General features: G+C 44.3%; 3 protein-coding genes across 8 annotated transcripts; all 3 read right to left on the reverse strand.

Annotated features, from left to right (window-relative positions):
* Positions 1 to 2022: 2022 nt before the first annotated feature.
* On the reverse strand, positions 2023 to 20517 carry ticrr (TopBP1-interacting, checkpoint, and replication regulator). Of its 4 annotated transcripts, none has more exons than XM_029648199.2 (22): positions 19476 to 20517; positions 19119 to 19389; positions 18646 to 18884; positions 17627 to 17852; positions 16005 to 16149; positions 15620 to 15762; positions 15134 to 15337; positions 14237 to 14382; positions 12809 to 12909; positions 12472 to 12568; positions 12273 to 12355; positions 11624 to 11848; positions 10444 to 10525; positions 10210 to 10279; positions 9638 to 9775; positions 9440 to 9530; positions 7685 to 7743; positions 7373 to 7504; positions 7079 to 7182; positions 3192 to 5469; positions 2930 to 3061; positions 2023 to 2771 (listed from the first exon to the last, which is right to left on the reverse strand). In XM_029648199.2, the coding sequence occupies exons 1-22, from the start codon at positions 20142 to 20144 to the stop codon at positions 2656 to 2658; spliced, it is 5751 nt and encodes a 1916-aa protein (XP_029504059.2). In that variant the 5' UTR covers positions 20145 to 20517; the 3' UTR covers positions 2023 to 2655. The 4 variants fall into 4 exon arrangements, with proteins under 4 accessions (XP_029504059.2, XP_029504061.2, XP_029504060.2 ...); XM_029648201.2 differs by having other exon boundaries at positions 9644 to 9775; positions 10444 to 10528; XM_029648200.2 differs by having other exon boundaries at positions 2930 to 3058; positions 10444 to 10528.
* Positions 20518 to 25688: 5171 nt separating this feature from the next.
* LOC115119418 (zinc finger protein with KRAB and SCAN domains 8-like) lies at positions 25689 to 40427 on the reverse strand. Of its 3 annotated transcripts, XM_065002974.1 has the most exons (5): positions 40310 to 40427; positions 40028 to 40169; positions 36905 to 38135; positions 33155 to 33295; positions 25689 to 28362 (listed from the first exon to the last, which is right to left on the reverse strand). In XM_065002974.1, exons 3-5 carry the CDS (start codon positions 36990 to 36992, stop codon positions 27332 to 27334), a joined length of 1260 nt encoding a protein of 419 aa, XP_064859046.1. In that variant the 5' UTR covers positions 36993 to 38135; positions 40028 to 40169; positions 40310 to 40427; the 3' UTR covers positions 25689 to 27331. The 3 variants fall into 3 exon arrangements, with proteins under 3 accessions (XP_064859046.1, XP_029504056.1, XP_029504057.1); XM_029648196.2 differs by having other exon boundaries at positions 36905 to 40169; XM_029648197.2 differs by lacking the exons at positions 36905 to 38135; positions 40028 to 40169; positions 40310 to 40427 and having other exon boundaries at positions 29920 to 33245.
* Positions 40428 to 41801: 1374 nt separating this feature from the next.
* On the reverse strand, positions 41802 to 43914 carry lg17h11orf96 (linkage group 17 C11orf96 homolog). The gene has a single exon (XM_029648193.2). It carries the CDS (start codon positions 43559 to 43561, stop codon positions 43136 to 43138), a length of 426 nt encoding a protein of 141 aa, XP_029504053.1. The 5' UTR covers positions 43562 to 43914; the 3' UTR covers positions 41802 to 43135.
* Between the last annotated feature and the right edge of the window lie 28175 nt (positions 43915 to 72089).

A 72089-nucleotide genomic window follows, 5' to 3' on the forward strand; every position in this document is an offset into this window, starting at 1 on the left:
AGTTAGAGCTTGATCACAAATGGGTCTCCCAAATGGACAATGACCCCAAGCATACTTCCAAAGTTGTGGCAAAATGGCTTAAGGACAACAAAGTCAAGGTATTGGAGTGGCCATCACAAAGCCCTGACCTCAATCCTATAGAAAATTTGTGGGCAGAACTGAAAAAGCATGTGCAAGCAAGGAGGCCTACAAACCTGACTCAGTTACACCAGCTCTGTCAGGAGGAATGGGCCAAAATTCACCCAATTTATTGTGGGAAGCTTGTGGAAGGCTAAAGTTTCCCAAGTTAAACAATTTAAAGGCAATGCTACCAAATACTAATTGAGTGTATATAAATGTATATAAACCCACTAGGAATGTGATGAAATAAATAAAAGCTGAAAGAAATCACTACCATTCTGACATTTCACATTCTTAAAATAAAGTGGTGATCCTAACTGACCTAAAACAGGAAATTTTTACTTGGATTAAATGTCAGGAATGGTGAAAAACTGAGTTTAAATCTATTTGACTAAGGTGTATGTAAACTTTCGACTTCAACCAAATCTAGTTTGCACGATGACTTGCATGAGTACCCTTGCCCGGAAAACTAATGACTAATTTTATTCCCCAGAGCTAACGCCTAGGCTTTAGATTATGGCCACATTGAGATTTTGTGTCCGTAAAAATCTGTATTGAGCCAATAGTTTTTCAATGGAAGTCATCGGTTGCTGGATGAATGACAACTAACATGATTGTTTATGCAAATACACACAATATGTCCGCCTTTGTTAAGTATGCAATTAATCTAAAAAAAAAAGTAGATAATGATGTAGGTCTATCCCCATGTCATTTTTGATTTCATCCAAGTTCATGAGTCTCAGTGTGGCTTAACCTTCAACCAAATAGGCACAATCTTGAATAGTGTAAACAACCCAGACTTGATACCTGGTCAGTCACATACTGAACATTCAGTGATCAATGTGAGATTCTAATGATAAAGAATGTTACTTATATATTTTTAATAAACACTAATAATTGTGGTTTTAGTTTTTCACATTTGATTTAATTCAAATAACCATATATAATAAGATATTTAAGTTAACTATTTTATATTGTTTCGTGAAAAGGTATTTAAAATACTTTAAAATATAAAATCGACCACAAACAATCTTGAAATATTGATATTTAAAGATTAAACGATTACACTATGGCCCAAAGTATGTGGACACCACTTCAAATGAGTGGATTTGGCTATTTCAGCCATACCTGTTGCTGACAGGTGTATAAAATCGAGTACACAGCCATGCGATCTCCATAGACAAACATTGGCAGTAGAGTGGAACGTACTGAAGAGCTTAGTGACTTTCAACGTGGCACCGTCATAGGATGCCACCTTTCAAACAGTACTGTTCGTCAAATTTCTGTCCTGCTCGAGCTTGGTAGGAAGTGGTAGGCCACACAAGCTCACCGAACGGGACCGCAGAGTTCTGAAGCACTTAGTAGGTAAAAATTGCCTGTCCTCGGTTGCAAACACTCACTACCGAGATCCAAACTGCCTCTGGAAGCAACGTCAGCACAAGGACTGTTCGTCGGGAGCTTCATGAAATTGCTTTCCATGGCCAAGCAGCCACACACAAGCCTAAGATCACCATATGCAATGCTGGAGTGGTATAAAGCTCGCCGCCATTGGACTCTGGAGTAGTGGACACCTGGGTTCTCTGGAGTGATGAATCACGCGTTGCCATCTGGGAGTCCGATGGATGACTCTGGGTTTGACGGATACCAGAAGAATGCTACTTGGAAGCAAGTCACCGCAGCAATGTTCCAAGCAATGTTCCAACATCTAGTGAAAATCCGTCCCAGAAGAGTGGAGGCTGTCATAGCAGCAAAGGGGGGACCATATTAATATGAATCCATATTAATGCCCTTGATGTTGGAATGAGACGAGCAGTTGTCCATTTCAGCCCAGTGATGGGTAACTTTACTAATCTAGGTATACAAATAATACAGGACAAATCATGTGTTTTAAAAAGAGTCAAATTAGGAATGTTAATTGCTTTATTTAAATGAGTTTAGCTTTTATTTACAAAATCATTTTAATATATAAACATATGTACATATCTTCCCTTATGAAAAAAATAGTATTGGTGACAAAAAATAAAGAAAAAATAAATCGACCGACAAACTAGCCAATAAATTAACATCATACATCTCTTAAACGTTCATGATGTGACTTGATTGTAATATAGTTCAATTAACGCTTTTGATCCAAAGAGGGGAAACATTTAACCTTATGGAGTCACAAATATCCCAAGCAAGTACTCCAGTCACACACATTCCAAACCAAAGGAACCAGCCATCAACCCAGGGTTCGAGAAACATCCAAGTATTCAAAGATGTTCTCTTTAGGGTTGTGGCAGAACTTTTTTTTCTTCTGAGGCTTCATATGAAATAATCAACATTTGGGGCCCACGGTTTAAAGAATACCTTACAAAATTGCTGCTGGATGGAAAGAAGTCTGAGAGGGTGACTGCTGGGTCAGTCCAGGCTATTCCAGGTGAGTTCAGGCCAGGCTAGTCCAGATCAGTCCAAGCCAGGCTAGTCCAGGTCAATCCAATCCAGTCCAGGCTAGTCCAGGTCAATCCAGTCCAGGCAAGGTCAGTCCAATCCAGGTCAGTCAAGCAGTCTCTTCCTACTGTCGGTGTTTCTTGTGGTTGACCGCCTAGGGTGCTGGCTGAAGGGAGAGCGCTCCAAATCAAACTCCATCTTCTTCTGACAATGGGCTTCATCTAAAAGACAACAGATGTACATTTCTTTACACATCACTTTGCCTTTTCTGAACTAAATGGCATATTTTAAAATTCCTAGTTGAGATATTACAAACAAAACAGTGGTTGTAGAATAATAAAAATACATACAAGCAAATTAAGTCTGAGCATAATCTCACCTATAAAATGATGAGTTCTCTTGGTGGCAGAACCTGCCTTCCCCTTGAATAACATGGGCGACTGAGTGAGAGCTAGAATCCCACTGGCAGACACTGGCTTCCTCACCTTAGAGCTCGGTGGTGTTACCACTGCTGAAGATAATCAATCAAACCAACAAACAAAAAAAATCAACTATTGCTAAATCAATAAACAGATGGAAAGTTCACCATTAGAGGAATCATATGAATAAATTCAATTCATATTTTTTTTTTTTTAACTCACAGTGAACAGTTCCAGTGGCCAAGATGGAATCTTCATCTTTCAGAGGCTCGGCACCTTTAGCCTGCTGAACCTGGCTCTCCATCCAGTCCATGTCCTCCAGCTGGTCCAGAGGAGAGCCTGCTATTTTACCAGGGGAGGGCCTGGTAACCTGGCTGGACGTGGGAGTCAGTAGTAGTGCGTCAGTCTCCTCCGTCTCCTTCAGTCTGTAGATACCCTCCAGCTCTGCCTCGTCCAATATCTCCAGCCCCTCTAGCAGGAGCTCCTCCTTCAGTCCCCGCTGCTTTCCGCCCACCACCCCAGGCCGAGCCCTCTTCTTGCGGGGCCAGCTGTTGAGGCTCTCTGGGGTGGACCTCCCCATGCTCTGGGGGGACGGCGTCAGGGGGATGAGCTCAGCTGTGCCCAGGGGGGACATGGTCCCTGCAGGGTAGCGCGTGGGGGTGTAGGACTGGCAGATGTACGTCTGGAAGCCCCCTTTCCCCGGAGTGCCCTTGGCGGGAGTGCCGTGGGTGCATAGCGATGGCGAGACGTGACCAGGGTCTCTGTGTTTGGAGCAGAGCGCAAGAGGGCTGTCCGTGTGGGGGAGGTTCATACGGTCAGTGGGAGTCTGAGACGCTGCAGCCCCATCTCCAGCACTGAAAGAGTCCATGCGCTTTAACTTAAGCTTGGGCAGCCCCGACGCTTGCATCTCCAGCTCCACTTTGTATGTTAGGGGGTTTGGGGTGACTAGCTCCTTCTTGCGACTTGTGGGGGTTCCTGAAGTCCTGGGGGTGGAGAACCGACATGGTTCAGTGGAGTACCCCCAACGGACTGCCGCCTCCCTCTGCTGGCGGTCAGGGGTCTGGCGGAAACCGTAGCTTCTCCCAGGTTTACTGGTTTCTAAGGGTATTGGCTGTTTGGTAGAGGCTTCGGTGAACTGGAAGACTTGGTCGGTCTTTGAGGGTTTCCTGGAGAAAGATATGTTCATCTTGAGGCCGTCAGTGATTTGGGTCATGACCACTTTGGCCTCGGAGATGTCGATGCTCTCGTCCTCGGAGGTGGTGCTGAACTGGGAAGAGTCAATCTGCTGGGAGCTGGCCTCCATCTCTCCCCCCAAGGCCTGGGAAGACGGCTCCCTCTCGTGGAAGTCTAACGGCACATTTAGGCTGGACACGGTGTCACTGGTTTCCTTACTCGTAAGATCCGTGCTTGCTGCTACAACAGTTAAACTCCCATTGGACAGGGATATCAGCTTCTGCCTGGTTTTAGCTTGCACACCCTGGCCAGAGCTAGTCCTGGTCAAACGTTTAGCTGAAGAGGCGGTGACAACTGTCGTTTTATTCAGTTGGGTTTTGACAGGAGTCTTTGGTGATGTTACGGACCTTGACAATCCTGAGGCCCTTTTCGTCGGTGTGCGCATGCCTTGGTGCAGAGGCATGGAGAGAGATTCTTCAACAGGGGTCCCTCCAGAGGGTGTGAGCATGCCATGGGCAGGGCTCAGAGATTTCCTGGGGGTTGTGGGAGTGGGTGGGTGGTGAGGAGGTGTTGTGGAACCAGAAGAGGGGTGTTTCTGAGTACCATCAGAGAGGTCCTGCTCATCCTTCACAGGTGTGTTGAATTTTCCCATAAGCCGTTTGGAAGACCTCGGGCGTCCACTGTTCTCTGGCGTCACCTCAACGCCACCTGCGGCAGAATTTTCCGGAATCCTGGACAGAGACGCTCGGGGGGAAACTCTGTGCGATCTCTGTACTACTTTTTCTGGAGTTTTAGATATCGCCTGTTTGCTGCTAGGACTCTTGAGTGGACTGCAGAACTTGTCAGGTGTGTTCATCAACAGCCTTGGAGAGCGTCGGGTGGAAAGGTGAGGCGACTCAGGCACCTTGAAGGGTGTGTTAGTCTCCGCGACTCTAAGTTTCTGTGGAGATGGGGACCAGGTGACGTGCTTCCTGGGCGTTCTGGAGCAGGGTGGGCTCGGGAGCAGGCTAGGGCCGATGGGAGACAGACGCCCCAGTAATGTCTTGACCGGAGTCCTCAGGATACCCTTCAGAGGGCTCTCCTTTTGGGGCGTCTCCAGCACCAAGCTCCTCCTGGCTGGGGATCTGAAGGGGCTGCCCCTCAGGGCCATGCCACCCTGCCCGTGAGAGGGCCCTGCCATCTGGCTGTCTGTGACTGAGTAACTCTGGACCCTGGAGGACCTGAAGTTCTTAGGTGTTCTGGGGGTCTGAGGGCTTCTTGGTGTCTTGCTCCCTCTAGCAGACCTACGGTGTCTACCAGGCGACTTTGTGGGAGTATTCTTTGGACTCTGAAAAGCAAAACCAATAAAGTATTTCCAATAAGTATCGCAAATTAAAACTCAGCATTGCTCTTCTTTGCTTTGGGAGAAGACAAATCGTGGAACTCACTTTTTCCACATTGTTACGTTACAGCCTTACTCTAAAATGGATTCGAAAAATAAAAATCTACACATAATACCAAAGCAAAAACTGTTTTGATGAATGTATAAAAAATATGACATTTTACATAAGTATTAAGACCCTTCTTGGGTATGACGCTACAAGCTTGTATTTGGGGAGTTTCTCCCATTCTTCTCTGCAGATCCTCTCAAGCTCTGTCAGGTTTAGATGGGGAGCATCGCTGCACAGCTATTTTCAGGTCTCTCCAGAGATTTTCAAAATTGGGTTCAAGTCCGGGCTATGGCTGGGCCACGCAAGGACATTCAGAGACTCCTTCGTTGTCTTGGATGTGTGCTTTGGGTTGTTGTCCTGTTGGAAGGTGAACCATCGCCCCAGTCTGAGGTCCTCAGCGCTCTGGAGCAGGTTATCACCAAGGATCTCTCTGTATTTCGCTCCGTTCATCTTTCCCCTCGATCCTGACTAGTCTCCCAGTCCCTGCAGCTGAAAAACATCCCCACAGCATGATTCTGCCACCACCATGCTTCACCGTAGGTATGGTATTGGCCAGGTGATGAGCGGTGCCAGGCATTGGCATTCCGGCCAAATAGTTCAATCTTGGTTTCATCAGACCAGAGAATCTTATTTCTCACAGTCAGAGTCCTTTAGGTGGCTTTTGGCAAACTCCAAGCGGGCTGTCATGTGCCTTTTACTGAGGAGTGGCTTCCGTCTAGCTACTCTACCATAAAGGCCTGATTGGTAGAGTGATGCAGAGATGGGAAAACCTTCCAGAAGGACAACCATCTCCACAGAGGAACTCTGGAGCTCTGTCAGAGCTCTCTGACCAAGGCCCTTCTCCTACGATTGCTCAGTTTGGCTGCACGGCCAGCTCTAGGAAGAGTTCTGGTGGTTCCAAACTTATTCTATTTGATGGAGTCCACTGTGTTCTTGGGGGCCTTTAATGTTTAGGTACCCTTCCACCAGATCTGTGCCTCAACACAATCTCAGAGCTCTACGAACTCCTTCAACCTCATGGCTTGGTTTTTGGCTCTGACATGCACTGTCAACTGTGGGACCTTATATAGACAGGTGTGTGCCCTTCCAAATCATAGAAGCATCTCAAGGATGACCAATGGAAACAGGATACACCTGAGCTCAATTTTGAGTCTCCTTATGTTCTTAAAATTGTATAACTGCCTTAATTTTGCCAGACCTCAGGCACAGTAGTTGCTGCCTTGGCAGCAGCTAATGGGGATCCATAATACATACAAAATACATAGCAAAGGGTCTGAATACTTATGTAAATAAGGTATCTATGTTTTTTTTTATAAAAAGGTGCAAAAATGTCTAATTTATGGGGGGGGTGTATTGTGTGTAGATTGATGAGGATTAAAAATATGTTTATATCCATTTTAGAATAAGGCTGTAACGTAACAAAATAAGGAAAAAGTGAAGGGGTCTGAATACTTTCAGAATGCACTGCATGACAACTGAAGAGGTTCAACGAGATGAAGTAGTTACCTGGAAGACATCAGAGTTAGACAACTGCCTCCAGCTGGACCTGGACTGTGTGGCTTCAAACAGAAGACGTACTGGAGACCGTACTGACCGCAGGTTTACCACACCTACAGAAATTGAATGATCAATGATGTCAATGTGTGTCAGCTGAAAGACTCCACAGAATATTGAATCAAATCAAACCAAATGTATTTATATAGCCCTTCGTACATCAGCTGATATCTCAAAGTGCTGTACAGTGGTGAATGGTGGTAACTATATGGATACACCTGAAATAATGGTGTTTAGTCCACCTACCTATTTTGCTGTCACTGAGCGGGAGCTGCGAGGAGAGAGCTTTGTCCAGGTTGCGGGAACGAGGCTGGGAGCTTGAGTAGAAACTGGAATGTCTCCTGGCAAACTTCTCCAATCTTGGACTCCTCCTCAAGTCTGTTATAAATATAATGTCTTTTATATTGTCATTTTAAAACTATTAAAACCACTGATTATTTATCAACTTATACAAATTGCATTGTTGATATGGTTGAAATTAGAAACGTTTATGAGCATCTCAGAAATGTGCACAGGACATTGAGTGTTTCGAATACACTCTTAGCACCAGTCACTGACCTTCTAGGGGCTTCACTGGCGACTCCTCAACGATGCACTCGTCTGTCGGGACAGACCTCCTGACAAATCAAACAGACAGGACATTTCACTTCTCCACTATCGTCCCCACGATGTACTGCTACCAATTCAGTTACAGTAATAACTCCTCCTAAAAAAAAATCTAAAATGTTAAACTAATACAACAAGGCTCTCCAAAGGCAAATGAGCCATTTGCACTGCCAACGATGCAAGACTCCCCTTTTTTCATATATGAATCAGAGTAAATGAATAACTCGTATTAACTAATATTAATTTGTCAATCAATACTAGTTAATCAACGCTAGTATACTATTTAATTCATACTAGTTCAAATTAAAAGCACCCCCCCTTGTAATCTCAATATCAAATCATTTCTGGGTAACAAATAATTAGTTTACTGTGATTGTTTTAAATTTAAAAAAGGATCAGAAACCCAAGTCAGTATCTGGTGTGACTCATTTGCCTCATGCAGTGTGACATATTTCATATAGAGTTGATCAGGCTGTAGATTGTGGCTTAAGGAACGTGGTCCCACTCCTTTTCAAAATGGCTGTAAGAAATTGCTGGATATTTGCGGGAACCGGAACACGCTGTCGTACACTTCGATCCAGAGCATCCCAAACATGCTCAATGGGTGACATGTCTGGTAAGGATACAGGCCATGGAAGAACTTGGACATTTTTAGCTTCCAGGAATTGTGTACAGATCCTTACGACATGGGGCTGTGAATTATCATGCTGAAACATGTGATGGCGGCCGGATGAACAGCAAGACCATGGGCCTCAGGATCTCGTCACGGTATCTTTGTGCATTCAAATTGGCATTGATAAAATGCAACTGTGTTTGTTGTCCGTAGCTTATGCCTGCCCATACCCTAACCTCACCGCCACCACGGGGAACTCTGTTCACAATATTGACATCAGCAAACTGCTCGCCCACACGACGCCATATACTCTGTCTGCCATCTGCCTGGTACAGTTGAACCCGGGATTCATCCATGAAGAGCACACTTCTCCAGCGTGCCAATGGCCATAGAAGGTGAGCATTTTCCCACTGAAGTCGGTTACCACGTCGAAATACAGTCAGGTATGACGATGCAGATGAGCTTCCCTTGAACCATTCCTGACAGTTTGCGCAGAAATTGGTTGTGCAAACCCACAGTTTCATCAGCTGTCCAGGTGGCTGGTCTCAGACAATGCGCCAGGTGAAGAAGCCGGGTGTGGAAGTCCTGAGCTGGCGTGGTTACACGTGGTCTGTGGTTGGACATATGGCTTATGGTAGAGAAATTAACATTTAAGTCTCTGGCATCAGCTCTGGTGGACATTCCTGCAGTCAGCATGCCAATTGCACGCTCCCTCAAAACTTTAGACATCTGTGGCATTGTGTTGTGCTGTTTTGTCACACATTTTAGAGTGGCCTGTTATTATCCCAGCACAAGGTACACCTGTGTAATGATCATGCCGTTTAATCAGCTTCTTGATATGCCACACCTGTCAGGTGGATGGATTATCTTGGCAAAGGAGAAATGCTCCCTAACAGGGACGTAAATACATTTGTGCACAAAATTTAAGAGAAATAAGCTTTTTGTGTATATGGAACATTTCTGGGATCTTTTATTTCAGCTCATGAAACATGGGACCAACACTTTACATGTTGCCTTCATATTTTAGTATATATATATATATATATATATATATCTTGTATAATCAGGATTTTAAGAAAACATGTTGGACTCACCTGCCCATCTGTTGCCTGTGCAGCAGACGGTTGGACACCTGCTTATGAAGGGGCGTCTCCGTCACCTTTTTGGTCAGGAGGGAATGTCGATCTGAAAGGGCAGATATCCTCTGTCAGTCCCAGGTGCTAACAAAACCTTTTAAGTTGTGTTACTGAGCTCTTGGAATGTTGAACTGTCATAGAACTCAGTGTCGTTACCACCACCTTCTGTTGCCTGGGAGCCTTTACGCTTCAGTCCATCCATGGCTGAGACAGACCGACTCCTGGGCATCTTGGCCTTCTTGGAAGGGGACATAGTCTCCTGGTTGAACAAGTTCCTCCGGACCTTTGTGACCTCTGTAGACCAAATGAAGTCGTATTAAAATTGGACAATTACAGCACAAGATGGCTGCCTGCCCTACAGGACACCTAGGGCGGGCACAAGAAGATCATCAGGGACTCCAGCCACCTGAGCCACACCCTGTTCTCCCCGCTTCAATCACTCAAGACGTGGGCAGTACAGGAGCATCATGACAAGAACTGTCAGACTGGCCAATAGCTTCTACCCTCAGACCATCAGGCTGCTGAATAGCCACCACTGCTACCAGTTTCACCCCACCACCCTCTCAACAGTCATTTACCTTACCTGCTGATTCCCCTATGGACATTCTAAGATTTTCACTGTACCCTGCAATCACACCTGCAACCCTGTTCATGCAACTATTAGACACTCTGAATCTGAGTGTATGAGACAAGGAGTTTGTTGATCTAACAAAGTTGGAGGAAATGACCTTGTGCAGCCTGCTTTGGGGGCGCTTCAGCGGCTGGTTTCTCCACAGCAACACAGAGCTTAGGCTTGGCCTGTTCATATGACACAGAGCGAGAGAGAGAGAGAGAGAGAGAGATCAACATTTGGGTGATTAGTAAGTTCATACTGTACATCCATCCAGACAGGACAAACAAAATATCCATATTACAAAGACCCAAAGACCCAATTAAATTAAATGTATCCCGTCTTAGCTCACCGCTCTGGTGGTCTTCCTGGGCACCTCGATCTGTAGACTCTGGGATGCTTCAGTCATGCTGCGATGGCGAGTCAGCCTCCCACTCCTCAAACACAACACGGGGTAGTTAAAGAGGGTTATATGAAAGTGTACTAACGGGTTAGTTAAAGAGGGTTATATGAAAGTGTACTAACGGGTTAGTTAAAGAGGGTTATATGAAAGTGTACTCATGGGTTAGTTAAGGAGGGTTATATGAAAGTGTACTCATGGGTTAGTTAAGGAGGGTTATATGAAAGTGTACTAACGGGTTAGTTAAAGAGGGTTATATGAAAGTGTACTCATGGGTTAGTTAAGGAGGGTTATATGAAAGTGTACTAACAACAGGGGTTAGTTAAAGAGGGTTATATGAAAGTGTACTAACAACAGGGGTTAGTTAAAGAGGGTTATATGAAAGTGTACTAACGGGTTAGTTAAAGAGGGTTATATGAAAGTGTACTAACGGGTTAGTTAAAGAGGGTTATATGAAAGTGTACTAATGGGTTAGTTAAAGAGGGTTATATGAAAGTGTACTAACGGGTTAGTTAAGGAGGGTTATATGAAAGTGTACTCATGGGTTAGTTAAGGAGGGTTATATGAAAGTGTACTCATGGGTTAGTTAAGGAGGGTTATATGAAAGTGTACTAACAACAGGGGTTAGTTAAAGAGGGTTATATGAAAGTGTACTAACAACAGGGGTTAGTTAAAGAGGGTTATAATGAAAGTGTACTAATGGGTTAGTTAAAGAGGGTTATATGAAAGTGTACTCATGGGTTAGTTAAGGAGGGTTATATGAAAGTGTACTAACGGGTTAGTTAAAGAGGGTTATATGAAAGTGTACTAACGGGTTAGTTAAAGAGGGTTATATGAAAGTGTACTAACAACAGGGGTTAGTTAAAGAGGGTTATATGAAAGTGTACTAACAACAGGGGTTAGTTAAAGGGCTATATGAAAGTGTACTAACAACAGGGGTTAGTTAAAGAGGGTTATATGAAAGCGTACTAACAGGGGTTAGTTAGAGGGTTATATGAAAGTGTACTAACAACAGGGGTCAGTTAAAGAGGGTTATATGAAAGCGTACTAACAGACAACTTGGAACGGTCATTGTATCACATCCACACAGCTGTACCACAGCAGATAAAGCCTCCGGACCCAGGTAACTCACCTCCTCTTGCTGGCGGAGCGGTCGCGGAGCTCCTGTAGCCGCTCCCCGCAGTCGGAGGCCATGCTGAGGGCCGTGGAGAGGGGAGGAGAGGAGGAGACGCTGTCCCTGGTCACGGACTCGTCGCTGAAGAAGTCCGAGGGCAACACGGCTGACAGGGCGGCGGGCAGCTGGGTTCCCAGGCTGTGGTATACGTCTGCTAGGACCCTAGGGATGGCCGTCAGGAACCTGACAGCCCATAACACCATTTATTCTAACTTCTTATAAACAGGGTGGTTTGAGCCCTGAATGCTGATAGGCTGACAGCCAGGGTATATGAGACCGTATACCACAGGTATGACAAAACATGTATTTTTAATGATCTAATTACATTATTGGTAACCAGTTTATAATAGCAATAAGGCACCTCGGGGGGTTTGTGGTATATGGCCAATATACAACGGCTAAGGGCTGTATCCAGGCACTCCTCGAGGTGTCATGCTTAAGAACAGCACTTAGCCGTAGTATATTGGCCATATAGCACACCCCCTCGGGCCTTATTGCTTAACTTTATATAGAGCTATTTTTATTGTAAATTTATATAGAGCTATTTTCCTCATCTCCTTAATCTGGATTCAACCCCTAAAGTTGATTTCACAGAGAAGAAACTCACACAGGAAGGACCTCATCTTGCAGGAACTTGGCCAGGTACACCGGGTCTTTGGTTAGAGAGATGATCCTAAACATGTCAGCCACCTGGGTAGAGGGAAGGAGAAATCAAAGCCTGTCAAATGACTCTATTTTGAACGGATTCAGGTAGGAGGAAGTAATATGATGGGTTGTGGAGGTGGCTACGATTAGTCATTTCCTACCTCCTCCACTGTCTGCTCCACATCCGGTGTGTCGGCCTGCTGCTCAGAGGGGAGGAGTCGGCACATCTCCAACCTGAGAACCGCCTGCAGCTGGCACCTTAGAGAGACATAGTTGGTAATTGGTTGTGTTCAGTAGGGCAAACAGTAGTAAAAACAAAAACAAAAATGAGTGTTTCTTATTGGACCAGCCCAGGTAGTCTGTTTCAGTCGGTTTGGCACTTGATGAAAACAATCCTCTATTTAAATCACACTTATCGGTGAAGACCATAAGTTACTGTTCAACATAATAATAATATTTTGAAACCAGAGACTACTTTGTTTAACAGTTACTACTTACTCTCTGAGTTTGCTGTCGGCGTCAGGCGTGTTGCTGTAAAGCTGGCGGATGGACTTGCTGGACTTGAGCAGGTTCTGTTGGACGAACAGCCAGACCTGCACCTGCCGGGCAGAGAGAAAGAGTGAAGTCAGACGTATTCCGACGAACATAAGGAAGTGGAACCCTTGCATTAAGGTTGGCCGATATCCGCATCTACATATCATCTAACTTGATCAATGTCGAGATAAATCAGTTTTAGTGCATGTGTAACCTTTATTCAATTAGGCAATTAAGTTAAGAACAAATTCTTATTTACGACGAAGGCCTACACCGGCGACGCAGGGCCAACTGTGCACCGCCCTATGGGACACCCAATCACGGCCCGGATGTGATACAGCCTGGATTCGAACAAGGGACTGTAGTGACACCTCTTTCACCGAGATGGTGCCTTAGACCGCTACCCCACTCGGTAGCCCCATGATATACAATATCCTAATATTCTCCCAAACCTACCTTGCATTCACATTAGCCGTTTATCATGTCAAGTCAGGTATTACATCACATTAGCCGTTTATCATGTCAAGTCAGGTATTACATCACATTAGCCGTTTATCATGTCAAGTCCGGTATTACATCACATTAGCCGTTTATCATGTCAAGTCCGGTATTACATCACATTAGCCGTTTATCACATCAAGTCAGGTATTACATCACATTAGCCGTTTATCACATCAAGTCAGGTATTACATCACATTAGCCGTTTATCACATCAAGTCAGGTATTACATCACATTAGCCATTTATCACGTCAAGTCAGGTATTACATCACATTAGCTTGTTTACATCAAGGGAAGAAGAGATAGTGAGTGACCTTCAGGATTTTCAAACAGAACCTGTCCACTAGGTATTTTCTTCTCTACGTCTTTCTTACCCCCAGGAACGTCTTACCCCCAGGTCTGGGTTGTGGGTCCATGGAACGTCTTACCCCCAGGTCTGGGTTGGGTCCCTGGAACGTCTTACCCCGAGGTCTGTCGTACACCCAGGTCTGTCTTACACCCAGGTCTGTCTTACACCCAGGTCTGTCTTACACCCAGGTCTGGGTTGGGCCCCAGGAACGTCTTACCCCCAGGTCTGGGTTGGGCCCCAGGAACGTCTTACCCCCAGGTCTGGGTTGGGCCCCAGGAACGTCTTACCCCCAGGTCTGGGTTGGGCCCCTGGAACGTCTTACCCCCAGGTCTGTCGTACACCCAGGTCTGTCTTACACCCAGGTCTGTCTTACACCCAGGTCTGTCTTACACCCAGGTCTGTCTTACACCCAGGTCTGTCTTACACCCAGGTCTGTCTTACCCCCAGGTCTGTCTTACCCCCAGGTCTGTCTTACCCCCAGGTCTGTCTTACCCCCAGGTCTGGGTTGGGCCCCAGGAACGTCTTACCCCCAGGTCTGTCTTACCCCCAGGTCTGGGTTGGGCCTCAGGAACATCTTGACAGCAGAGAGGAGGTGCTGGGCCTCAGTGAGGAGGGAGGAGTCTCTCTCAGCCACCGTCTTCTCATAGCCGGCCTTCAGGTGGGACAGCAGCTCGGCCTCGCTCTTGAAGTCTGACAGGAGAGTAGGCATGGAAGTTTGTGACAGTTATTAACTGCTGTGATGTTCAGAACATTCATTGAAGATAAACAGAAAGTACAGAGCTGGCATGATTCCCTATGCTACATAGAACACCAAGAACCAACTCTGTTCTATAAAAGTAAAATGTTTTATTTCAATGCTCTGTAATACACCCATCTTCATTCCGCTGTCTAAAGATTATGAGAATAGGCCTCTTATCAATCATTTGACCATTAAAAGCTGAATCTGAACCATGCTGAGACTATGGGTTAGCCCTTTGGGAGCAGAACACTTAAGATATATCCCTGTTGTTGTGGTGGGGGTCAGACAGGCCCTTGCGTTGGGCCAGACAGACCAGGCCCTTGCGTTGGGCCAGACAGACCAGGCCCTTGCGTTGGGCCAGACAGACCAGGCCCTTGCGTTGGGCCAGACAGACCAGACACTTGCGTTGGGCCAGACAGACCAGACACTTGCGTTGGGCCAGACAGACCAGACACTTGCGTTGGGCCAGACAGACCAGACACTTGCGTTGGGCCAGACAGACCAGACACTTGCGTTGGGCCAGACAGACCAGACACTTGCGTTGGGCCAGACAGACAAGACACTTGCGTTGGGCCAGACAGACAAGACACTTGCGTTGGGCCAGACAGACAAGACACTTGCGTTGGGCCAGACAGACAAGACACTTACGTTGGGCCAGACAGACAAGACACTTACGTTGGGCCAGACAGACAAGACACTTACGTTGGGCGTGGGGTCCAGTCTTGGCCCTGTTTCCTGAGCGTCTTTTCCCCAGCCTCTCCTGTCCCCTGCAGCCCTCAGCCCCCACCTCAGTCTCTCCAGCCTGGCTTTTCTGGGCCTTGACATTCAGACGGGCCACGTTCAGCATCTGCAGTGAGCGGCTCATCGTCTTCATCTTCTGCCTCACTGGCGTGCGCTGGGCGCCCCCTGCAGGCGGCAGGAGAATAGACAGACACTCAGCAGGGGAAGAACAACATGATAACAAGTGTCTCGTCATTGTAGGTTATGAGGGGCTACACCGATGGCGTATCACAGAAGAATCGAAAGCCATTTGTTTACACGAGACGCTCACTGATTAGTACAAAAATATATAGAGACATTTCTAAAATACAAACAGAAGTCACTGACAATTGAGGGAGGGGGGGGGTCTTGAGAGATATGAGTGGGGGAGGGGATATGCAGTCAGTAGGGTCTGAGGCGTTTCCTTACGTTTCTTCCCCGTCTTGTCACTGTGGGACTGGGAGGTCATTCTCTGGTAGAGTTCTGCCAGGCTGATGACCAAGTCCTGCTGATCGCCCGACAGCTCCTCTTCCTGACCCTCGGTTTCACCCTCCGGCACCGCATGGAGCAGCCTGGACACACACGGACATGGACATAGTCAACAATAGGTTAAAGGTCATGATAAAGCAGTTCAGCTACATATTTTATATATGTGTAAGAAAGACACTAACCACCGGGAAATTGTTATTTGGCCCTAGATCTATGTATTTAAAAACTAGGCGACAGTGTTCTAATGACATATTTAATATTAAGAAATTGTGATGTTTCAAATACACATAATTACAGACATAACGTTAAAAAGGGCAAATCATACCTCATTGACTCCATTAAGTGGGAGCTGACTCCTGATTGGTCTGCATGCGGGAACCAGCCCTCCACCAGCCCAGCGGTCAGAGGGCTGGACCAATGGCTGAGCTCCTGCTGTGCCCAGTCAGGAACCTGGTGCTCAACTCGAGGAGCTGTGGAGGAAGGACAGTCTGTTACGATAACACTGCACCAATAAACTAATAGAGTGAATCATTTTCTGGAGATCTGTAATTGAATTGAAAACTCAATTTGATATAAAAAGGTAAGAAAAGTCAAGACAATTAAAGTGACAGCAATGCCACAGAAGCAATGTGGAGCTCTCTCTCAGACCCTGCCGTCACCGCGAGTCGTCTCAGACCCTACCGTCACCGCGAGTCGTCTCAGACCCTACCGTCACCGCGAGTCGTCTCAGACCCTACCGTCACCGCGAGTCGTCTCAGACCCTACCGTCACCGCGAGTCGTCTCAGACCCTACCGTCACCGCGAGTTGATAGTCATATCAGACCCTACCGTAACTACGAGTTGATAGTCATCTCAGACCCTACCGTAACTACGAGTTGATAGTCATCTCAGACCCTACCGTAACTACGAGTCGATAGTCATCTCAGACCCTACCGTAACTACGAGTCGATAGTAATCTCAGACCCTACCGTAACTACGAGTCGATAGTCATCTCAGACCCTACCGTAACTACGAGTCGATAGTCATCTCAGACCCTCGATAGTCATCTCAGACCCTACCGTAACTACGAGTCGATAGTCATCTCAGACCCTACCGTAACTACGAGTCGATAGTCATCTCAGACCCTACCGTAACTACGAGTCGATAGTCATCTCAGACCCTACCGTAACTACGAGTCGATAGTCATCTCAGACCCTACCGTAACTACGAGTCGATAGTCATCTCAGACCCTACCGTAACTACGAGTCGATAGTCATCTCAGACCTCCCGTAACTACGAGTCGATAGTCATCTCAGACCCTACCGTAACTACGAGTCGATAGTCATCTCAGACCCTACCGTAACTACGAGTCGATAGTCATCTCAGACCCTCCCGTAACTACGAGTCGATAGTCATCTCAGACCCTACCGTAACTACGAGTCGATAGTCATCTCAAACCCTACCGTAACTACGAGTTGAGTCATCTCAGACCCTACCGTAACTACGAGTCGATAGTCATCTCAAACCCTACCGTAACTACGAGTTGATAGTCATCTCAGACCCTACCGTAACTACGAGTTGAGTCATCTCAGACCCTACCGTAACTACGAGTCGCTAGTCATCTCAGACCCTCCCGTAACTACGAGTTGATAGTCATCTCAGACTCTACAGTAACCGTGAGGTGTCTCAGACCCTACCGTAACTACGAGTTGAGTCATCTCAGACCCTACCGTAACTACGAGTCGCTAGTCATCTCAGACCCTACCGTAACTACGAGTCGATAGTCCTCTCAGACCTTACTCTAACTACTAGTGATCTCAGACCCTACTGTAACCACGAGTCGCAAGTCATCTCAGACCTTACTGTAACTACTAGTGATCTCAGACCCTACTGTAACCACGAGTCGCAAATCATCTCAGATATGTCGAGGCGTATAATAAAGACAGAGGAAACAGAGTCAATCATAACCTCCATCTCCCTCCATGATGTCATAGAACCCTCCCAGGACACTGCTGACTATCTCGGGCAGGTCTGAGGAGTTGTCCGCCGCTGCTGGTGCGATGACATCCAAGGTCAGGGTGTGGTAGCCGGAAGCGACGCTGGGCCGAAGGACGGTGAGCAAAGCCGTGAGGGCTGAGAGGGGAGACAGGAAGGCCGAGCACGGCAAGTCTCCTCCGTCACTCACCTCTGCAAACTGTGGAGACAAACTATTTATCAGCCCCAAAAACATTGATCATTTTGACATTACAGTAAAATAATAATTTTGATACTTCTTAACCTGATCTGTTGGGAGCATCATGACCATTGTGGAGTGGACAACACAGCGGAGTGGACAACAGAGTGGAGTGGACAACACAGCGGAGTGGACAACAGAGTGGAGTGGACCACACAGCGGACGGGACAACAGAGTGAAGTGGACAACAGAGTGGACAACACAGCGGAGTGGACAACAGAGTGGAGTGGACCACACAGCGGACGGGACAACAGAGTGGAGTGGACAACACAGCGGAGTGGACAACAGAGTGGAGTGGACCACACAGCGGACGGGACAACAGAGTGGAGTGGACCACACAGCGGACGGGACAACAGAGTGAAGTGGACAACAGAGTGGACAACACAGCGGAGTGGACAACAGAGTGGAGTGGACCACACAGCGGACGGGACAACAGAGTGAAGTGGACAACAGAGTGGACAACACAGCGGAGTGGACAACAGAGTGAAGTGGACCACACAGTGGAGTGGACAACACAGTGGAGTGGACCACACAGCGGACGGGACAACAGAGTGAAGTGGACATCAGTCAGATTTTCAGTTTTAGTTTATATGAAACCCTCTCGTTTGAAATTGAACACAACACACTGACAACTAAACCAGGAAGACAACAGTACTTCTATGTCCGACACATTGTTGCCATATTGGGTGGTTTTATTCCCGTTTGGAAAATGTCAACAGAATCTGGCAACATTGGCGCTACGGTGTAGCTTTACCATGTGAAGAGCCTGGGCAGAGAGCTCCCTTAGTAGCTGTTGGAAGACAGCTTGGCCCTGATCTGTGTGGTTGTTGATGGAACACTGCAGCACCCAGGACTCTGAGGACGCCTCTGTGAGGGAGTGGGCGTCCCAGCCCTGAAGGACCCCTTTCAGACACACCTCCACGGGGGCCGGGAGGAGCCTCTGTCTGAGGGCAACCGGCTCCAACATCACCCTGCAGCTCTGTGAAGCATCACCTGAGTACATGACAAACAGCACACAGGGGAAAACCAGCATGTTGATGTGAAACCAGATGGTTGTACTCTTATATCAATGATGAATACTATTCACTTCTACAAGATTTACAAGTGTGGCCTTTTATTGTGGTTTGGTTAACATGTGTAGGCATAATAGCTTTGTTATGTCATGAGAGTTATCCAGTGACAGAGGGAGATTTTCCAAATGACAGTTCACTTCCATGCATCACAAACCTTGCCCCCATCTCAGGACTCCCCCCAGGACAGGAAACGCTAGGCGGTACAGTCGTTCTGAGGACAACAGGTATCCCATGCTAGAGTCGAGTGGAAAGGTCTCTCTCCCCAAAATGGCATCTGAAGGGGAGTCTATGGGGGACTGAACACTGGAGGGCTTGTGAGGACAGCAGAGGTTTAGCAGGGCGTCCATGGGGACGACTCTACCACCCATCTCCCTCAACACCTCAGAAAGCATATCTGAGCCCCAGTGCTCTTCACTTCTCATAACCTGGAATGAAAGACAGGTCAGCAAATATTTTAACAGATTCCCAATTACATTTGTCCAGTTATTTGAAAGCAACTGTCACTATTTACCTGGACGTATGAAGTGCTGTCCACCCAGTGAAGGACAACTTGACGTTGGACCAACATTTCATGGAGTCCCTTGGGTAGGATACGGTCAGACACATCTGTGTGACTGGCACCTACAGGGATTCCAGCAAGGGCCACATATTCTCCTAAATCTGCCCTGGAGTGAGGACAGCTTGACAAGAGGAATAACACATTTCTTCCCAGGCTTGACAATTCATCCTCTGGAGAAAGAGGGCCTCCTCTACCTCTCCTGGGTCTCAATGTCAATTTGGTGGGAGAGGTGATATCTGGTCTGTCCCATTGGAAGTCCAACAAAGCTTCTTTCAATGCATTCTGTATGGAAGCAGCAGGGCTGGTGGGTTGATTCCTTGGCTGAGCCGAGATTGTCTTCACACTTGCATCGAACTTTAATTGAAACTCCACCTCGAAGTCTTCAAAAGTTTTGTCTCGTAGTTCTTTAAAATCAGAGCCCCTGGATATCAGGTTACCATTGCGTCCAGTTCTTGATTGACAGAATTTGTAACCCCATCGCACCTTCTCGAATCCATACTTATATCCGAAATGAAGCAGAATTCGGAGAATGCCCTGCTTCAGTGGATGGTTTTTGACATTGACGTGTCCTGATGGCCGATAATCCACATCAATGACAAAAACTAAGTTATGCAAAGCCATAGCTGGAACGGGACACTTGCTCCATGTACACCAAGTAGATAGTAGTCACGAAGTTAGCACATTTCTCAGCTGGTTGAACATGAACTGGCTAATGCTAACTTCAGATACAACAGTTGCTAACGTTAGCTAGCTTGCTAGCTTCTTGGCTCAAGCTAGCGAAACAAGCTTTGTTTACGATTTTTTGTTTGTTTACCATAAACCGGTTTAGGAATGAGCAGACGCCCGCAACAATATAGTTACGACGTGTTGAATAGCTAATTATTTAGATGCAAAATTGCCACACGTTTGTTTTTTGTTTTTATCATATTAAAACGTATCTACCATTATAGTTTTAAAGATTCGCCATTTTACAGCTCCTTCTCTCCTCAAACTCTTCGCGCCCCCGAATCGAAGCCCCTCCCTCTTTGCTGTGATTGGTAACATTTGCACTCAATCGGTTCTCATTCGCCCAATGTGAGTATAATACTTGTCGATGATTTGCCACGACTGTCACAGTAATCTCCGATTGGATAACTATAACTCAATCATCTCTGTAAAATCTAAATACCCTATCAAAGTTCCGTAGTGTTTTTGAATGGGCTCCACGCTAATATCAAGTTCATGAAAATGAATTCATGAAAATAAATCAAATGAATTCATGAAAATGAATTCATGAAAATATCATGTGAGTGCTTCAAATTCCTTGGTGTCCACATCAACAACAAACTAGATTGGTCCAAACACACCAGGACTGTCGAGAAGAGGGTACGACAAAGCCCATTCCCCATCAGGAAACTAAAAGGATTTGGCATGGGTCCTGAGATACTCAAAAGGTTCTACAGCTGCAACATCGAAAGCATCCTGACCGGTGTAGGCAATTGCTCGGCATCTGGGCAAAGCTGCCTGCCATCCAGGACCTCTGCACCAGGCGGTGTCAGAGGAAGGCCCTAAAAATGGTCAAAGACCCCAGCCACCCCAGTCATAGAGTGTTCTCTCTACTACCGCATGGCAAGTGGTACCGGAGTGCTAAGTCTAGGACAAAAAGGCTTTTCAACAGTTTTTACCCCCAAGCCATAAGACTCCTGTACAGGTAACCAATGGGTTACCCGGGCTATCTGCATTGTGTCCCACCACCCAACAACCCCTCTTTTTGCGCTTCTGCTACTCTCTGTTCATCATATATGCATAGTCACTTTAACATACCTACATGTACATACTACCTCAATAAGCCAAACTAACAGGTGTCTGTATATAGCCTTGCTACTCTTTTTTCAAATGTCTTTTTACTGTTGTTTTATTTCTTTACTTACCTACACACACACACACACATACCTTTTTCTCCCCGCACCATTGGTTAGAGCTTGTAAGTAAGCATTTCACTGTAAGGTTTACACCTGTTGTATTCGGCGCACGTGACAAATAAACTTTGATTTGATTTTAAATTATATTCGTATTTGTGGATTAATTTACCTTCACCCAATGGCTTTAATTCAGTTTTTTTGATTTGACAGACTCACAGAGAGAATAAATCATTTAGTTGTGTACATTTGACTTCCGGCGCCGCCAGAGATGGCCGCCTCGCTTCGCTTTCCTAGGAAACTATGCAGTATTTAGTTTTTTTACCATGTTATTTCTTACATTGGTACCCCAGGGAACCTTAGGTATTATTACATACAGCCGGGAGGAACTACTGGAAAAAAGAGCAATGACGGCCCTGAACAAACTTTATTTGACTCTATGTAAACTGGAAACCACATATCCTGAGGCTGCATTCATCGTAGCTGGGGATTTTAACAAGGGTAATCTGAAAACAAGACTCCCTAAATGATATCAGCATATTGATATTGATATACTTTTATGTACATATTCTTCATCCCTTTACACTTGTGTGTATAAGGTAATTGTTGTGGAACTGTTGGGTTAGATTACTCATTGGTTATTACTGCATTGTCGGAACTCGAAGCACAAGCATTTCGCTACACTCGCATTAACATCTGCTAACCATGTGTATGTGACAAATAAAATTTGATTTGGATTTGATTTGCTGTAAAATATTCTCTCATAAGGCTGCCGAGTGGGTGTGGTATACGGACAATATTCCATGGCTAAGGGCTGTTCTTAACCATGACGCAAAGCGGAGTGCCTGCATCCAGCTCTTTGCCGTGGTATATTGGCCATATACCACCACTGTATGCTGCAGCATAAATTATGTAATATGCCAGGGAGATATGTACATACTGTAGCTAAGAAAGTAATACTAGGTGTATGTTGTGTAGTCAGCTATTAGTAGCCCAATATGCCTCACCCTAATAAGTCGGTCCCTTTCCCCCTCATAACTTAGCCTACTGTTCTGACTTGGTGGTGCAGATGTAGTCTATAGCCTGTTTTAGAGAAATGTCATCATCTAATATTGTAAGAGGTGTCATTGTCTGCTTATATGCCCCCTTTATTTATCCTATTGTTCTGACCTGGTGTAAAGGGAAAAGAATACTGAAAGAACAGCCCATCTTCTGAATTTTGTCACTGTACATTACAAAAGTACTGACAAAAAATTAGTTATATTGACTACGTCTGTCTTAGCTCGCTCATGAATGTATTAATCTAAATTACGGATAGCCTCTTATCCGCTCATCATTCCCTTATGCCATAGTTTGTACATCTCAATTGGTTATAAGCCTATTACTCATATAAGTCTATTTCATTACTCTTATTCATAATTTCAGGAAATGTTGGAATTATTTAATTATTTTGCTTAATTTGTGTGTTATATTAAGCTCATGTGCTTTTCTTGAGGAGGAAGGGGTACGATATAATGTTGTTGGGTCTGTAACCATGTAGGCCAAAGAAAGGTCTCTTCCCATTCTAATATTTTTAATAGACATGTGATTCCAGTTGATATCGCGAGGGTTGTTTTGTTTACGCATTACGTATATTGTCTATAAAAGTGGATCTTCATGATTGTATTTTCCTTCCTTTTGAGACCACATGGGCCTAATAAAATACTTCAAATGGTAAGCTAACCACTGACTCTGGGTCTCTGTCTTTCTCCCTCTGTGTGGTGACTTAAAGAAGAGGAAAGTTAAGGCCACAACATCTTGCTGAATGTATCTGAATTTCTGTCGGTGTCCGTTATGTAAGTGTTGAACAAATAGGCCTACCTCATCGCAGCTCGTTTGTTTGCATTTGCTTATACTTAATTATAATAGAACAACCATTATGAATTTACTGAACATAAATGTAATAATGTTTGTGTATGGTTCAAAGGTCAAAACTCATGTCGAGGTTAATTATTATTGAAGGAGAATGTGGTTCTTCTCGACTCGCACAAATCCACAAGGAGTCAGTAGAAACCACATTTGATTAAGCAAGTCAGCCATAATCAGCTATGGTTTTTAAAAAGGCAGTAAATGAGACTGAAGGAACTGTTTCTCTGCCAGAGAAGGCTCTATTGATGTGTGGCAGGTGTAGCGGTGGTAAGGATCTACTCCATGGTGCTGAAAAGAAAGCTCTGCTGTTGGGACAGCTTTATGTAGGCCATAACAGTCTGTGAGCACCGTTTGTCACTGTTATAGGGCAATTCATGTATTCTTTAGTGTTGTGCTGTGGCTTTGCAGGCATGCATAAAAAAATTGAGTTTGCCAAAACAAGATTTACATGCTAAAATCGCCACTGAGGGGAAGGACATGGATCAGAAAACCAGTAAGTATATGGTGTGACCACCATTTGCCTCATGCAAAGCGACATCTCCTTCGCTTAGGGGAGCTGTTGATTGTGGCCTATGGAATGTTGTCCTACTCCTCTTCAATGGCTGTGTGAAGTTGCTGGATATTGGCGGAACCGGAACACGCTGTCGTACACATCGATCCAGAGCATCCCAAACATGCTCAATGGGTGGCATGTCTGGTAAGGATGCAGGCCATGGAAGAACTTGGGACATTTTTAGCTACCAGGTATTGTGTACAGATTCTTTCGACATGGGGCTGTACATTATCATGCTGAAAACTTGAGGTGATGGTGGCGGATGAATGGCACGACAATGGGCCTCAAGATCTCATCATGGTATCTCTGTGCATTGAATTGCCATCGATGAAATGCAATTGTTTTCGTTGTACAAAGCTTATGCCTGTCCGTACCATAACCCCACCGCCACCACAGGGAACTCTGTTCACAATGTTGACATCAGCAAACTGTTTGCCCACATGACGCCATACATGCTGTCTGCCATCTGCCCGGTACAGTTGAACCCGGGATTCATCCGTGAAACACACACTTCTCCAGCATGCCAGTGGTCATCGAAGGAGAGCATTTTCCCACTAAAGTCAGTTACGACGCCGAACTGCAGTCAGGCAAGACCCTGGTGAGAACGACGAGCACACAGATGAGCTTCTCGAAGACGGTTTCTGACAGTTTGTGCATACATTCTTCGGGTCTGCAAACCCACATTTTCATCAGCTGTCTGAGTGGCTGGTCTCAGACGATCCCACAGTTGAAGAAGCCAGATGTGGAGGTCCTGAGCTGGCGTGTTTGCACATTGTCTGCGGTTGTGAAGCCTGTTGGACATACTTTTCTATGGTAGAGAAATTAATATTAAATTATCTGGCAGCAGCTCTGGTGGACATTCCTGCAGTCAGCATGCCAATTGCACACTCCCTCAAAACTTGAGACATATGTGGCACTGTGTTGTGTCACATAACTGCACATTTTAGAGTTGCCTTTTATTGTCCCCAGCACAAGGTGCACCTGTGTAATGATCATGCTGTTTAATCAGCTTCTTGATATGCCACACCTGTCAGGTAGATGGATTATCTTGGCAAAGAAGAAATGCTCACTAACAGGGATGTAAACACATTTGTGCACAACATTGAGAGAAATAAGCTTTTTGTGCATATGGAACTGGGATCTTTTATTTCAGCTCATGAAACATGAGACCAATACTTTACATGTTGCGTTTATATTTTTGTTCAGTGTAATTTTACATTTACTATGTTATGTCTTGTCTGAGACCAGGCTGCGGGTCACAGGTCTACTGTTAAAGTCTGTGGAAGTCTTCACAAAGTGGACTTTATTAGAAACAATCATTTCTGGTAATCTGTTTTGAAATGCATCTCAGGGTGATGAGTTAGTGGCCAGACTGATGTTATTGACACATTGAATCAAATGTATACTTTCCAGAAAATATATTTTTCTATTACACATACATTTTATCCTAATGCCGCTCATTTATGATGTTGCTTTAATTTTGTATGGAGTAATTTTCTCCTGATGAATAATTGATTGTCCCAGATCATCCTGTGCTTAAAGCCTATTCGTTCAGCCTTAAAGCTTATGACTAAAATACGTTTTTCAATCAGAATTCTTTGCATCTCTTAGTTGTACACGTACCACAAAAATCTCAGCAGGCAACTTAAGAAGTCCACTATCACGCAATACTTAAAAAATGCCCACTGTTACACTCGTACCTTGTTGTCTGTCCTGTGCAGTTTAGGAATTAGAAGTCGTGGGCGTGTTCCAGTGGATCAGGTTTTATGAAGTTGGTGCAAATTGGTTAGACATCTCTTCAACCAGTTAATTGTACACGTTTATTTTGAAATGATTAAGAACAACTTTAATCAACAATGGCAGCTCAAGATTCACAACAGTGTTTAGTTTGTTAAAATAGAGACCTTGAAAATGTTTTCTGTTGAAAAATAAAAAACTTAAATAAACTATAATTATTATTGATTATGTTGGCCTAGATCGGCGGCGCACAATTGGCACAGTGTCGTCCGGGTTAGGGTTTGGTCAGGGTAGGCCGTCATTGGCCCAGTGTCGTCCGGGTTAGGGTTTGGCCAGGGTAGGCCGTCATTGGCCCAGTGTCGTCCGGGTTAGGGTTTGGCCAGGGTAGGCCGTCATTGGCCCAGTGTCGTCCGGGTTAGGGTTTGGCCAGGGTAGGCCGTCATTGGCCCAGTGTCGTCCGGGTTAGGGTTTGGCCAGGGTAGGCCGTCATTGGCCCAGTGTCGTCCGGGTTAGGGTTTGGCCAGGGTAGGCCGTCATTGGCCCAGTGTCGTCCGGGTTAGGGTTTGGCCAGGGTAGGCCGTCATTGGCCCAGTGTCGTCCGGGTTAGGGTTTGGCCAGGGTAGGCCGTCATTGTAAATAAGAATGTGTTCTTAACCGACTTGCCTAGGTAAATAAAGGTTAAATATAAAAATAAAATTAAAAATACATTTAAAATCTCTCTCTGGTACAAACAATATATTTTGAAAAAATGTCCTTTGTCTGGGCTCAGTCCATTTTATTGCCAAAAACCATGTACAACAAACTACAACGTGTTTCAAACCTGATATAAAGTTTTACCACAGCACACACCATTAGAGCTTTGTTAACAGACATATGACAGTAGTTGTCATGCATCAGAAAAAATCATAAATTACATTTCTTAGAAATGAAAGAGATTTCACTGAAAAGTAAAGTTTGTCATACGTTTTCAGACTTGAAAAGAAGAATGACAACATCCCAGTACCGAGTCGACTGTGTACTGGTAACCCATTTTATCGTTTGTGTATTGTGTATTATTATTTCTCTATATTGTTCGGAAGGTCCTGTAAGTAAGAATTTCACTGTTGTTTACGAAGCATGTGACAAATGAAATTAGATTTGAATCCCAAATGAATAGACATTTTTACATGTAACCTTTATTTAACTAGGCAAGTCAGTTTTAAGAACAAATTCTTACTTACAATGACAGCCAACTGGGGAACAGTGGGTTAACTGCCTTGTTCAGGGGCAGAACGACAGATTTGTACCTTGTCAGCTCGGGGTTTGAACTTGCAACCTTCCGGTTGCAAGTCCAGCGCTCTAACCACTAGGCTACCTGCGGAAAACCATCTAATTTCCTGGTTCGATTTGGTTTCTTATCTTTTCCATTCATTTGGGGGTGAAGGCATATAACTAAATCTACACAACAGATGTTGTGGGATGTGATTTATCTTCACAGACTTCTTCAGTTCTGAAAATGTCTAACTTGGACTTGAGAGTGTAACGTTTTTAAAAAGGGCGTAATAAATAGTTGATTGGAATTTGATAATGTGATAGCGTTCCGTAAAAATGGCCATGGAACAGATTCCCAGATTTCAGACTGTAGCAAGAGCCGTGACCTGAGGGGTGTCCTCTTTAACATAGTCTCTACCTTCCAACAACACATTTTACACAACGTGCATTGTTATGTGTTCTCAGTCATTGGCAATATTTATTCTGTGAGTTCGCAGATGTCTCTTCAGACTTGCTGCTAACTTCAAGTAAGTTCCACACAAATGACATTGAACTCCTTCCCCCGTATGAGTCCTCATATGCACTGTCAGGTTTCCCTTGAGGTTGAAGCGTCTGCCACATTCGTTGCAGCAGTGTGGTTTCTCCTGTGTGTGAGTCATCATATGCTTTGTCAGGCTTCCCTTCTCGCCGAAGCACTTGCCACATTCTTTGCACTGAAACGGTTTCTCCCCAGTGTGAGTCCTCGTATGCTTTATCAAGTCTGACTCGCAGTAGAAAGCCTTGTCACATTCTTTGCACGGATGCGATTTTTCCCCAGTGTGATTTTGCCTATGCAGTTTCAGACGACCTTTTGTCGACAAGCATTTCCCACACAAATCACATTTAAAAATCAGCCCCGTATGCAGATTAACCATGTGATTTTTCAGGCTTTCCTTGTGAAAGAAACGTTTGCCACATACCGTGCAGCGATGTGGTCTCTCCACTGTGTGAATCTTCATGTGTCGGGTCAGGTATCGGTTTAAGGCGAAACACTGGCCACATGTATCGCACATGTATGGTCTGTCTTCACTGTGCCGTAACTGCCGGTGCCTTTCCAGACCACTTGCTGTCGCAAAGTATCTTACGCACACATCACACTTCGGCTCTGTCAACTCACTGGTTTCTTTTCTTGGCCGTCCTCGTCGTCTCTTTGACCCCGACAGAGGTATTCTCTTCTCCACTCCATGCACTTTTCCGCCATTACTTTCATCATTGTCACTTTCCGGATTTACTTCCGAGGGGGGCTGATAGTCACTGGTTGATTCTGATTCTCTGTTGCCGTCGCCATCTGATTCTCTGTTGCCATCAGATTCTTTTTGTTTCTCTACCGTTATGATGTTGAAAGAGTTCCAAGTAGACTCTTCGGTATCAGACTCCACTGGCCCCAGATAGGAGCTCCACTCCTGCTGCCCCGAGTTAACCTTCTCTTCAGAGACAGTGAGCCGCTGGAGGTCTGGAGGAAAGGAGAAAGGATGAAATTTGATGAAAACTTAAAACGCTGAAAAGAGACAAGAAATAGGGCTCTACCTCTATTTCCTGTCTTGTTGTGTCAGATGTAAGTGAAGTTACATAAAAAATGTATTTGAAAACCAGCTATAGGCTAAGGCTAACAAAGGCTGAGTACTGAGGCTAACTGTGTACGGTGGCAATCCAACAGTTGGCTTTTGCTTGTGAATTTTTTATTCAATGGACTGAACACGCATGATGCTTCCCAGTAAATAGCCCAGGTATTATCAACTTCACATCGCCTACCTTACCTAATAAATCAGACTTTTAAACACATTCTTCATATACAGTCTGAAACTAATGACTGGGTAAATCCATATGAATTCAATCGCTTTTTGACAGTGTACCTTTTGATTTAAACAACAAAAACTTTCCATACATGTTTGTCCACGGAAGAAGTGGCAAAACATTCAGGAGATCAAGGTGCTCGAAGTTGCCCCATTTTGCATACCCCACCATACCATGAGACATCCATGTCTTCTTCACTGGAAAAGATACAAAGATACAGGCGTCCTTCCTAACTCAGTTGCCGCAGAGGAAGGAAACCGCTGAGGGATTTCACCATGAGACCAATTGTGACTTTAAAACAGTTAGAGTTTAATGGCTGTGATAAGAGAAAACAGAGGATGGATCCCCAACATTGTAGTTACTTCACAATACTAACCAAATTGACCAACCTGGTCTCAAAACAATTCATATGATTCTATATGTAAATTAGAGAAACAGCATGTTTATATGGTTACAGATGGCCATTACAGATGGTCGGGGTGGATCTGTGGGCATACAACGCGAACGTCTAGCAACTCAAAGATTGTCAGTTCAAATCTCATCACAGACAATTTAGAATTTTTGCTACTTTTCAACTACTTATTCGTGAAGTATTCAGACCCCTTCCCTTTTTTCCACATTTTGTTAAATTACAGCATTGTTCTAAAATGGATTAAACAAAAACATTATCCTCATCAATCTAGACACAATACCCTATAAAGACAAAGTAAAAACTGTTTATGAAAAACAAAGAAATAATGACAAAAATATATTTTTTTATAGAGACCTTGGTGATTGTATGAGTGTAATCAGATTGAAAACATTAGGAAATGTTATTGACATTGAACAGATTATATAGCCTACTAAGCAGATGTGTAACAAATTGTGTTTAATTTGTAGCATGGGCCTATGAATTGGGCTGATATGTTCTGTTGTGCTGACTATTAGCTGAGAAGAACAAACAGGAGTTCCCATACCTGGAATAAATCAAATTTACTTTCACCCCTGAAAATACAGTTGAATCACGTTTTTGATTGCACTGGGCCTTTAACCATTTTAAACATCAACTCAATAGGGTGATGTCAGTTGGACGTCCCAAGGATCTCGGATGAATTTTAGTCAGTAGCTAGATAACTATGTGACTAAGTGATGTATTACGCAAAGCCTCTCAAATGAAATGACACAAATTAGGCTACAATGTAAAATGAATGTCAAATAGAGAGACGTAGTCACAAACCTGCTAATCTATGCAACTTTATCTCTGGTTTGAAAACCAAATCCATCAGTCTTCGTAGACGTGCATTCGCCCGTTCCAAACGGGATATTTCTTCCTGATACTCTGCGATCGTTTTTTTAACTACTACAGATATCTCCAAAGGAACTGCTGTTAATTTTTCGTTGAGAAACACATTGAGCTGCTGAAGTTTAGACATTGTTGGGAGCAAAGGGATTAGTGGGAGAATGTATAATTATTTGCTATTCAAGTGTCACTATAACTACGGGTTTGAGAAACAGGAAATTACGTTTTCTTATTTGCATTTGTTTGGCGGATCGCAACAAACTGGAAAGTTGCACACACCGCCGCTTACTGTACTGGAGTGTGAGTCCGGTCACGGTCTACCTACACAACTATATTATGTTACCAAAACCTGTATAAATCCATACAAACCTCACCCCCCTACCCCATCCAACCTGTCTGACCCACCAAACAAACCCTCCCTACCTAAATCACACAGTTCACAATATAATAAACATGTCCAACAGTTTCCTCTACCATACACCCATCACCAGTGTTTAATTTGAGCCGGATCCTGTAATATTCCAATCTCCGTATTGGAATATTTCGTTCCGGAACCTATTTGGCCGGATCCGGTACCTCTCGTGGCATGAAAAATAATTGGCACTTTTTGCAACGTAAAGATTATAATTAAAGCGATTAAAGTTCATTATAGTGGCCTCTTCGTTAATTGTTCCCCTGGACCTGATATTCTAAAAGTTGATTCGGGTTGAGTCGGTCCGGCGCACCTGCTCTCACACAGAACTAGAATGAGATTCACTTTCAATTATCTCTCGTCCTCTCTCTGCTCTGACAGACATGAGCCTGCAACTCTAATCTCTCCAGCGTTGCACCTTTCGGTTACTGACTCAACGCTCTTATCCACTAGGCTACCTGTCGCCGATTGCATGGCTGTGTGCTTGATTTTATACACCTGTCAGCAACGATTGTGGCTGAAATAACCGAAACAACACTAATTTGAAGGGTGTCCACATACTTGTCTATGTATTGTATATCATATTTTGTTTTCTATCCATGGAATTAGTCCACTGTGCCACCAGGATGGAGTTAGAGTTTCATTTACGCATATAAAGCTATTTATTTTAGTCTATTCAAACAGACCCCATTTCAGAGGAAACAAACACTCATTAAGATCAGGTATGGTCAATTAGTGGGCGTGGCCAACACACCTGAAAACACGTAACAAGATTGAGGACAGAGAAAGTTTTGTTGATACTGAGAACGTAATTGATGTGTGTTTTTAAATAATATTCTTAAAACTAAAGTTTTCTTAACGTTATCGGGAAATATTAAAACATAACTTCAAATAGAACCACGAGGAAATGTTATGCTGATGTATGGAAATTCCCTCAGAACGATGTTGTTTCTTAACATTCTTGGAACAATTTGAGAACATGACTTTAAATAGAACCCTGAGGTAACTTGTAGGAAACGTTATGCTGAAGCACTAAAATGACACAGAACGTTGTTTCTTAATGATCTCTGAACTACTAGAGAACATTCCCAATGTCAAACCAGTTGGACAATGTTCTAGAAAATGTACAAAATTGAAATGAAATCTAACCATGTTTGAACTTTTAGGAAACGTTCTGTTAAAGTAATTTAAGTTCCTTAAATATGCTGAGAATGTTCCAGCGCCAAGCAACTATCCTGCACCATTCCCAGAAAGTTGTGGAAAGGTTGTATGCAAAATAACCATATGAAGACCACGTTCGCCAAGCTCAAAGAAACATATATTCTCAGAACAATATGTGCTTGCTGGGAAATTTCTTATTTTCAAATATTTGAATACAAACTGATGATCCAATGTCAGTTTAGGTTTGTGTGACGCCGATAAAAAATATATGGTATCAGATTTTATGTATAGAACATGTTTGGGAGTCCTCGAAAGATTTCCATTGGGAATTATTTATGCCTGTTGCCGCCAGCAGGGGGCGTAGAAGGAATACCAACCAAGTGTGATAGGTTACAAAATTGTATTTTTAGCAGTAAAAGACGAATGCTCCAAAGGGTGTTATTGAACAAAACTTTCCATACAAATTTGCCCATGTTAGAAGTGGTCAGAAAGTAAGTTTTTGGACCTGAATGTCAAAACATTTAGGAGATAGAGGTGCTCAAAGTTGACTCATTTTGCATACCCGACTCTAACATGAGACATCCATGTCTTCATCACTTCAATTTGAAAAAGTTTACAAAAAGGGTTGCCAAACTATTTTATAATTTCTTGAAAAAAAAAACAGTTTTCATAACAAGTATGTTGTTTTTTTAACTTTTATTATATTGTCTAAAAACGTATGGAATCAGATTTTTTTTCTCCATTTTTGCATATGTTGTAGCTTTGGCCCTATTTTACATAATCTGAGGTGTTACTGTTGTGCCCTCCACTGGATGGGACACAGTGTGCTCTTGAATACAGGGTGGATGTCATGTTCTGGCTGGTAAATGTATTGAAATGGGAATAAAATAGACATTTCACATTTCAAATGGTAGCATAAAGATGGTTGGTCCACACATCAGAGAGTGTTGACTTGAATGGGAATATCAGTTGTTTTAAATTATACTATCAATATTCAATAGGAAACCTAATGTAATTGCTGAAATATACTTAAGTATTAAAAGTGAAAGTATAAATCATTTAAAAGACAGCAACATTTTCTTGTTTTTAAAACGTAAGGATAGCCAGGGGTACACTCCAACACTCAGACATTATTTACAAAAGATGCATTTGTGTTTAGTGAGTCCGCCAGGCCAGAGTTCTCTTGATAAGTGCGAGAATTTGATCATTTTCCTGTCCTGCTAAACATTCAAAAGTACTTTTGGTTGGCAGGGATAATGTTTGGAGTAAAAAGTGCAATATTTTTTTTTTTAGGAATGCAGTAAAGTAAAAGTTGTCAAAAATATAAATAGTAAATCAAACAGATAACCCAAAAAACTACTTTACACCACTGATTAAACCCGATCAAACGGGATTTCTAAAAAACAGGTACTCATCAGATAATGTCAGATGACCGTTTGATGTTATCAACAATGTAAAGGAGCACAAGACTGCTTCTATACTGTTGATGCTGATGCTGAGAAGGCGTTCGACAGAGTGGAATGGAATTTCCTATTCTCTGTTTTGCAAAAATGTAATATGGATGCTAATTTCAACAAATGGGTCAAAGTGATTTATTACCAGTCCCAGAGTTATGGTCTCCAACCAAAGGTTTAAGTTCCCAAGAATTGCCCCTGAGTAGAGGAACCCGGCAAGGCTGTCCTCTGTCTCCTCTTCTCTTCTCAATGGCGGAGTCCATACGTTCTAATGTGACTAGAGGTCCTGTTATTGCAGATCAGGAACATAAACAGATGATATTATTATTGCATGTTGTCAATCCATTCCACATATCGTTGATAGTATTGTATGTTGTCAGAAGTTGTAGAATGAATAACCACATCTATATCTATCAAAGGAATAATTGTTAAAATGTAGTGTACATTATCAAGACAATGTGAATCTGCCTTTATCCCTCTTCAAAGGATGTGGGAAAATGATTTAGGTATGGAATTTGATGAGGAGGCATGGCTTGAGATCTGTAATAAGATGCACTATGCACTTACTAGTTTCATATGTTTCAGGAAACTAACTACAAATTCATGTTCAAGTTTTATTTGACTCCTGTTAAATTAAATCGTATGTTCCCAGACACCTCACCAAATTTGCCCAAAATGTTGGACCGAAAAGGAACCTTTTTACACCTATTTTGGCAATGCAATATGCTAATATAATATAGAATTGGTACAATCTTTGGTTGCAGATAACTATTTCATACTTTGCAAAGAAATGCCTTCTTGTTTGTTGGACAAATTAAAACCATCCCACTTTTCAATTGTGGTAAAAACAAGTTGCAGATTTTTTGCCATTAGAGAAATTGACAATGAACAGTATTGTGGTCCCACAATCCTGAAAATATGGTCTCCTTTACCGTCCTTTATTGGAAAACATTTTTAAAAGGTGTTTGGGAATCCTGAGACCCAGCGAGTATCCTTGGTGGTAGGTAGCCTAGCGGTTAAGGGTGTTGGGCCAGTAACCAACCGAAAGGTCTCTGGTTTAAGCCGATGAGCAGACCAGGTGAAAAATCTGTCGATGTGCCCTTGAGCAAGGCACTTAACCATAGTTGCTCTGGATAAGAGTGTCTGCTAAATGACTCAAATGTATTATGACATTTTATCTGCTGCTATTTGTCACCAAGTTATGATGCTAACTGTACATTATTATGCTAACTGTACATTATGATGCTAACTGTACATTATGATGCTAACTGTACAGTATAATGCTAACTGTATATTATGATGCTAACTGTACATTATAATGCTAACTGTACATTATAATGCTAACTGTACATTATGATGCTAACTGTAAATGATAATGCTAACTGTACATTATGATGCTAACTGTAAATGATAATGCTAACTGTACATTATGATGCTAACTGTACATTATAATGCTAATTGTAGATTATGATGCTAACTGTACAGTATAATGCTAACTGTACATTAACTGCATTTGCTGATGATAATTGTACCTGCTGCTATTTAGTATTTTAATTTGATAATTTATATATAATGTACGTACATTTTATATGATTTAATTTGTAAAAAATGTTGTCTTTATAATTGTCATGGGAAAAAAAGCATAAAAAATAAAATAAAATAAAACGACCCCAAAGCAAATAATGAGGTGGAAAATATCCATCAATGTAATGACCAATGACCAATGACCAATGTAATGAGGATCATGATGTTGGCTCGTCAAAACATCTGATTGGCATCAGTGCTAGTTGTAGAATATGTCCTAAATGGTACCCTGTTCTGTTCTGACAACTGAGATCTTAGCTTTCCTTTGGATTCCCAAGTGGTGCAGCGGTCTAGGACACAACATCTCAGTACCTGGTTCAAATCCAGGCTCCATCACACCTGGCTGTTATTGGGAGTCCAGTAAGATGTTGGCTGGGGTAGGCTGTCATTGTAAATAAGAATTTGTTCTTAACTGACTTAAATAAACAAATGAGGTAACAGCACCTTTTATTTGAGTGTATTTTCATAGATATCTGTTTTACTGTTTAGAAATGAAAGTCCTTTATTTACCCGCCATTTGAAGATCAAGCTTGTGACTTTATAAAACTTTTAGGATATATATAACACCTTATTTTGGTTGTGTTTCAGATTACTTTGAATGAATTCAGAGGTCGTTTAAACGTTGTTTCATGCAGAAAAAAAATATAAAACACATGAAATATCTTGCTGCGTGTTATAAACACAGATCTGAAATGCTTGGTATTGTCATTTTTTCAGCATCAGACTCATTTTGCGCTACTGGAATTCGTAATAATTTACGTCAATTGACAGTTGATAGTAGGATCGGATGATAGGCTTCAGGCTGCTCATGATCGAAGAAAACGGAAGAGTTTTAATATAGATGTTGGAAAAATACCTCCCTGCACTTTCTCACTGAAAAAAATCTGCATATTTGGACCAGCGCGCGGAGGGTTGTGCGCGTGCCATCTCTGTGCCCGTGCGTCCTCAATTTGCAGCGGGCAGCCACAAGCCTCGTTACTGTCACTCAGCCAGAATGCCCATCCGTTTTATATTTTCCCCCTACCCTTGCCCCACTTGTTAGATACTATGCACGTTGACAGCAAACATCCTCGCCATGTGATTTATCTGATCAGACCTAAAACATGCAAGGAAAAGTTATCGGGTGAAATTATGAAGCGAGTGGACAGAAATACTGTTTCTCTCTATCCAATCAGAGCAGCAGGATCTAAGTCTCTTTACAGACAGGCAAACTAGCCAGTTGAGTTATTTAGACCACGTAGAACCTTGCACATGACTGACTGACATGAGAAAGATACTTGATGGCTCCTGAAAATGTTATTTTTCTTCCGATCTCAGATAATTACAAAACAGTACTTGGATTATAATCGTATCCTGAAAATAGCACATATCCCTTAGATACTCGTTTTGTCCGAACAAGATTTACAAACCGGCATGCTGACAGCTCTGACTGAGGTGTAGTACTTTTCTCGGTGTAGCCAGTAAAATGCAAGGTTAACTTCCACAAAACATTAGGAAATGTAGATGTCTCCATTCTTTCTATGATAAATATTAGAAATATGGCCACCATGCATCGTTTTTTAAAATTATGCATGCCAGCAAAGCCACTACACAACACAACACAACACTAAACAATACATTAATTGCACTATATTGGTGCCAATCAATGCCCACAAATTGTTAGGGCCTACATAAAGCTGTCCCAACAGCACCATGGCATGAATCCTTACCACTGCTACACCTGGCTATCAGCAGAGCCTTGTCTGGCAGAGAAACAGTTCATTCAGCCTCATTTACTACCTTTTAAAAAAACATAGCTGACTTGCTTAAACAAATGTGGTTTCTAATTTCAATTGAGATGTACAAACTATGGCATAATGGGACGACGGACAGATAAGAGGCAATCTGTAATTTCAATGAAGACATTAATGAGCGAGCTAAGACGGATGTAGTTAATATAACTATTTGTTTAGCCCATTTGAAATTTACAGCAACAGAATTCAGAACATGGGCTGTTCTTACCGTATTCTCCCTGTACACCAAGTCAGAACCGTAGTATAAATAAAGGGGGCATATAAGCAGACAATGAAAGCTTTTACAATATTAGATGATTACATTTCTCTAAAACAGGCTATAGGCTACATGTGCACCACCAGGTCAGAACAGTAGTCTAAGTTATGAGGGGGAAAGGGACCGACTTTGAGGAGGCACATGGGTTACTAACAGCTTACTACACAACATACACTTAGTATTACTTTCTTAGCTACAGTATACATATCTCCCTGGCATATTACATTTTATGCAGCAGCATATAATACATGTTTGGACTCACCTTGTTGTGATGTGCTCACCACAGGAAGGTGGAGCGGTGGTCCTTGTGGGCAAATTTTGTCATCTAATTTGTCATCAAAGTCTGGCATTCTCTGGATTTATGGTTCTTTCAAGACTACTGAGAACTCTGAAAAAAAAACAAGTTGAATCAGGACGTCAGTGATCTTCAGGTCGGAGCTCTAGAAAGAGGCCTGAGTTCCCTCTTAGAAAAGAGACCCTTAAACCCAGACTTGGACCACAATGAATAGCAGGCTAGTGATTGCTATGCAACGCTTGCAGTTAGCCACTGATTCCTTCCAAACCACTCATTGTTGAATTTGCGATTTCAACTTGTTGTGTAATGTTTATGTCCAATGGCCGATACGATTTATCTACATTTATCTACATTGTTGACTTGATTCATAACGATGACTGTTTGTCTAGCTTGCTAGCTACGATTTTGAGTCCAATCAAAGCTACTGTAGATATAACATGATTTGACGTCATTTTATCAAATCAAATCAAAGTTATTTATATAGCCCTTCGTACATCAGCTGATATCTCAAAGTGCTGTACAGAAACCCACCCTAAAACCCCAAACAGCAAACAATGCAGGTGTAAAAGCACGGTGGCTAGGAAAAACTCCCTAGAAAGGCCAAAACCTAGGAAGAAACCTAGAGAGGAACCAGGCTATGTGGGGTGGCCAGTCCTCTTCTGGCTGTGCCGGGTAGAGATTATAACAGAACATGACCAAGATGTTCAAATGTTCATAAATGACCAGCATGGTCGAATAATAATAAGGCAGAACAGTTGAAACTGGAGCAGCAGCACAGTCAGGTGGACTGGGGACAGCAAGGAGTCATCATGTCAGGTAGTCCTGGGGCACGGTCCTAGGGCTCAGGTCCTCCGAGAGAGAGAAAGAAAGAGAGAATTAGAGAGAGCATAATGTGGGGTGGCCAGTCCTCTTCTGGCTGTGCCGGGTGGAGATTATAACAGAACGTGGCCAAGATGTTCAAATGTTCATAAATGACCAGCATGGTTGAATAATAGTAAGGCAGAACAGTTGAAACTGGAGCAGCAGCATGGCCAGGTGGACTGGGGACAGCAAGGAGTCATCATGTCAGGTAGTCCTGGGACATGGTCCTAGGGCCCAGGCCAGTTGAAACTGGAGCAGCAGCATGGCCAGGTGGACTGGGGACAGCAAGAAGTCATCATGTCAGGTAGTCCTGGGGCATGGTCCTAGGGCTCAGGTCCTCCGAGAGAGAGAAAGAAAGAGAGAAGGAGAGAATTAGAGAACGCACACTTAGATTCACACAGGACACCGAATAGGACAGGAGAAGTACTCCAGATATAACAAACTGACCCTAGCCCCCGACACATAAACTACTGCAGCATAAATACTGGAGGCTGAGACAGGAGGGGTCAGGAGACACTGTGGCCCCATCCGAGGACACCCCCGGACAGGGCCAAACAGGAAGGATATAACCCCACCCACTTTGCCAAAGCACAGCCCCCACACCACTAGAGGGATATCTTCAACCACCAACTTACCATCCTGAGACAAGGCCGAGTATAGCCCACAAAGATCTCCGCCACGGCACAACCCAAGGGGGGGGCGCCAACCCAGACAGGCTGACCACAACAGTGAATCAACCCACCCAGGTGACGCACCCCCCCCAGGGACAGCATGAGAGAGCCCCAGTAAGCCAGTGACTCAGCCCCCGTAACAGGGTTAGAGGCAGAGAATCCCAGTGGAAAGAGGGGAACCGGCCTGCGTTTGCTTAGAAATTCTAGGGACAATTAGGAGGCCTGCGTCTTGTGACCGTAGCGTACGTGTAGGTATGTACGGCAGGACCAAATCAGAGAGATAGGTAGGAGCAAGCCCATGTAATGCTTTGTAGGTTAGCAGTAAAACCTTGAAATCAGCCCTTGCTTTGACAGGAAGCCAGTGTAGAGAGGCTAGCACTGGAGTAATATGATCAAATTTTTTGGTTCTAGTCAGGATTCTAGCAGCCGTATTTAGCACTAACTGAAGTTTATTTAATGCTTTATCCGGGTAGCCGGAAAATAGAGCATTGCAGTAGTCTAACCTAGAAGTGACAAAAGCATGGATTAATTTTTCTGCATCATTTTTGGACAGAAAGTTTCTGATTTTTGCAATGTTACGTAGATGGAAAAAAGCTGTCCTCGAAATGGTCTTGATATGTTCTTCAAAAGAGAGATCAGGGTCCAGAGTAACGCCGAGGTCCTTCACAGTTTTATTTGAGACGACTGTACAACCATTAAGATTAATTGTCAGATTCAACAGAAGATCTCTTTGTTTCTTGGGACCTAGAACAAGCATCTCTGTTTTGTCCGAGTTTAATAGTAGAAAGTTTGCAGCCATCCACTTCCTTATGTCTGAAACACATGCTTCTAGCGAGGGCAATTTATATGTAGCCAATGACATTGAGCCTTCTTGGATGGGCACTTCTAATGCAACTCTATGGCAGCACCCAAGGGACTTGAACTTTCGAGCTCTCCTCATAGATTAGAGAACATTACCAACCCCTACGCTCCATATTTTCTCCTGGCTGCCCCACCACCACAGAAAGCACTGAGCTAGGCTGAAACACCTGCATTTTGGAGTGGCCTTACTTATGAAAGCAAAAAAGAGACCATGTGTGTATGCGGCTTTATCAACTCAATTATTATTATTTTTTACATTGTTTGCAAACAATACAGTATGTGATACGTGCTAATGCCCAAATAACATGCAAAACAGACAACAGCTAAACATGTGGGGCTCCCCATCTCCCCTGAATGACGGGTCACCATTTAACGTGTTTTTGCATGTACATTGATATTTTAGTATTTAGGCAAAAATGTGAATTACTACAGTATTTACGCAACCAACTGTTTTTCTAACAACATTGTCCAGGTTCATTCCATTTTAATTCAGTCAATTCAGAGAAAGAAAAATCAATTCAAGAATTTAAAATCTGAACAGGATCATCAGATCACAATCTGTTCACAATGTGTATTTCGATCGTCTACACACCTACAAACATGGGCACAATCAGGTTGTGGGCACCATCAGGACAAAGGACACATGCTAGCACAAGGTATAAACGGGGCTAGAGATTCCTATCTCAATGAGACTCACCTTCGGACACATCCAAAATAAGCATGACTCAAGCAGTAGTTCTGCGAGAGCCTTTTGTCGTTTACTGCCTTCTTGGCACGACTCCTGTCCCCGCCAGCCTCTCTCCCTGAGACTCCATCTGATCTCGATCTGAAACTGACCTCTTTATGTAAGAGAACAGACTGTTACATAAGTAAATATCAGAACAACCGATGATTCCACAATGCTGCACGGAATAAAAAATTAAAAAATGTACAAAAAAGAATTAGAACACAAACACATCAAATAAACAGTAGACTTAACTGTTCATGGAGACGACCTGGGGTGAGAGAAAATGTTAATTATACTCGTGTATATCAATATCCGAGCGGCCAAAATGCATCAGCACAGTGAGGGCCACCATCTGTGAAACATTAACAAAGAGGGAACTGAACATGTTGTTGTGCCGGAATGGTTCCTCCTGGCCAAAATGTCAGAGAGAGTTAGCATCAGGGTCATTGAAGCTGTGTTGTGTATCCGACTGGGAGGGAGGTGTTGCCAACAGCCAAGTGTGGGGGAATGAAAATGAAAGATGCAGTTCATTTTGCTGACGTTTTTTCGTACATCACATTTTCATCACTCTATCTCTCCCATCTCCACGGCAACAGTATAAAAAATAGGTTGTGGGAGACAGAGGGCGAGAAATGGAGAGATGAACTAGAGTGGCCAATCTGTCACCACGACACGAGAAATGAGAAACACATCTCTCTTTCCTTCTCTCTCCTCTCTCCCCTGCTCCCTTCCTCCAGTCCTGTCCTCTGATCCTTGACACAAATGTTTGTAGACTTGAATCAGCTGGTAAAATAAGAAAAAACGATTTGAGATTTGTCAACTAGTGAAGTGCATGGTAAACACAGGGTCTAGTGTGTGTGTTTTTTGTTGTTGTTGTTGAGTGAACGACAATGGCCATTTTATGTGCATGCAGTTGTCATCACTCAGAGATGGCTGGAGAACAGGAAGTGGTTTGTGTTCGGACTTCTGGATCTGTTGACGTCGTGACACTAGCAGGGTTCACAACCAATTCACACAACGTTGGTATGGATTGGAAAATAACATGCATGTGTATAGACGTGTCTGCACACATAATCACACACACATGAATCAAGTGCGCGGACACACACGCACGCACGCAACACACACACACACACACACACACACACACACACACACACACACACACACACACACACACACACACACACACACACACACACACACACACACACACACACACAGTGTTATCCCAAGATTTAGCTCTACTGTGATTATTTTTCGTCGCTGCACCACACACGTCAACAAAGTCATCTAGCTGCTTCTCTTTCTGTAGTTACACTTGAAACAGGAGGCCTACTTTTTGTATATGTGCGCCAACCATCAAGCAGGTGCATGCCTAATACAGTCTAGCATTGTGTGCTCAGTAATGTACTGGTGAAATGGCCACTGATGAACCTGCTAGGCCTATCATTTGTCACTTGTCATTCAGCAGCTGAGAGTCTTCTAGAGGTCTCCAAGGGTCAGCTGTGTAGGTGCCCCCTCCCCTAAAAAAAGAAGAGGGATGTTCCCCAATGCTGGAAGGGAGCCCTAAGTGACAGAAATATTGTCCCAGAACTCATTGCATATCTCATCCTATAATGATATAATAGATTGATTAACATAGTATCATTCAGTTAACGTTCAAGCCAAAATTTGACGTAAAGAATAAGCAACTAAAGTTCTATCGTGTTTGCATGTGAGCAAAAAAGAGAAAACAACAGGATATATTTGCAAATATTTATTAAAGTAAAAGATAACAAATATAGATGTAAAACAAAAGTATAAATGATATTTATCTTAGAAATCAAGAGTCAAAAGAGGCAACGAACAAAATAAAAGGTATAGTTTTGGCGTGTTATAAACAAAATAAGAGAATACATATTTTCACGTCTGGAAAGCGCTTTTTTGTTCCTATCTTCAAGATGAAGGATGAGAGGCGTTTGCTATCTGTGCAGCTTCACACAGAAGTAAGAGCTGTGCCAAAAGCGTTTCAAAGTATCTCCTAACTTTTGTTACCATTGAATCACTTTCAGTGGTCGGTCGATGCTTTCAGAGTTTAGTCAGTCAAATCTTCGAAAGAGCATTTTGTTGTTGTTGCTGTTGTCATGACTACACTTCAATCTGCTTGAAGCAGAATATAATAGGTACAAAAAAACAAAACAAGGCCTCCTGTCCTGAAGTCCTCAGCAGTAGAAAAGGAATCTATCTGAAGAGGTGTATTCAACACTGTGTCAAAGCTAATGTGCTAACCCTAGCTTCTCTGAGAAGCGTTAGCAATATAATCCAGCCAGTGATATATATTACTAGGTAGAGTTCTTTACAAAAAAATGCTTCAAATGCATACCATAGCCACATACACTGAGTGTACAAAACATTAATAACCCCTCCCTTCCTTGCTCTCAGAACATCCTCAATTAGTCAGGGCATGGTCTCTACTGACTTGCCTAGTAAATAAAGGATGGCCCAGTTGTGTCAAGTCGGCAGGATGTCCTTTGGGTGGTGGACCATTCTTGACAGACACGGGAAACTGTTGAGCGTGAAAATCTCAGCAGTGTTTCAGTTCTTGACACAAACCGGTGCGTCTGGCACCTACTACCATACCCCATTCAATGGACCTTCAATGTCTTGTCTTGCCCGTTCACCCTCCGAATGGCACACATACACAATCCATATCTCAATTGTCTCAATGCTTAAAAATCCTTCTTTAACCTGTCTCCTCCCCTTCATCTACACTGATTGAAGTGGATTTAGCAAGTGACATCAATAAGGGATCATAGTTTTCACCTAGATTCACCTGGTCAGTCTATGTCATGGAAAGAGCAGGTGTTCTTAATGTTTTGTATACTCAGTGTATATCGATATGCTAATATACAGTATATTTGTATGTAGAAACATATATTTTCAAGGAGAATGGCCTCTATATACACAGGAGCAGCTTGGAGATCAGTCGAGCTCAGTTCATTGGGCCCCCGTGTGCAGCAAAAATGTAGGGAAAAGGGGGCGTGTCAGTGCCAGGAAGGCGGCGTACACGTTCTATTTCTCCTCAGGCTCCGCCCCTCACTGGGCAGTGTCAGAGTCACTGGAGTCCAGGCTTTGCTGTGGGGGCGTGGCTGTGCGGAGGCCGGTCGTTGGGCAGTAGAGCGCCTGTGTGCTCCGGCGAAGGTTCTCCAGGGACTGCAGGAAAGACCGGCGCGCCCTCTCCTCCTCCAGGGGCGAGGCGCCCTCCTCCTCCACCTCAGCGATCTCGGCGAAGGTGACGGGCTGGGTCTTGAAGCGGGCCTCACGGGGCCGACGAGGGCGGCTCTTGCCACGGGCGGGCCCCTTGGGGACGGGGAGCTGCTGGGGGAACTCCTCCATGGTTGAGGAGAGCAGGTGGGCAGGCAGCACGTGGTGGAATCCCTGGGTCTCCAAGGGCATCTGACGGACAACAGCCATATGGTGGAAGCCCTGGTTCTCCATGGGCATCGGACGGACAACAGCCATGTGTGGAGCACTGAGTGTGAAAGCACGTGTGAAAAGCGGTTGTTTTTTCGCGTCCCAAAGTTCTTCTCTCTCTTTATTTGGTGCGTCCTCTTCTGTCAGAGGCTCTTTCTCTGATAGTGAAGCAGAGTTCTCTCACAAACACATCAAACTCTCATAGAATCTTCCAAAGTCGCGGATGATGAAACTCAGTGTCTGTACCAAAGAGCTGCTCTGTCAAGCCTTGGCTTCTGTTTTCCAATTCTCCAGTATTTGAATCCTAGTAGAGCTCGTGTGAGTGGAGATCCAATATATCTGTCCACACAGTTCTTCCTTCTTGGTTCTCTATAGCTCTGCTACTGACACAGACAGCTCCGGCAATGGCTTTTATAGCTCTGTCTCGCTACCCAGTCAACTTCACCGCCCCTCCCTCGTTCTCTCTCTGTGCCATCAACCCCCCCCTTAGTCACGGTTCCGGCTTCCATATCAGTCGCCCAGAGTCAGTCTCCCTAAATAAACAAAAACGGAGTGAGAGAGGAGCAAGGGAGAGAAGTGTGTTTGGTAGAGATGGGGAATGGTGGAGAGAGGGAACGAATGTAAAGGGAAAGACTGAAACAAACAAAAATATTTAGAGGGATCCTAGATGTGTATGGGTTAGATAATCCAAATGGTTGTGGGGGGAAACCATATAGCTAGTCAGCTGTGCTTGCAGTGTACATATGCATGGTTACACGCAAAGATAAACATTAAGGCATTAAGGTATGCAATCCCCACATAAATACATATACAGTGGAGCAAAAAACTATTTAGTCAGCCACCAATTGTGCAAGTTCTCCCACTTAAAAAGATGAGAGAGGCCTGTAATTTTCATCATAGGTACACTTCAACTATGACAGACAAAATGAGAAAATCACATTGTAGGATTTTTAATGAATTTATTTGCAAATTATGGTGGAAAATAAGTATTTGGTCAATAACAAAAGTTTATCTCAATAGTTTGTTATATACCCTTTGTTGGCAATGACAGAGGTCAAACATTTTCTGTAAGTCTTCACAAGGTTTTCACACACTGTTGCTGGTATTTTGGACCATTCCTCCATGCAGATCTCCTCTAGAGCAGTGATGTTTTGGGGCTGTTGCTGGGCAACACAGACTTTCAACTCCATCCAAAGATTTTCTATGGGGACTTGAAATGCTTCTTATGAAACCAGTCCTTCGTTGCCCGGGCGGTGTGTTTGGGATCATTGTCATGCTGAAAGAACCAGCCACCTTTCATCTTCAATACTCTTGCTGATGGAAGGAGGTTTTCACTCAAAATCTCACTATACATGGCCCCATTCATTCTTTCCTTTACACGGATCAGTCGTCCTGGTCCCTTTGCAGAAAAACAGCCCCAAAGCATGAGGTTTCCACCCCCATGCTTCACAGTAGGTATGGTGTTCTTTGGATGCAACTCAGCATTCTTTGTCCTCCAAACACGATGTGTTGAGTTTTTACCAAAAGTTATATTTTGGTTTCATCTGACATTTTCCCAATCTTCTTCTGGATCATCCAAATGCTCTCTAGCAAACTTCAGCCTGGACATGTACTGGCTTAAGCATGGGGACACGTCTGGCACTGCAGGATTTGAGTCCTAACTTTGTTACTTTGGTCCCAGCTCTCTGCAGGTCAGTCACTAGGTCCCCCCTGTGTGGTTCTGGGATTTTTGCTCACTGTTCTTGTGATCATTTTGACCCCACGGGTTGAGATCTTGCGTGGAGCCCCAGATCAAGGGAGATTATCAGTGGTCTTGTATGTCTTCCATTTCCTAATAATTTCTCCCACAGTCTATTTCTTCAAACCAAGCTGCTTACCTATTGCAGATTCAGTCTTCCCAGCCTGGTGCAGGTCTACAATGTTTCTGGTGTCCTTTGACAGCTCTTTGGTCTTGGCCATAGTGGAGTTTGGAGTGTGATTGTTTGAGGTTGTGGACAGGTGTCTTTTATACAGGTAACGAGTGGAGGACAGAGGAGCCTCTTAAAGAAGAAGTTACAGGTCTGTGAGAGCCAGAAATCTTGCTTGTTTGTATGTGACCAAATACTTATTTTCCACCATAATTTGTAAATAAATTCTTTAAAAATCCTACAATGTGATTTTCTGGATTTTTTTTCTCATTTTGTCTGTCATAGTTGAAGTGTACCTATGATGAAAATTACAGGCCTCTCTCATCTTTTTAAGTAGGAGAACTTGCACAATTGGTGGCTGACTAAATACTTTTTTGCCCCACTGTATGTAGGTACATACACATAGGGACGCGCATGCAGAGAAACGATGAAGCACATGCAGGAGAATACCAAGGGGTTTAGAGCATTATGTGTAGGAACAGAGTGGCGCAGCCGTCTATGGCACTGCATCTCAGTGCTAGGGGAGTAACTATAGACCCTGGTTCGATTCCAGGCTGTATCACAGCGGTCTAAGGCACTGCATCTCAGTGCTAGAGGACTCACTATAGACCCTGGCTGTATTACAACCAGCCGTGATTAGGAGTTTTATAGGGGCGGTGCACAATTGGCCCAGCATCGTCCGGGTTTGGGTTTGGCCGGGGTAGGCCGTCATTGTAAATAAGAATTTGTTCTTAACTGACTTACCTCCTTAAATAAATAAAATACATGTAATTATCCATTTAGATCCTACACTCTTAGAAATAAAATATTGTGTCAAATAAGGCTTCTCTATAGGGCATCAGCTTTAGCTATATTCGTTACCTCACCTGCATTTCTGTTTTGTATAGCTTGAACTGTCCATGGGTGTCTGCTTACTACTGTATATCTGCTTGTGTGGTTGACACAGCTTGGTTACATGTATATGCTCAACAATGTTCCATGAATCTAGGAGAACCACTTGAATAACACCTTTTGCTTCAAGGTACAAAAAAAAGGTTCCAAAAGGGTTCTGCGGTGAATGCACACACACAGTATATGGATGTATGGGATCTGTAATCTTCTCTATAGGCCCTAACTGGAAATGTCACAGTTGGCATGGCGACACATAACCAAACACCGGGAGTCCCCCAGGGCAAATCCCAGTGCGGTCTATATTAGCATAGCTGTCGTCAACGCCTTCACCATCATTACTGTAATGCATAGCGGTAATGACAACAACATCAAAAAATGTGGCTGTGGATTGAGGCGGGTCATCTCCGAGGCACGTTTGTCAGTGCTCAGACCACATTGACCCTAAAGGGTGGTAGGGTTTTATCTAGGATGTCACCCTCGGGTTACGGCAATGACGGCAGGCTCTAAAACAGATTTCATTTCATCATGCATTCTTAGGATGATACCTGAGGAGAATTAGAAGGAGACTAGCTCACTGTTTACCAACTCTTCACTTGCACGCATTTGGGCACAAACACAGACACAAACACAGACACAGACACACACACAGTCACAGACACAGTCAGACACAGTCACAGACACAGTCACAGACACACACAGACACACACACACAGTCACAGACACACACCGGGGGTGTAAGAAGATGTAAAGTTGTAAATACACCCTAGAGCCATCAGCTCTATTTTAACTCAGTATGAAGGTCATCTCCTCCAGTCACAAGTTGCCATTTAGGTGACCTCACGTTCATAAGACATTCTTGTCTGGTGGTAACACCGTGTGTGTGTGTGTGTGTGTGTGTGTGTGTGTGTGTGTGTGTGTGTGTGTGTGTGTGTTTGCATTTGTGCGTGTGTGTGTGTGCGCGCACAAATGCATATGATTTACTGGTTCTGTATCCACCCATGCTTCTTGATGAATGAGCAGTGTTGCACCGTGTTGGCCCAGAGACCTTTGTGGGGCAAAGAGTTGTTTTTCCTATTATGATCAGGCACACAATGCTTCTACTGTACATGGGGTTTGGACCGGCGCTGTAAAGACCAGGAGAAGAACCAAGAGGACTTCTTTCTGCTCCATTCTGTCTTAAACCCAAGTCTGGTTGAGTAGTTACGCAACTTCATTATTATCAACGAGGCGGACGGGCGGAAAACGAATGTCCGTAGTTTTAATTAACGGGTAGGCTTGCCTTTCACTTTCCACTGAATGTGTAAAGTGATGCCGGAGCGTCAGAGTACAGGGGTCTATGGGGGGGAGTAGTATTACACAGCTCAATAGAAGAGATGCTCGGAGTCCAAGGGGCTGCAGGGAAGGAAAGGATTGTTTTTCCATTGTTATATATCACGCGAAGGCCAGAGGACAGAGGAGGCTCGTCAATCTGTTACTATGTTTGTCATAGTAACAAGGACCTATACACTGAGAGGACAAAACATTAGGAACACCTGCTCTTTCCAATGACATAGACTGACCAGGTGAATCCAGGTGAAAGCTATGATCCCTTATTGATGTCACTTGTTAAGGCCACTTCAATCAGTGTAGATGAAGGGAAGGTGACATGTTGAAGAATGATTTTTAAGCCTTGAGATAATTGAGACATGGATTGTGTGTGTGTGCCATTCAGAGGGTGAAGGGGCAAGTCAAAACATTGAAGTCCCTTTGAACGTGGTATGGTAGTAGGTGCCAGGCGCACAGGTTTGTGTCAAGAACTGCAACGCTGCTGGGATTTTCACGCTCAACAGTTTCCCGTGTGTATCAAGAATGGTCCACCACCCAAAGGACATCCTGCCAACTTTCAACACCTTGTAGAGTCCACGCTCCGATGAATTGAGGCTGTTCTGAGGGCAAAAGGTGATACAACTCAATATTAGGAAGGTGTTCCTAATGTTTTGTATACTGGGTGTACGTACTGTGTTCATGTGCGCACGCCCCCCACTTTTCCCTTTCACAGGTTCAGACATAGACTACGATCCAGGCTACCTACTGTGTGTATTTGTGTGTTTGTGTGAGAAGGAAAAGTCATGACCAGCCAAGTCTGCTCCGTAAAGGTCAGAGGTGAGGGGAACACAGGCCACATTCCTGACCCAGCCGCTTTCCTCCCTCTACCCGGCATATTGACACCACCCGTCACCGTGGTAACCGTACAAATGTCAGGACACTAAGAAGGGGAGGGGAAGGTACCACAGTTGAGTACGGTGAAAAAGAATCAGAAAACCCGTACTAGCGTACTACATATTTAACCATATACTCAGTCCAGCGTTTGATCTAGTAGAATTCACTCACCTTTTCCGACTTTTACACTCCGTATCAAACTGAATTCAATGCAATCAGAGTATTTCACATACTATAAAATGTTTTTTAATGTTTTTTTTAATACTATTTATTACGCTAGTCTGAGTATTTGGACACGGACAGTGAGTGTGTGTACATACAGTGTGTTGTGTGTACATACAGTGTGTTGTGTGTACATACAGTGTGTTGTGTACATACAGTGTGTTGTGTACATACAGTGTGTTGTGTGTACATACAGTGTGTTGTGTACATTACATTTAACATTACATTTAAGTCATTTAGCAGACGCTCTTATCCAGAGCGACTTACAAATTGGTGCTTTCACCTTATGACATCCAGTGGAACAGCCACTTTACAATAGTGCATCTAGGTCTTTTAAGGGGGTGGGTGAGAAGGATTACTTTAGCCTATCCTAGGTATTCCTTAAAGAGGTGGGGTTTCAGGTGTCTCCGGAAGGTGGTGATTGACTCCGCTGTCCTGGCGTCGTGAGGGAGTTTGTTCCACCATTGGGGGGCCAGAGCAGCGAACAGTTTTGACTGGGCTGCGCGGGAACTGTACTTCCTCAGTGGTAGGGAGGCGAGCAGGCCAGAGGTGGATGAACGCAGTGCCCTTGTTTGGGTGTAGGGCCTGATCAGAGCCTGGAGGTACTGAGGTGCCGTTCCCCTCACAGCTCCGTAGGCAAGCACCATGGTCTTGTAGCGGATGCGAGCTTCAACTGGAAGCCAGTGGAGAGAGCGGAGGAGCGGGGTGACGTGAGAGAACTTGGGAAGGTTGAACACCAGACGGGCTGCGGCGTTCTGGATGAGTTGTAGGGGTTTAATGGCACAGGCAGGGAGCCCAGCCAACAGCGAGTTGCAGTAATCCAGACGGGAGATGACAAGTGCCTGGATTAGGACCTGCGCCGCTTCCTGTGTGAGGCAGGGTCGTACTCTGCGGATGTTGTAGAGCATGAACCTATAGGAACGGGCCACCGCCTTGATGTTAGTTGAGAACGACAGGGTGTTGTCCAGGATCATGCCAAGGTTCTTAGCGCTCTGGGAGGAGGACACGATGGAGTTGTCAACCGTGATGGCGAGATCATGGAACGGGCAGTCCTTCCCCGGGAGGAAGAGCAGCTCCGTCTTGCCGAGGTTCAGCTTGAGGTGGTGATCCGTCATCCACACTGATATGTCTGCCAGACATGCAGAGATGCGATTCGCCACCTGGTCATCAGAGGGGGAAAAGAAGATTAATTGTGTGTCGTCTGCATAGCAATGATAGGAGAGACCATGTGAGGTTATGACAGAGCCAAGTGACTTGGTGTATAGCGAGAATAGGAGAGGGCCTAGAACAGAGCCCTGGGGGACACCAGTGGTGAGAGCGCGTGGTGAGGAGACAGATTCTCGCCACGCCACCTGGTAGGAGCGACCTGTCAGGTAGGACGCAATCCAAGCATGGGCCGCGCCGGAGATGCCCAACTCGGAGAGGGTGGAGAGGAGGATCTGATGGTTCACAGTATCGAAGGCAGCCGATAGGTCTAGAAGGATGAGAGCAGAGGAGAGAGAGTTAGCTTTAGCAGTGCGGAGTGCCTCCGTGATACAGAGAAGAGCAGTCTCAGTTGAATGACTAGTCTTGAAACCTGACTGATTTGGATCAAGAAGGTCATTCTGAGAGAGATAGCGGGAGAGCTGGCCAAGGACGGCACGTTCAAGAGTTTTGGAGAGAAAAGAAAGAAGGGATACTGGTCTGTAGTTGTTGACATCGGAGGGATCGAGTGTAGGTTTTTTCAGAAGGGGTGCAACTCTCGCTCTCTTGAAGACGGGAGGGACGTAGCCAGCGGTCAGGGATGAGTTGATGAGCGAGGTGAGGTAAGGGAGAAGGTCACCGGAGATGGTCTGGAGAAGAGAGGAGGGGATAGGGTCAAGCGGGCAGGTTGTTGGGCGGCTGGCCGTCACAAGACGCGAGATGTCATCTGGAGAGAGAGGGGAGAAAGAGGTCAGAGCACAGGGTAGGGCAGTGTGAGCAGAACCAGCGGTGTCGTTTGACTTAGCAAACGAGGATCGGATGTCGTCGACCTTCTTTTCAAAATGGTTGACGAAGTCATCTGCAGAGAGGGAGGAGGGGGGGGGGGAGGAGGATTCAAGAGGGAGGAGAAGGTGGCAAAGAGCTTCCTAGGGTTAGAGGCAGATGCTTGGAATTTAGAGTGGTAGAAAGTGGCTTTAGCAGCAGAGACAGAGGAGGAAAATGTAGAGAGGAGGGAGTGAAAGGATGCCAGGTCCGCAGGGAGGCGAGTTTTCCTCCATTTCCGCTCGGCTGCCCGGAGCCCTGTTCTGTGAGCTCGCAATGAGTCGTCGAGCCACGGAGCGGGAGGGGAGGACCGAGCCGGCCTGGAGGATAGGGGACATAGAGAGTCAAAGGTTGCAGAAAGGGAGGAGAGGAGGGTTGAGGAGGCAGAATCAGGAGATAGGTTGGAGAAGGTTTGAGCAGAGGGAAGAGATGATAGGATGGAAGAGGAGAGAGTAGCGGGGGAGAGAGAGCGAAGGTTGGGACGGCGCGATACCATCCGAGTAGGGGCAGTGTGGGAAGTGTTGGATGAGAGTGAGAGGGAAAAGGATACAAGGTAGTGGTCGGAGACTTGGAGGGGAGTTGCAATGAGGTTAGTGGAAGAACAGCATCTAGTAAAGATGAGGTCGAGCGTATTGCCTGCCTTGTGAGTAGGGGGGGAAGGTGAGAGGGTGAGGTCAAAAGAGGAGAGGAGTGGAAAGAAGGAGGCAGAGAGGAATGAGTCAAAGGTAGACGTGGGGAGGTTAACCTCTTACCTCTACCTGGGACGCTTGCGTCCCAACTAGAGCTCTGGAAATGCAAATGCGCTACGCTAAATGCTAATAGTATTAGTTAAAACTCAAAAGTTCATTAAAATACACATGCAGGGTATCAAATTAAAGCTACACTCGTTGTGAATCCAGGCAACAAGTCAGATTTTTAAAATGCTTTTCGGCGACAGCATGAGAAGCTATTATCTGATAGCATGCACCAATACACTACAACAGAAAAGCACAGCAGGGGACGTAAACAAAATAATTAGCATTTCGGCGTTACACAAACCGCACAATAAAATAGAAAACAGTCATTACCTTTCACCATCTTCTTTGTTGGCACTCCTAGATGTCCCATAAACACTATTGGGTCTTTATTTCGATTAAATCGGGCCATATAAAGCCAAGATATCGTTATATGTAGACTGTGTGATAAACGAAAAAAACAGCGATTTCACAACGTAACGTCATTTTTTAAAATTCAAAAAGTAGACGATAAACTTTCACAAAACACTTCGAAATACGTTTGTAATGCTACTTTAGGTATTAGTAAACGTTAATAAGCGATAAAAAATCATCCGTAGGCGATGTAGATATCATTAGCTGTCGTCTTGGAAAAAATTTCAGGAGAGAGCTCTTCCGGAATGATCTGGGCGGAGACCGGAGGTAAGCGGTGCCCCTCTTTCGGTTCAACCAAGAATCAAAGATGATTAAATTCACAAGATACTCGACAACATGGGGATGCTGTGGGAGTTGAATGCTCGGTCTTATCTAATTCGGCTCACTGTTAACAATTGCGGTAATGGCGCAAGGATATTTATTTCCATTTTCTGTGATCAGGTTTTCCTGCGCTTTCCGATGTAACGCACGTTATGTAATAGCCACAGTCGTGATTTAACCAGTTTTAAAAACGTCCGAGGGTTTCCTATACACACATTCTAACCATATGAACGTACTATATTCCTGGCATGAGTAGCAGGGCGCTGAAATGTTGCGCGATTTTTAACAAAATGTTCAAAAAAGTAGAGGGTCGACTGAAGAGGTTAAAGTCGCCCAGAACTGTGAGAGGTGAGCCGTCCTCAGGAAAGGAGCTTATCAAGGCATCAAGCTCATTGATGAACTCTCCGAGGGAACCTGGAGGGCGATAAATGATAAGGATGTTAAGCTTGAAAGGGCTGGTAACTGTGACAGCATGGAATTCAAAGGAGGCGATAGACAGATGGGTAAGGGGAGAAAGAGAGAATGACCACTTGGGAGAGATGAGGATCCCGGTGCCACCACCCCGCTGACCAGAAGCTCTCGGGGTGTGCGAGAGCACGTGGGCGGACGAAGAGAGAGCAGTAGGAGTAGCGGTGTTGTCTGTGGTGATCCATGTTTCCGTCAGTGCCAAGAAGTCGAGGGACTGGAGGGAGGCATAGGCTGAGATGAACTCTGCCTTGTTGGCCGCAGATCGGCAGTTCCAGAGGCTACCGGAGACCTGGAACTCCACGTGGGTCGTGCGCGCTGGGACCACCAGATTAGGGTGGCCGCGGCCATGCGGTGTGGAGCGTTTGTATGGTCTGTGCAGAGAGGAGAGAACAGGGATAGACAGACACATAGTTGACAGGCTAGAGAAGAGGCTACGCTAATGCAGAAGAGATTGGAATGACAAGTGGACTACACGTCTCGAATGTTCAGAAAGTTAAGCTTACGTAGCAAGAATCTAATTGACTAAAATGATTAAAATGATACAGTACTGCTGAGGTAGGCTAGCTGCGTTGTTGACACTACCCTAATCAAGTCGTTCCGTTGAGTGTGAAGTTTCTACAATGCTGCTATTCGGGGGCTAGCTGGCTAGCTAGCAGTGTTGGTTACGTTACGTTGCGTTAGGAGAACGACAATAGCTGGCTAGCTAACCTAGAGAATCGCTCTAGACTACACAATTATCTTTGAAACAAAGACGGCTATGTAGCTAGCTATGTAGCTAGCTACGATCAAACAAATCACACCGTTGGGACTGTAATGAAATGAAATGAAAATGTGATACTACCTGTGGAGCGAAGCGGAATGCGACCGGAATGCGAAAGTTCTATTCAGTAGACGTTGGCTGGCTGTTGGCTAGCTAGGAGTGTCTCCTACGTTAAGGACGACAAAATAGCTGGCTAGCTAACCTCGGTAAATTAAGATAATCACTCTAAGACTACACACTCTAAACTACACAATTATCTTGGATACGAAGACAGCAAAGACAACTATGTAGCTAGCTAATACTACACTAATCAAGTCGTTCAGTTGAGTGTGATAGTTACTACAGTGCTACGGTAGCCGGTGAATGTATGCTAGCTGGCTAGCTGCTAGGCAGATAGGAGGACGACGAAATACGATAATAACGCAATTATCACTCTAAGACTCCACACTCTAAACTACACAATTATCTTGGATACGAAGACAGCAAAGACAACTATGTAGCTAGCTAACACTACACTAATCAAGTCGTTCAGTTGAGTGTGATAGTTACTACAGTGCTACGGTAGACGGTGAACGTGTTGGGCAGATAAGAGGACGACGAAATACGATAATTACGCAATTATCTTTGATACAACGACGGCTATGTAGCTAGCTAAGAAGAAATTGCTAAGATTAGACAAATCAGACCGTTGTGCTATAATGAAATGTAATGAAATGTAATGAAAAAGTTATACAACCTGCAGACCGAAGGAGACCGAAGCGCGGATGCGACCGGCTCGCTCCAACCCAGCGCCTTACATACAGTGTGTTGTGTACATACAGTGTGTTGTGTACATAGTGTGTTGTGTACATACAGTGTGTTGTGTACATACAGTGTGTTGTGTACATACAGTGTGTTGTGTACATACCGTGTGTTGTGTGTACATACAGTGTGTTGTGTGTACATACAGTGTGTTGTGTACATACAGTGTTTTGTGTACATACAGTGTGTTGTGTGTACATACAGTGTGTTGTGTACATACAGTGTTTTGTGTACATACAGTGTGTTGTGTGTACATACAGTGTGTTGTGTACATACAGTGTGTTGTGTACATAGTGTGTTGTGTACATACAGTGTGTTGTGTACATACCGTGTGTTGTGTGTACATACAGTGTGTTGTGTACATACAGTGTGTTGTGTACATAGTGTGTTGTGTACATACAGTGTGTTGTGTACATACCGTGTGTTGTGTGTACATACAGTGTGTTGTGTACATACAGTGTGTTGTGTACATACCGTGTGTTGTGTGTACATACAGTGTGTTGTGTGTACATACAGTGTGTTGTGTGTACGTGTACATACAGTGTGTTGTGTGTACATACAGTGTGTTGTGTGTACGTGTACATACAGTGTGTTGTGTGTACATACAGTGTGTTGTGTGTCCTCTATCTGGAGTGTATACATATAAAGGATGTGTGTATAATGTGCATGAAGCCTCACATCTTAATGTTTTCACATCTCCATATAGTAGGCCAGTAAAGAGGTAGGATGATTTTCTTACTTTTATTCAACTATTGCAAGTTAGTTAAGAACAAATTCTAATTTACAATGACGGCCTACACCGGCCAAATCCTAACGACGCTGGGCCAATGGTGCGCCGCCCTATGGGTCTCCCAATCACGGCCGGTTGTGATACAGCCTGGATTCAAACCAGGGTGTCTGTAGTGATGCCTCTTGCACTGAGATGCACTGCCTTAGACCGCTGGCCACTCGGGAGCCTCGAGCAGGAAGTGAGGGGGGAGGGGGGAATAAATATAGCCCCTCTAGGGAGTTAGATGTCCCTCAGAGATCAGACTCACCCTGGAAAATACAACACAACAAAATCAATGGTGGACATTGAACTCTGAAAGGGTCATATGTACACTATTTTCAGTGACCATATGAGTCCCAATGTACTGGTGTTTAAAATAACACGTTTGAAAGTGTTAAAGATTGAACTCTTTTTCTTTGTATTGTCTTTTACCAGATCTAATGTGTTAACATTAATTTCATGAATAACATACCTCAATTTCACATTTCCACAAACTTCAAAGTGTTTCCTTTCAAATAGTATCAATAATGTGCATATCCTTGCTTCAGGTCCTGAACTACAGGCAGTTAGATTTGGGTATGTCATTTTAGGCGAAAATTTAAAAAACTTTATTTAGAGTTACCTGGACTCACTCTGCTTAGTGCTGATGCTGTTACACTTTCTCATTGTACCAAATGAATACACGGAGTGTTACAGTAAATAATTTTGGGGTGTTGTTTTAACACTGTATGTTGTAAAGCCTCATTTGCATATTTCCCAAGGTGCCTTTTCTTTTCGAGTGAAGTGTAGAGTTACCACCCATGACTGTATTTGTAGAGTTTACCACCCATTCCTGTATTTGTGGAGTTACCATCCATGAATGTATTTTGAGAGTGTACCACCCATGACTGTATTTGTAGAGTTTACCACCCACTCCTGTATTTGTGGAGTTACCATCCATGAATGTATTTTGAGAGTGTACCACCCAGGACTGTGTTTGTAGAGAGTACCACGCATGACTATATTTGTAGGTGCCACCCATGACTGTATTTGTAGGCACCACCCATGACTGTATTTGTAGGCACCACCCATTCCTGTATTTGTAGGTGCCACCCATGACTATATGTGTAGGTACCACCCATGACTATATTTGTAGGTGCCACCCATGACTATATGTGTAGGTACCACCCATGACTATATGTGTAGGTACCACCCATGACTATATTTGTAGGTACCACCCACGACTATATTTGTAGGTGCCACCCATGACTATATTTGTAGGTACCACCCATGACTATATTTGTAGGTACCACCCATGACTGTATTTGTAGGTACCACCCATGACTGTATTTGTAGGTACCACCCATGACGGTGTTTGTTAGTGACAGAGACATGGTTATTGAATGATTTCCTTTTAAAGGCTTGTAGCTTTCACCAAGTGAGTACCTAGGCAAATGCCATCATTACAATTAAACTCTATGACAATACATATAGTATATCCTAAGGCATTACTTTGATGGCCTAGGTTTACCCTAACACAGTGGTGTTAGGAAACTCCTGGTTTACAGGCCACATCAGGCCTGCAAGTCACATTATACTGGCTTGCAAAATTATGTGTAACTCCTATTGGAATCCAGTTAGGAGTTAGGATATCCAACAGTTGGAATTTTCATTAATCTGCAACCTGCATTCAGAATGACTGTCAGGGTTATGTAAATTGATAAGTAGACTACCTCAAAACCATTTAAACTTGAGCAGCAACACACTGATTGGATTAGTTTAGAAAAAAATATGTTATTTATCTTTGTGTAGCATAAGATTAATCAGTCAATCAATGTACATGCAAAAACAAATCAACCTGCAATATAGCATGCTGGGAAATATGGTAATAATGGATATGGTTTTGATGGGACTGTTTTGCTCTCCAAAGTGTAAAACAATAACTCTGGTTATTAACTCCAAAACCGGGGGTTATTTTACACCACTGAGTGTTAATTCAACTGTTACAGAGTGAATCTAATTCCTGAATCAACAGTAGAAATGTTACACTGGAAAATCAACGCTAGCCAATTTACTGCACATGATCAACAAGATTATTTATAGATAAAGGCTTCTGGCCGGGAAGACATTCCCACGCTGGGTCAACAACCTTCAGATAACGTTCTATTAACATACTCAGATGCACATTCTAAAAGCCAATTTATTCTTGATCTGTCATCTGCGGCTATAACTTCGCTTTTAGCCTCTGATCCTCTTTAAAGACTGTGACTCATTGGTCAAATAGGAATACATAAATCTAACATCAATCTGTTCATCATATATGCATAGTCACTTTAACCATATCTACATGTACATACTACCTCAATCAGCCCGACTAACCGGTGTCTGTATGTAGCCTCGCTACTGTTATAGCCTCGCTACTGTTATAGCCTCGCTACTGTTATAGCCTCGCTACTGTTATAGCCTCGCTACTGTTATAGCCTCGCTACTGTTATAGCCTCGCTACTATTATAGCCTCGCTACTGTTATAGCCTCGCTACTATTATAGCCTCGCTACTGTTATAGCCTCGCTACTGTTATAGCCTCGCTACTGTTATAGCCTCGCTACTGTTATAGCCTCGCTACTATTATAGCCTCGCTACTGTTATAGCCTCGCTACTGTTATAGCCTCGCTAATGTTATTTTTCACTGATGTTTTCATTTCTTTACTTACCTATTGTTCACATAATACCTTTTTTTGCACTATTGGTTAGAGCCTGTAAGTAAGCATTTCACTGTAAGGTCTACTACACCTGTTGTATTCAGCATTTCACTGTAAGGTCTACAACACCTGTTGTATTCAGCATTTCACTGTAAGGTCTACTACACCTGTTGTATTCAGCATTTCACTGTAAGGTCTACAACACCTGTTGTATTCAGCATTTCACTGTAAGGTCTACAACACCTGTTGTATTCAGCATTTCACTGTAAGGTCTACTACACCTGTTGTATTCAGCATTTCACTGTAAGGTCTACAACACCTGTTGTATTCAGCATTTCACTGTAAGGTCTACTACACCTGTTGTATTCAGCATTTCACTGTTAGGTCTACAACACCTGTTGTATTCGGCATTTCACTGTTAGGTCTACAACACCTGTTGTATTCGGGATTTCACTGTAAGGTCTACAACACCTGTTGTATTCAGCATTTCACTGTTAGGTCTACAACACCTGTTGTATTCAGCATTTCACTGTTAGGTCTACAACACCTGTTGTATTCGGCATTTCACTGTTAGGTCTACAACACCTGTTGTATTCAGCATTTCACTGTGATGTCTACTACACCTGTTGTATTCAGCATTTCACTGTTAGGTCTACAACACCTGTTGTATTCGGCATTTCACTGTTAGGTCTACAACACCTGTTGTATTCGGCATTTCACTGTAAGGTCTACAACACCTGTTGTATTCAGCATTTCACTGTAAGGTCTACAACACCTGTTGTATTCAGCATTTCACTGTAAGGTCTACTACACCTGTTGTATTCAGCATTTCACTGTAAGGTCTACAACACCTGTTGTATTCAGCATTTCACTGTAAGGTCTACAACACCTGTTGTATTCAGCATTTCACTGTAAGGTCTACTACACCTGTTGTATTCAGCATTTCACTGTAAGGTCTACAACACCTGTTGTATTCAGCATTTCACTGTAAGGTCTACTACACCTGTTGTATTCAGCATTTCACTGTTAGGTCTACAACACCTGTTGTATTCGGCATTTCACTGTTAGGTCTACAACACCTGTTGTATTCGGGATTTCACTGTAAGGTCTACAACACCTGTTGTATTCAGCATTTCACTGTTAGGTCTACAACACCTGTTGTATTCAGCATTTCACTGTTAGGTCTACAACACCTGTTGTATTCAGCATTTCACTGTTAGGTCTACAACACCTGTTGTATTCAGCATTTCACTGTAAGGTCTACAACACCTGTTGTATTCGGCATTTCACTGTTAGGTCTACAACACCTGTTGTATTCAGCATTTCACTGTGATGTCTACTACACCTGTTGTATTCAGCATTTCACTGTGAGGTCTACTACACCTGTTGTATTCGGCAACACGTGACAAACAAACTGTGATTTGATTTGAACATGATTTCTCTGTGGGTTGGCAAAATTCAGGTAAAAAAAGAAAAAGAGGATTACCTGCTTATTCCGAGAATCTTTTTCTCCTGGGAATTTTTTGAACTTTACCGGTATTTTGCAACACTATTTCATTGACATGAAATGTAAATTATATATTTATTTTTAAGTGACACCACATGATAATTACACTGCAATTTTTTACAATCATGAACACACAGACAGAGACTGTGAGGTTGACAAAATCTCACACAGGAAAGAGAATAATTTGCATACCGAGAAGAGGACATTTGCTAAATGGTGTGTGAACTGAACAGGCAATTGGGTCATTCCACGAAATGAGTGCCTTTTGCGTTCCTTTGATATTTTCAGTAGAAGTTGTGCACCAATGTTGCATTTTAAAAGCATGTTATATAAAATGAAGTGCGCTTTAATATATACCACACGGAGAATTCAATAAAATCTGAATAAAGGCTTGTTAAAGTTCCCAAATTCAGCATTTTGACACGTTCCTCCGTCAACCCTGTGTCATTTTAACCCACTTAATCCCAACATTTCTCCAGGTTTCACCATCATTGTGAAGCCATTGTTATTTTTGTTGCTTTGACCAAGTTATTTCTGAAGACTATTATTATGTGATTAGTGATTCATTTACTGTCTGTCCCTCATTTTAAGGTTTATCCTGTTAAGTGACTTAAACTTTTATTTTTACCCCTTTTTCTCCCCAATTTCGTGGTATCCAATTGTTTTAGTAGCTACTATCTTGTCTCATCACTATAACTCCCTTACGGGCTCGGGGGAGACGAAGGTTGAAAGTCATGCGTCCTCCGATACACAACCCAACCAAGCCGCACTGCTTCTTAACACAGTGCGCATCCAACCCGGAAGCCAGCCGCACCAATGTGTCGGAGGAAACACCGTGCACCTGGCCAGCTGAAACTATTCCTTTCCAAATATTTATTTGAAAAGAAACATTGAACATATAATAGTCAATTGATATAATTAAATTACCAGTTGCACTTCTCAAAAGGCACCGAATTGATGGAACGACCCAATTAGTTCCCCCAAATGTTCCCCCAAATGACACCCAATGTCCAATCGACCCTTCCCCATAGGGCGGCGCACAATTGACCCACCGTCGTCCATGTTAGGGTTTGGCCGGGGTAGGCTGTCATTGTAAATAAGAATTTGTGAACTGACTTGCCTAGTTAAATAAAGATTAAATAAAACATTTTAAATAAACAGCACGTCAACCCTGTTACGGTCAACCCTGTTACGGTCAACCCTGTTACGGTCAACCCTGTTACGGGCAACCCTGTTACGGGCAACCCTGTTACGGTCAACCCTGTTACGGTCAACCCTGTTACGGTCAACCCTGTTACGGTCAACCCTGTTACGGGCAACCCTGTTACGGGCAACCCTGTTACGGTCAACCCTGTTACGGTCAACCCTGTTACGGTCAACCCTGTTACGGTCAACCCTGTTACGGTCAACCCTGTTACGGGCAACCCTGTTACTTTATTTGGCACTTACTATAGTATCTATTACTATAGTACTATTGTATCAACCAGTGAGTGCCCAGTGGTTTGTTCCCTAACCATCAACATGTTATTTTATAGATTAGAAAAAGAAATCGGCAGAAAACGCTCTGCCTGGCCAAGTGGTAGACTGCTGCGTACACCTTCCACCCAATTTATGTGGCATTAAGAAAAGGGCCCTGGGATTTGGGATTGGTCCAGAGAGTGGTTCATACATTCTACTGGGAGTGTTAGGAAATGATGGAGAGGAGGAGGGGGAGTGGTGAAGGAGAGGGAGAGGAGGCGGGGGAGAGGAGGAGGGGGAGAGGAGGCGGAGGAGAGGAGGAGGGGAGTGGTGAAGGAGAGGGAGAGGAGGCGGAGGAGAGGAGGAGGGGGAGAGGAGGCGGAGGAGAGGGAGGGGAGGTGAAGGAGAGGGAGAGGAGGCGGAGGAGAGGGAGGGGAGGTGAAGGAGAGGGAGAGGAGGCGGAGGAGAGGAGGAGGGGGAGTGGTGAAGGAGAGGGAGAGGAGGCGGAGGAGAGGAGGAGGGGGAGAGGAGGCGGAGGAGAGGAGGAGGGGAGTGGTGAAGGAGAGGGAGAGGAGGTGGAGGAGAGGAGGAGGGGGAGAGGAGGCGGAGGAGAGGGAGGGGAGGTGAAGGGAGAGGGAGAGGAGGCGGAGGAGAGGAGGAGGGGAGTGGTGAAGGAGAGGGAGAGGAGGCGGAGGAGAGAGGAGGGGGAGAGGAGGCGGAGGAGAGGAGGAGGGGGAGTGGTGAAGGAGAAGGAGAGGAGGCGGAGGAGAGGAGGAGGGGAGGGGAGGTGAAGGAGAGGGAGAGGAGGCGGAGGAGAGGAGGAGAGGGAGGGGAGGTGAAGGAGAGGGAGAGGAGGCGGAGGAGAGGAGAAGAGGGAGGGGAGGTGAAGGAGAGGGAGAGGAGGCGGAGGAGAGGAGGAGGGGGAGTGGTGAAGGAGAGGGAGAGGAGGCGGAGGAGAGGAGCAGTCCCATAAAGGTTGTAAAGGATTGTGGAGCCATATGGCCCATGAGTAGGGAAGCCGTCTGTCTGAGAAACTGAGCATATCGGTCACCTCGTTCTCAGACAGCAGGCCTCTCAGTAAAACACAGTGGCAGCCAAGTGTGGCAGCCAAGAAGACGAGAGCATGCGTACAGCACACACACACACACACACACACACACACACACACACACACACACACACACACACACACACACACACACACACACACACACCACACACACACACACACACACACACACACACACACACACACACACACACACACACACACACACATGACCAAGTTTCCATCAGCCCATGAGTGCATATTGTAATGTTTTGTTTAGTGTGATTGAGGGGTTTGGTTAAATGCGGAAGACACATTTCCTTCTTTTCTGATTGCAGATAATACCCTGTCTCCTATGTCATACACCAGAGATCATGCTTAATCCCTTAGGAGTGGATTACACTTAAATATGGATTAAAAATATTTTTCAATGGAGTTCACTTTTTAGTCCAGGCCTGGCTAAGCTTCATCTGTGTCCGGGAAACTGCCCCTTCAGCTTTAAACTATAATCTCCGATCTCAACTGAATCTCACTTTTTTCCCTAGCCTAGCACCATTGATTTTTGCTGATCTTATTGGAAACCTAAATTGAGCCATCGTCATACTGATCATGGTAGGAAGGGACACGTTTCATATCATCATACTGATCAGGGTAGGAAGGGACACGTTTCATATCGTCATACTGATCCGGGTAGGAAGGGACACGTTTCATATCGTCATACTGATCAGGGTAGGAAGGGACACGTTTCATATCGTCATACTGATCAGGGTAGGAAGGGACACGTTTCATATCGTCATACTGATCCGGGTAGGAAGGGACACGTTTCATATCGTCATACTGATCAGGGTAGGAAGGGACACGTTTCATATCGTCATACTGATCAGGGTAGGAAGGGACACGTTTCATATCGTCATACTGATCAGGGTAGGAAGGGACACGTTTCATATCGTCATACTGATCAGGGTAGGAAGGGACACGTTTCATATCGTCATACTGATCAGGGTAGGAAGGGACACGTTTCATATCGTCATACTGATCCGGGTAGGAAGGGACACGTTTCATATCGTCATACTGATCCGGGTAGGAAGGGACACGTTTCATATCGTCATACTGATCCGGGTAGGAAGGGACACGTTTCATATCGTCATACTGATCAGGGTAGGAAGGGACACGTTTCATATCGTCATACTGATCAGGGTAGGAAGGGACACGTTTCATATCGTCATACTGATCCGGGTAGGAAGGGACACGTTTCATATCGTCATACTGATCAGGGTAGGAAGGGACACGTTTCATCATCGTCATACTGATCAGGGTAGGAAGGGACACGTTTCATATCGTCATACTGATCCGGGTAGGAAGGGACACGTTTCATATCGTCATACTGATCAGGGTAGGAAGGGACACGTTTCATATCGTCATACTGATCAGGGTAGGAAGGGACACGTTTCATATCGTCATACTGATCCGGGTAGGAAGGGACACGTTTCATATCGTCATACTGATCCGGGTAGGAAGGGACACGTTTCATATCGTCATACTGATCCGGGTAGGAAGGGACACGTTTCATATCGTCATACTGATCCGGGTAGGAAGGGACACGTTTCATGTTCAGTAGGCACAAAACAGGAAACAAAGTTACAGGCTACTATCAGCAGGTCTACTAGTCTAATTAGGGAAGGCTTGTTTTTCCCCTTTTTTTTTCCTTTTGCGAAATGTTTTTCTACAGTGTGCCACGACCCCGGAATACCTCTCATCGGTGCGCTAAACAGCGTTCGCTCAAGCACAAACAGAACCACCAAGAGCGAGTTACATAACAAATACTTCTGTTACTTCATTTACCATACTGAGATGAGCCAATGAGTCGCTCAGTTGACAATACCACTTTTAGGTTAATCCCATTTTGACGCAAGGTTTCGAGGACTCTATTTTAGTAGGAAACATGAGCCTAATCAAGTGAGCTGCTTCTAATGAAAAGGTAGGCCTTGGTTCTGGGTTCTGAGATTACCTTGTGAAGGACATTTCTGTCAGCTACTGACTGCACAATACACTCCACACTGCTGTAAAAGCGTCAACAGTATAGTCCCTGGGCTGAGTTACATTTACATTACATTTAAGTCATTTAGACTTACAAATTGGTGCATTCACCTTATGACATTCAGTGGAACAGCCACTTTACAATAGTGCATCTAAATCTTTTAAGGGGGGGGGGGGGTGAGAAGGATTACTTTATCCTATCCTAGGTATTCCTTAAAGAGGTGGGGTTTCAGGTGTCTCCGGAAGGTGGTAATTGACTCCGCTGTCCTGGCGTCGTGAGGGAGTTTGTTCCACCATTGGGGGGCCAGAGCAGCGAACAGTTTTGACTGGGCTGAGCGGGAACTGTACTTCCTCAGTGGTAGGGAGGCGAGCAGGCCAGAGGTGGATGAACGCAGTGCCCTTGTTTGGGTGTAGGGCCTGATCAGAGCCTGGAGGTACTGAGGTGCCGTTCCCCTCACAGCTCCGTGAGGCAAGCACCATGGTCTTGTAGCGGATGCGAGCTTCAACTGGAAGCCAGTGGAGAGAGCGGAGGAGCGGGGTGACGTGAGAGAACTTGGGAAGGTTGGACACCAGACGGGCTGCGGCGTTCTGGATGAGTTGTAGGGGTTTAATGGCACAGGCAGGGAGCCCAGCCAACAGCGAGTTGCAGTAATCCAGACGGGAGATGACAAGTGCCTGGATTAGGACCTGCGCCGCTTCCTGTGTGAGGCAGGGTCGTACTCTGCGGATGTTGTAGAGCATGAACCTACAGGAACGGGCCACCGCCTTGATGTTAGTTGAGAACGACAGGGTGTTGTCCAGGATCACGCCAAGGTTCTTAGCGCTCTGGGAGGAGGACACAATGGAGTTGTCAACCGTGATGGCGAGATCATGGAACGGGCAGTCCTTCCCGGGAGGAAGAGCAGCTCCGTCTTGCCGAGGTTCAGCTTGAGGTGGTGATCCGTCATCCACACTGATATGTCTGCCAGACATGCAGAGATGCGATTCGCCACCTGGTCATCAGAAGGGGGAAAGGAGAAGATTAATTGTGTGTCGTCTGCATAGCAATGATAGGAGAGACCATGTGAGGTTATGACAGAGCCAAGTGACTTGGTGTATAGCGAGAATAGGAGAGGGCCTAGAACAGAGCCCTGGGGACACCAGTGGTGAGAGCACGTGGTGAGGAGACAGATTCTCGCCACGCCACCTGGTAGGAGCGACCTGTCAGGTAGGACGCAATCCAAGCGTGGGCCGCGCCGGAGATGCCCAACTCGGAGAGGGTGGAGAGGAGGATCTGATGGTTCACAGTATCGAAGGCAGCCGATAGGTCTAGAAGGATGAGAGCAGAGGAGAGAGAGTTAGCTTTAGCAGTGCGGAGCGCCTCCGTGATACAGAGAAGAGCAGTCTCAGTTGAATGACTAGTCTTGAAACCTGACTGATTTGGATCAAGAAGGTCATTCTGAGAGAGATAGCGGGAGAGCTGGCCAAGGACGGCACGTTCAAGAGTTTTGGAGAGAAAAGAAAGAAGGGATACTGGTCTGTAGTTGTTGACATCGGAGGGATCGAGTGTAGGTTTTTTCAGAAGGGGTGCAACTCTCGCTCTCTTGAAGATGGAAGGGACGTAGCCAGCGGTCAGGGATGAGTTGATGAGCGAGGTGAGGTAAGGGAGAAGGTCTCCGGAAATGGTCTGGAGAAGAGAGGAGGGGATAGGGTCAAGCGGGCAGGTTGTTGGGCGGCCGGCCGTCACAAGACGCGAGATTTCATCTGGAGAGAGAGGGGAGAAAGAGGTCAGAGCACAGGGTAGGGCAGTGTGAGCAGAACCAGCAGTGTCGTTTGACTTAGCAAACGAGGATCGGATGTCGTCGACCTTCTTTTCAAAATGGTTGACGAAGTCATCTGCAGAGAGGGAGGAGGGGGAGGGGGAGGAGGATTCAGGAGGGAGGAGAAGGTGGCAAAGAGCTTCCTAGGCTTAGAGGCAGATGCTTGGAATTTAGAGTGGTAGAAAGTGGCTTTAGCAGCAGAGACAGAAGAGGAAAATGTAGAGAGGAGGGAGTGAAAGGATGCCAGGTCCGCAGGGAGGCGAGTTTTCCTCCATTTCCGCTCGGCTGCCCGGAGCCCTGTTCTGTGAGCTCGCAATGAGTCGTCGAGCCACGGAGCGGGAGGGGAGGACCGAGCCGGCCTGGAGGATAGGGGACATAGAGAGTCAAAGGATGCAGAAAGGGAGGAGAGGAGGGTTGAGGAGGCAGAATCAGGAGATAGGTTGGAGAAGGTTTGAGCAGAGGGAAGAGATGATAGGATGGAAGAGGAGAGAGTAGCGGGGAGAGAGAGCGAAGGTTGGGACGGCGCGATACCATCCGAGTAGGGGCAGTGTGGGAAGTGTTGGATGAGAGCGAGAGGGAAAAGGATACAAGGTAGTGGTCGGAGACTTGGAGGGGAGTTGCAATGAGGTTAGTGGAAGAACAGCATCTAGTAAAGATGAGGTCGAGCGTATTGCCTGCCTTGTGAGTAGGGGGGGAAGGTGAGAGGGTGAGGTCAAAAGAGGAGAGGAGTGGAAAGAAGGAGGCAGAGAGGAATGAGTCAAAGGTAGACGTGGGGAGGTTAAAGTCGCCCAGAACTGTGAGAGGTGAGCCGTCCTCAGGAAAGGAGCTTATCAAGGCATCAAGCTCATTGATGAACTCTCCGAGGGAACCTGGAGGGCGATAAATGATAAGGATGTTAAGCTTGAAAGGGCTGGTAACTGTGACAGCATGGAATTCAAAGGAGGCGATAGACAGATGGGTAAGGGGAGAAAGAGAGAATGACCACTTGGGATCCCGGTGCCACCACCCCGCTGACCAGAAGCTCTCGGGGTGTGCGAGAACACGTGGGCGGACGAAGAGAGAGCAGTAGGAGTAGCAGTGTTATCTGTGGTGATCCATGTTTCCGTCAGTGCCAAGAAGTCGAGGGACTGGAGGGAGGCATAGGCTGAGATGAACTCTGCCTTGTTGGCCGCAGATCGGCAGTTCCAGAGGCTACCGGAGACCTGGAACTCCACGTGGGTCGTGCGCGCTGGGACCACCAGATTAGGGTGGCCGTGGCCACGAGGTGTGGAGCGTTTGTATGGTCTGTGCAGAGAGGAGAGAACAGGGATAGACAGACACATAGTTGACAGGCTACAGAAGAGGCTACGCTAATGTAAAGGAGATTGGAATGACAAGTGGACTACACGTCTCGAATGTTCAGAAAGTTAAGCTTACGTAGCAAGAATCTTATTGACTAAAATGATTAAAATGATACAGTACTGCTGAAGTAGGCTAGCTGGCAGTGGCTGCGTTGTTGACTTTGTAGGCTAGCTGGCAGTGGCTGCGTTGTTGACACTACACTAATCAAGTCGTTCCGTTGAGTGTAATAGTTTCTACAGTGCTGCTATTCGGGGGCTAGCTGGCTAGCTAGCAGTGTTGATTACGTTACGTTGCGTTAAAAGAACGACAATAGCTGGCTAGCTAACCTAGAAAATCGCTCTAGACTACACAATTATCTTTGATACAAAGACGGCTATGTAGCTAGCTATGTAGCTAGCTATGATCAAACAAATCAAACCATTGTACTGTAATGAAATGAAATGAAAATGTGATACTACCTGTGGAGCGAAGCGGAATGCGACCGGGTTGTTGAGTGCGGAAGTTCTATTCGGTAGACGTTGGCTAGCTGTTGGCTAGCTAGCAGTGTCTCCTACGTTAAGGATGACAAATAGCTGGCTAGCTAACCTCGGTAAATTAAGATAATCACTCTAAAACTACACACTCTAAACTACACAATTATCTTGGATACGAAGACAGCAAAGACAACTATGTAGCTAGCTAACACTACACTAATCAAGTCGTTCAGTTGAGTGTAATAGTTTCTACAGTGCTGCTATTCGGTAGACGGTGGACGTTTGCTAGCTGGCTAGCTGCTGGACAGATAGCAGTGTAGACTACGTTAGGACGACGAAATACGATAATTACGCAATTATCTTTGATACAAAGACGGCTATGTAGCTAGCTAAGAAGAAATTGCTAAGATTAGACAAATCAAACCGTTGTACTATAATGAAATGTAATGAAAAGTTATACTACCTGCGGACCGAAGTGCGGATGCGACCGCTCGCTCCAACCCGGAAGTAGTAGAGTTCAGAGGCTCCCGTGGCCTGATGTAACAAAAACACGACCACAAGGACCTGAGGCTAATGTGAGAATTCTCAGCACGAAGCTACCGAACACATGCCAAATACCTTTCCAGACCAAGAGAAAACGTCAACAATAATAAGATGTGGCTCAAAAAAGCCTGTGAGAAGAGTGTTCATATTTAAGTGTTCATATTTAAGTGTTCAGATTTAAGTGTTCAGAGATGAGAAATGAGATATGTCTTGTTCGTCTTTGGTCTTGTTTTCAGGTCTTGGCCGTTTAGGTCAGTTTCATGACCATTCGGAAGCATGACAGACTGGTTCCACTCCCAGATGTGTTTGTGTTGTATAGTCAACTCCTATGATGACTATCGTTGTGACAACGACCATAGAAGGTGAGCTACACAAACAGATATGGGTCTGTTTGGACACAGAGTTCTACCTTCAACCAAATAGTCCCACCACAGTGTGGGATGGCCAGAGTTACCTTCACAAATGCGCACACACACACACCCCTGGTCAACAGAGGGGCTAAAACCTGTTACACAATATCACTGTGCTCGCTAGACACACACACACACACACACACACACACACACACACACACACACACACACACACACACACACACACACACACACACACACACACACACACACCAATTATTCTTCATGGGATGTTAATTGCAAAGTGAAGTTGCCAAGGTAGCCCCCACTGAGCCCATCACACAGCGTGAGTCTCCATGCTTCCTGGGCATTTGTCCGACTGAAACGCACACAGAGCCCCAGTGCTACCTCTCCAACTCCCCCCCCCCCCTTCATCTCCTTCTCTCTTCTCCCCTCCCTTTCTCTCCTCTCCCCTTCCTCTCCCCTTAAAGTCAGTCCCACAGAGGAATGCAGGGGAGAAGCACGGGGTAGTGGTTAGGGTGCCACTGCCAATTAAGTGTTTGGGAACAGGTTATTACTTTCATTAAACACATCAACAAATCACCGGGGGATAATAATTCACGGGCCTGGGTCAGAGGTCAGAGGCCGGCAGTCTACAATGGTACTGAATGGTATTGAAAAGGTAACTGTCAGACTACTGGTACTGAATGGTATTGAAAAGGTAACTGTTAAACTACTGGTACTGAATGGTATTGAAAAGGTAACTGTCAGGCTACTGGTATTGAAAAGGTAACTGTTAAACTACTGGTACTGAATGGTATTGAAAAGGTAACTGTCAGACTACTGGTACTGAATGATATTGAAAAGGTAACTGTCAGACTACTGGTACTGAATGGTATTGAAAAGGTAACTGTCAGACTACTGGTACTGAATGGTATTGAAAAGGTAACTGTTAAACTACTGGTACTGAATGGTATTGAAAAGGTAACTGTCAGACTACTGGTACTGAATGGTATTGAAAAGGTAACTGTTAAACTACTGGTACTGAATGGTATTGAAAAGGTAACTGTCAGACTACTGGCACTGAATGGTATTGAAAAGGTAACTGTTAAACTACTGGTACTGAATGGTATTGAAAAGGAAACTGTTAAACTACTGGTACTGAATGGTATTGAAAAGGTAACTGTTAGACTACTGGTACTGAATGGTATTGAAAAGGTAACTGTCAGACTACTGGTACTGAATGGTATTGAAAAGGTAACGGTTAAACTACTGGTACTGAATGGTATTGAAAAGGTAACTGTCAGACTATTGGTACTGAATGGTATTGAAAAGGTAACTGTCAGACTACTGGTACTGAATGGTATTGAAAAGGTAACTGTCAGACTACTGGTACTGAATGGTATTGAAAAGGTAACTGTCAGACTACTGGTACTGAATGGTATTGAAAAGGTAACTGTCAGACTACTGGTACTGAATGATATTGAAAAGGTAACTGTCAGACTACTGGTACTGAATGGTATTGAAAAGGTAACTGTCAGACTACTGGTACTGAATGGTATTGAAAAGGTAACTGTCAGACTACTGGTACTGAATGGTATTGAAAAGGTAACTGTTAAACTACTGGTACTGAATGGTATTGAAAAGGTAACTGTCAGACTACTGGTACTGAATGGTATTGAAAAGGTAACTGTCAGACTACTGGTACTGAATGGTATTGAAAAGGAAACTGTCAGACTACTGGTACTGAATGATATTGAAAAGGTAACTGTCAGACTACTGGTACTGAATGGTATTGAAAAGGTAACTGTCAGACTACTGGTACTGAATGGTATTGAAAAGGTAACTGTCAGACTACTGGTACTGAATGGTATTGAAAAGGTAACTGTCAGACTACTGGTACTGAATGATATTGAAAAGGTAACTGTCAGACTACTGGTACTGAATGGTATTGAAAAGGAAACTGTCAGACTACTGGTACTGAATGGTATTGAAAAGGTAACTGTCAGACTACTGGTACTGAATGGTATTGAAAAGGTAACTGTCAGACTACTGGTACTGAATGGTATTGAAAAGGTAACTGTTAAACTACTGGTACTGAATGGTATTGAAAAGGTAACTGTCAGACTACTGGTACTGAATGGTATTGAAAAGGTAACTGTCAGACTACTGGTACTGAATGGTATTGAAAAGGAAACTGTCAGACTACTGGTACTGAATGGTATTGAAAAGGTAACTGTTAAACTACTGGTACTGAATGGTATTGAAAAGGTAACTGTCAGACTACTGGTACTGAATGGTATTGAAAAGGTAACTGTTAAACTACTGGTACTGAATGGTATTGAAAAGGTAACTGTCAGACTACTGGTACTGAATGGTATTGAAAAGGAAACTGTCAGACTACTGGTACTGAATGGTACTGAATGATATTGAATTGAAAAGGTAACTGTCAGACTACTGGTACTGAATGGTATTGAAAAGGTAACTGTCAGACTACTGGTACTGAATGGTATTGAAAAGGTAACTGTCAGACTACTGGTACTGAATGGTATTGAAAAGGTAACTGTCAGACTACTGGTACTGAATGATATTGAAAAGGTAACTGTCAGACTACTGGTACTGAATGGTATTGGAAAGGAAACTGTCAGACTACTGGTACTGAATGGTATTGAAAAGGTAACTGTCAGACTACTGGTACTGAATGGTATTGAAAAGGTAACTGTCAGACTACTGGTACTGAATGGTATTGAAAAGGTAACTGTTAAACTACTGGTACTGAATGGTATTGAAAAGGTAACTGTCAGACTACTGGTACTGAATGGTATTGAAAAGGTAACTGTCAGACTACTGGTACTGAATGGTATTGAAAAGGAAACTGTCAGACTACTGGTACTGAATGGTATTGAAAAGGTAACTGACTACTGGTACTGAATGGTATTGAAAAGGAAACTGTTAAACTACTGGTACTGAATGGTATTGAAAAGGTAACTGTTAGACTACTGGTACTGAATGGTATTGAAAAGGTAACTGTCAGACTACTGGTACTGAATGGTATTGAAAAGGTAACTGTTAAACTACTGGTACTGAATGGTATTGAAAAGGTAACTGTCAGACTACTGGTACTGAATGGTATTGAAAAGGAAACTGTTAAACTACTGGTACTGAATGGTATTGAAAAGGTAACTGTCAGACTACTGGTACTGAATGGTATTGAAAAGGTAACTGTCAGACTACTGGTACTGAATGGTATTGAAAAGGTAACTGTCAGACTACTGGTACTGAATGGTATTGAAAAGGAAACTGTCAGACTACTGGTACTGAATGATATTGAAAAGGTAACTGTCAGACTACTGGTACTGAATGGTATTGAAAAGGTAACTGTCAGACTACTGGTACTGAATGGTATTGAAAAGGTAACTGTCAGACTACTGGTACTGAATGGTATTGAAAAGGTAACTGTCAGACTACTGGTACTGAATGATATTGAAAAGGTAACTGTCAGACTACTGGTACTGAATGGTATTGGAAAGGAAACTGTCAGACTACTGGTACTGAATGGTATTGAAAAGGTAACTGTCAGACTACTGGTACTGAATGGTATTGAAAAGGTAACTGTCAGACTACTGGTACTGAATGGTATTGAAAAGGTAACTGTTAAACTACTGGTACTGAATGGTATTGAAAAGGTAACTGTCAGACTACTGGTACTGAATGGTATTGAAAAGGTAACTGTCAGACTACTGGTACTGAATGGTATTGAAAAGGAAACTGTCAGACTACTGGTACTGAATGGTATTGAAAAGGTAACTGTTAAACTACTGGTACTGAATGGTATTGAAAAGGTAAC

Source organism: Oncorhynchus nerka, linkage group LG17, assembly GCF_034236695.1.
Source record: "Oncorhynchus nerka isolate Pitt River linkage group LG17, Oner_Uvic_2.0, whole genome shotgun sequence".
Taxonomy (NCBI): Eukaryota; Metazoa; Chordata; class Actinopteri; order Salmoniformes; family Salmonidae; genus Oncorhynchus; species Oncorhynchus nerka.

Excerpts from the sequence above, each read along its gene's own strand:
- ticrr (XM_029648198.2), bottom strand. The coding sequence starts at position 20,144 with ATGGCTTTGCATAACTTAGTTTTTGTCATTGATGTGGATTATCGGCCA. Across the intron at positions 10,280-10,443 it reads CCAGGAAGACCACCAGAGCG|GCCAAGCCTAAGCTCTGTGT; the intron begins GTGAGCTAAGAC and ends TCATATGAACAG. Across the intron at positions 5,470-7,078 it reads CTAACTCTGATGTCTTCCAG|AGTCCAAAGAATACTCCCAC; the intron begins GTAACTACTTCA and ends TTTGCTTTTCAG.
- lg17h11orf96 (XM_029648193.2), bottom strand. The coding sequence starts at position 43,561 with ATGGCTGTTGTCCGTCCGATGCCCATGGAGAACCAGGGCTTCCACCAT.
- LOC115119418 (XM_065002974.1), bottom strand. The coding sequence starts at position 36,992 with ATGCCAGACTTTGATGACAAATTAGATGACAAAATTTGCCCACAAGGA. Across the intron at positions 33,296-36,904 it reads GGTGAGCACATCACAACAAG|GACCTCTAGTCACATTAGAA; the intron begins GTGAGTCCAAAC and ends CTGCAATAACAG. Across the intron at positions 28,363-33,154 it reads AGACCATAACTCTGGGACTG|ACCTCCAGCGGCTCACTGTC; the intron begins GTAATAAATCAC and ends CCTTTCCTCCAG.